Source organism: Cyrtonyx montezumae, unplaced genomic scaffold, assembly GCF_038088225.1.
Source record: "Cyrtonyx montezumae isolate F1298 unplaced genomic scaffold, pur_monq_1.0 scaffold_3, whole genome shotgun sequence".
Taxonomy (NCBI): domain Eukaryota; kingdom Metazoa; phylum Chordata; class Aves; order Galliformes; family Odontophoridae; genus Cyrtonyx; species Cyrtonyx montezumae.
Window position 1 is genome coordinate 125,706,810 of NW_027072034.1, and position 55,676 is coordinate 125,762,485.

The 55,676-nt window shown below is 38.6% G+C and overlaps 1 protein-coding gene across 1 annotated transcript; it reads left to right on the forward strand.

Annotated features, from left to right (window-relative positions):
- The first annotated feature begins 5,848 nt into the window (after positions 1 to 5,848).
- ZFC3H1 (zinc finger C3H1-type containing) lies at positions 5,849 to 45,382 on the forward strand. The gene is made up of 35 exons (XM_065743297.1): positions 5,849 to 6,506; positions 10,534 to 10,953; positions 14,547 to 14,611; positions 14,870 to 15,068; positions 15,255 to 15,481; positions 16,985 to 17,108; positions 18,636 to 18,736; positions 19,588 to 19,791; positions 20,386 to 20,550; positions 23,539 to 23,676; positions 24,063 to 24,181; positions 24,517 to 24,663; positions 25,649 to 25,823; positions 26,006 to 26,137; positions 26,835 to 27,383; positions 27,458 to 27,567; positions 27,958 to 28,089; positions 29,112 to 29,233; positions 29,960 to 30,061; positions 30,451 to 30,567; positions 31,319 to 31,502; positions 32,938 to 33,124; positions 33,590 to 33,781; positions 35,413 to 35,650; positions 36,843 to 36,948; positions 37,026 to 37,224; positions 37,696 to 37,790; positions 38,760 to 38,870; positions 39,275 to 39,379; positions 39,467 to 39,632; positions 40,296 to 40,396; positions 41,471 to 41,572; positions 42,162 to 42,201; positions 44,347 to 44,409; positions 44,535 to 45,382. The coding sequence occupies exons 1-35, from the start codon at positions 5,924 to 5,926 to the stop codon at positions 44,670 to 44,672; spliced, it is 5,958 nt and encodes a 1,985-aa protein (XP_065599369.1). The 5' UTR covers positions 5,849 to 5,923; the 3' UTR covers positions 44,673 to 45,382.
- Positions 45,383 to 55,676: the final 10,294 nt, after the last annotated feature.

Below are 55,676 nucleotides of genomic sequence, written 5' to 3' on the forward strand. Positions count from 1 at the left end.
AAAAAATTGTCATTTTCTAGCTATTTTTTAAAGCAGATTGTCAGAAACACTGTGGATCCTTTTTACCACATAGGGACTATAATGTCTGATATTGTGCAGTCAAAACAGGTTAAAACTTGGCATTATGCTGGTGCATAAGGGTGAAATATGCACTGTTTTACCTATATCCAAGGCAATTTTGAAACCATCTGTGATTTGAGAGTACACATTAAAAAAAGAGGCAGCCAAAGCAAAGAAATCCAATAAGTGGAACTTTTGGAATTGTTCTGTGAAGATTTAAAAAGTTAGGGCTTCTATGTAAAAATAAATTGTATAGTATTTTATTCTTATTACCACTGTTAGTTGTACTGTATTTGCAGTATTAAGAAATGCAGAGTTACTGCTGTAACCATACTAATCCCAGCCTGGCAAATGGAATTCACAGTAAACAGAGGTGGAAAGAGAAGGTGAAATCTGAAAGTTGATGCTGCTGGACACCTAACTCTACAGACAAGGACAGACTATAAGACAGCATAGTTTTCATTAGAAGTGACATGGCGCCTGTGTCTTGTCTGCAGCACACTACAGGTCTCTCAGAATTGTGAGAGAATAAAATCTCAAAGAGGGAAGGTGGCAGCAAGCTCCCTGCACCTAAAAGTTTGTCAAAGACACAACAGTGTCACAGGATGGGCAAGCTGAATGAAGAGATGTTGAGACCACAGGGCTGCAGACTCAGAGTCATGAGGAACATAACCCGCACAGCTGCTGTGACAGTCTCCTCCTGCACACATGCTGCTCTGCCATATCAGGCTCTTTACAAAGCTGATTGTATCTGCCGTAAATCTTTATGCTTTTTAGCCACGGTTTGTATCGATAGAGGACTGACCCTCAGTCACTCTGAGCTGTTTCCCATAACTATAGAAATAACCCACTTCTGCCTGACCTAGATCTGCAAAATAGGCTGTGTGTTTATTCTCTGACACCAGGGAAAGAGTGACTTCATTGAAAAACATTTTGCTATAATATACAAAATGGAGTGAAACATTCTGCAGTTTTTGGACTTGAGAAATTACTACTTACGTAATATGTGGAAGTTATACAAAGTGAAATGACAAGTCTTTTATTCCCAAAGTAAAGAAAAGCAGTCTCAGTCACTCAGAAATACAGTTCTGAAGGACAACTAAAGAAGAAAACTTTCTTTCCCAGTCAAAAGGAAGTTATTTTTATCCACTCTGTTGCCATGACCAGTCCAAATAACTACTTTCTTATAAATCATCATTCCCTCCGTCCAACAAAAAACATATAGATAAAGGCTCCTGTTATTGTTAACAGCTAACTTATGACTTGTGGCTAAGACCAATTTTGTCATCCTTTGCTCTGAGTGCATGCTGTAGGAAATACTACTTCAAAAATGTTCATACTGAGGAATGTTAAGAACTGATAAAAAATGCAGAACATCACAGTGTATTGCTTCTAATCATTTCCACTGTGCTTTTAACAAAGATACTGGATGTTCATATAGACGAAAATGCTGTGGCACAGTTTCACCTGCCTCATAAAAAAAAGTCTCATGTGAAATTAACGTGTGGTTTATTTTTTTCACTTCTTTCTCATTCCAACATTTTGCACGCAACCCATAGCAGTATTTACATTTGATAGAAAAGCTACATTTGATTTTATTATTTAAAAACATGCTAATCTGCACTCTTAGCTTGAGATTATCCCTTTCAAATACTTTGGAAGTATTCAAGAAAAAAGACCACAGCCATTTGTTCTGTTGTCTACTGCAAACACGACACTGACTGTAGCATCCATGTGCCATAAACAATTCTCTTAATCTTTTATTTGAAGTGAAATCCAACTCCAAGGTACTTTTGTTTAACAAAAAATACATACCTATGTTAACATGGCAAATGAATAAAAGCATCATAGGATATTTCTAGCTCTGTATTTAGATCAGCCATGATTACACGTGCATACAATCTGAAGAATTAGGGAATGCTAATCATCCCTGCACAGGGCAAAAATTTTTTACATGCTCACTATGGTCTTTGGTGTTAACTTAGATGTATTAAGTTCAAGTACAACGCAAACTCAGCTGAATTTGTTTTTGCCTTAATGATGGCATGAGTTCTATAGTTCATTTTCTGACTTTGCTTGCTTAACTTCTCAACGTGTCATTCATTTCTATGAATCCTTACAGAAAGGTTTGTTTAGAGTCTCAAGTGCTAACGAGTTCCTCAGTTGTTGATCTCATGATTAAGGAATGGGCATTATGTTCTCTGGAGGCAATTGGAATTCTTTTTAGGAATACATAACTGGAGGATGTTAGCTGCTACTTGAGTATGTGTGTCCTTTTAAAGTTATCTGCAGTAAATTATTCTCTGCTCCTAATAATAAAGCCCCTTTCAAAAGAAAAAAGGTTCCAGTGAAAGCAGCTCCTCCACCAGACACTGTTATTACCTCATGTGAAAACCTTGACAACTACACATTTTAAAGAAGCCTTCATTAGTAACTGTCAGGGAGTGAATAATTTAACAGTCCCCCAAAATAGATTTCTCGTCACTGAATGAATATTAATTCAGCAAAACAGGTAAAGATTATTATCTCTTCTCTGATTTGAAAAGCTTTTATAGTCTTCCGTAAATCATCTCATTTTAACCTCATATTTCATATAAATATCTCATATTTTTATCTCTTATTTTCAACACATCCAAAGGAAAGTTTCTTAAGGTATTTAATATAATTTCCTCAGATATATATCGTGGTGAAATATTTTATTTTAAGCTTCTCATGAGGCAAGTAATTTCTACGTACCATTGCTCAGCTATGCCTTCTTTTTCTCAATTTTACTATCTCCTGTAATGTATACTTCAATTTTGCACGTATTTTGAAGGGATTGATTGTGTTCAGTAAGAACTTGTTTACACTGAATAATCATTTTGAAGTTGGATGCTTCTTCTTAGGTATAAGCCTATAAGCCTCTTCCATCCCAGGAAGATTTCTTCACATAGGTGTCTGTTTAAATAAATAAATAAACAAACTCAAAATACACACAGAACAGTAGTATGCTTGGAACAGAACTATGAGGTGATGTGAGACTGTGCATTCTGTGCTGTGCCAAATTATGGATTAGCCTCAAAACCCTCAGAAATTCAAATACAATCTATACAATGTTCAAATCTTTCTGTAGAATCCATTCATCATAAAATTTAAGCCTCCAAACCTTATGAAAGAAACATTTAGCAGCTACATACTCTACCCTCACCCATTCCCCAAACCCAGTTTTCAGCCAGTTCATTTTTTCTGAAATTAGAAGAAAACCTAATCTTTATTATCTACATGGAGACCATTAAATTTAAAATTATAGTTATTGAGTACCAAGAAGAAAACAATCAAACAAAAGGCATTGCTCTCCATTAATTCCAGAAATGTTTATTGGAGAATCATATACAAATTATTAGAGTTCAAACCGTCACAAGTTTGAGTAGGAAAAGCCAATGAATATGAATAAGCACTAATTAGTAATGTGAATAAATCACATACAGTTATGTGTCCTGATGCACTGTGCTGACCCTGTCCAGCATCTATGTACCCGCATAGCTTCTCACTCACCTCCTCTCCACCAGTGGGAGTTCTTTATAGGAAGAACAAAAACAAGAAAACTTGTAGGTCATGAGAAAAACAGCTTACTAAAAAAAAGCAAAGGAAGTCACATGCCACCTTGCACAAGCAGATTCATGTCCAACCTGTCTTCAAGCAATGGCCAGCCTGGAAGACAAAATGCAAACTACTCCTCTTCCTCTACTCCATTTTCTATTGCTGAACATGATCCTATAGAGTATCCCTTTGGACAGTTTCTATCACCTGTCCCATTTGTGTCCCCTCCTAATCTCGTGCCAACCCAGCTTGCTCAAGGGTTAAAGGCAGAGTGTAAAGAAACTGAGTGCCTTGATGCTGGGCAAACACTGCTCAGCAACAGCCAAAACACTGTGGTGTTACCAGCACAGCTGTAGCATCAAATCCAAAGCTCAACACCAGACCGAGTTGTGACTAAGGAACTCGATCCCAACCAGACCAAATACACCAGGAAAACTTTCAAAGTGAATTAAGCTTAAATTTGGTGAGATAAATTCTTGTATTGGTATCAGACAATTGTAAATGACACTTACAAAGCAAAAAGAGAATGAAAATACAAATGTAAATAGCTTTAACTAAGCACTGTAGTACTAGAAGATATTTAACACCCTTTCTTTTACAAACTGCAATAAAACCTCACAGAAATTCTCAGTCTATATGATGGGATGAATGTGGAAGATTCTTAATGTTTTCTTTTTGAATGGCAGTTTTCAAACGTTTGTGTGCTCTTGTATAAATATGTAGATACCAAACTTACCATTATCAACACATTCTTTTTACTCATGCCTTTTTATTCTCTTTATAGTCAAGAATTATTATCAATCAGTTCATCAGTAGTGATGAATACTGTGGAAGAATAATCTTCATGAAAATTTAGAAATAGAATTGCATTCCTCATAACCCTGTAACAGAGGAAAAAGCAAACAGTATCATATAACTGAAATAAAATATCATACCACATAATAGAGTGCGATCATATAATACCAGATGACATTCAAAACCACTAGAAGATTCTCAGGAATCTTCTTTTTCAGATGGTTAAATACCTCAGGTGGAAATTTACAATGCAGATCACACATGGGTGTTGAATACATTCAGCACACTTGCTGGATCAACAAACAAACAGCGACAGTGAATGGAGTGGGAACACCACATGGGGTAAACTTCCCATTGAGCTGCTACTTCTCTGCCAATTCCTTATAGTTTTGTGAGCACCCCCCTTCCCCGAAGGTGCCGAAATTTATTATCTACTGCTGTGTGCACTTAGAAACAGTTAGTTGTCTGTATACAAAGGAACCACAAACATGCAAAGCTCTGGGATGCCCAAATAAACAAACGGCTGTTGGGAGGCAAATTTTTGCCCTTTGCATCGTGAGAAGCAGTGATATTGAAACATTTGTAACCGCAGCAGATTGGATTTCAGACACAGACAGGGGAAGCTAACAGTGTTTTAGAAGTCCTGCCTGACTTCCAGCAGCTCCTTCAGAAAGCCCTCAGTGGGTCTGGTGCTCACCTGACAGCCCTTTGTACGCGTACAGATCATGGGGTGCCTGAAACAGTATGACTCAGCAGTCAAGCGTGATTTCTGGGGGTTACATCCACGTGAATAGAATTGACACAGTACATCACTGTGCAATGATGGATGATTGTCAAAAAGAAAAAACTTTTTCTTAATTCTTCTTTGAAACTGTTTTAGTAGAATCAGCACTGTTTTAGATAGAAGACGTTAGAGAAATTGAGGACGTGATATACAGATTCCATTTTTCTTAATTTGTAAGAAGCCACGTCACTGAAAGGGCACCTGCTCTTGGTCATGTATTTATTCCATTGGGTCAAAAGAAGAAAACGCAAAGAGCCTCGAGCACATAGCTTTGGATTTCACAACACATAAGCATTATCCATTACATCTGTTTAAGGTTCAAGTTGGATCAACACGGGACCGGTCCACTGGGCTCCTACACGCAGCGCGCTTCCCCTCAACAAGATGGCGGCCGCCTCTACCGACATGGCGGCTCGACTCTCTATTGGCGCCCGCACTCCCACCGCCTCGCTATTGGCTGAGCCGCGTGTTTTCCCCACCCCTCTCGGCCCCGGGAACTACGCTACCCAGGGTGCCCCGCGCTCGAAGAATCGCCTCCAGTTCTCGCGTTCTTTTGGGCGTTGCGTAAGGGGGCAGTGGGGGCTAGGGCGCGGTCTCGCGAGAGGTTCGCGCAGGGTGGGCGGTTTGGGGAGGGGGCGAGGCGTGTGGCTGCCGTGCGCAGGAAGCGAAACCGTCCGCGAGGTGTTCACCGTTCGCTTGGGCTCCATGGCGGCCCCGGAGGCCGCACCCGCGGAGGCAGCTCTGGATTCTAGCGGGCTGTCCCCGAAGGAAGAGGGGGAGCTGGAAGACGGCGAGATCAGCGACGATGACAACAACGGCTCTGGGCCGTGTGGCGGCGGCTCCGAGCCCGGCGGCGGCCTGGCGGGCAGCAGGCCCTACTCGAGACGCAGGCCGCCTCCCGGCCTCCGCGGCGGCATCTCCCTTTCGTCTTCCCGGCGCTTCCCGCGGTCGCGGCACCAGCCCCCGTCCGAGATGGGCCACCTGCACGGCCACGGTGGTTACCGGCCCAAGGACTCGTTCCGCTCCCACCCGCCGCCGCTGCCCGCGCCGCGGATGCCGTCGGGCCCGCACTCAGAGTCGGGCCCCCGGCTCTCGTTCTGGGAGCGCAGCCACAACGCCCTGGACCGATTCCGCTTCCGAGGCCGGCCCTATAGGGGCGGATGGCGCTGGGGTAGGAGCCGGGGCGGCGGCGAGCGGGGCGGCAACCCGCCGGGAAGGCCGCCCGGAGGGGGAGGCTGCGCTGGCTTTAGCGGCAGCCAGGGCTGGAGGGAGCCCTCGCCTCGGAAATGTATCCTTCCTACAGCCGGGGGCGGGTGGGCCGCCCGTGTCAGCGCCGCGCTACGTGGCTCCTTTGGCTCTGCCTCGTGTAGCGGGAGGCTCCCGCTGGGACGGGGCTGCAGCCTGCTCGGGCCGATTAGGGATCGAGAAAAGCGTAGTCTGAAACAAAGCCCTGCTCTGTTTGGACTCTAGGTGCTGCAGTGCTGGCCCGAAGTGAGTCTTGGGAAGTGGAGCCAGTGAGACCGAATACAATTGAAGTGTCTGTAGTTGTAAAACTAAAACACTAAACTTAATTTCCCTTATTGGGCAGTGAAGGATCTGCTCTTCTTTCGTTTTCACTTACAGCCCTTGGGAGGTTGTTATGTTTAGCTAAAGCCATCCTCATATTTAAATGTGACTTGGTACTTTGTGTGTAGAATGTGTGTTACGTGGGAGTTTGGCTAAGATGGAATGCCCCGTTTCTCTGTAGAGCCACACCCAGCGTTTCTTGAAGATGTTCTCCACTGATTGCTCCCGGATAAGTTTGGTGAGGTGATTTTCATCACCGTTTAAAGCTTCCTCCCGTTAAGAGCAGAAGTAGCAAAAGCAGTGGAAAAAGCTCTTGTCGTTTTTCCGGAACTACTATAGGAAAAAAAACAACGGTCTTGATGCCAGCTATAACTTTGGGGCAGCACAACACTGAGAATTGATGCAGCTAGCTGCATAGTTGCCTGAGAACACAGACATATTAACAAAACAAAATAAACCAGCCAACAAAATTTGACCAAAAGAATTAGTGCTTAAAAGGTGCTTTCCAGGTTCTTAAACTGCTTTGTTGTCCACTGTGCTATAGTCGAAGGATGTAACTTATTTCTTGGCTGTGCTGATTATCCAAGAACAGGGATTTTTTTTTCCTACTTGTGCTAGGACTTAAGGCATTGAAAGCTGCTCACTGGATCCGTGTGCTACTTTAGAGCCAAGATTATGTATCTGTGTCAACAATTCTTTTTTGGAATACAGTGGGAAATATGTAAACTGCTGATAAAGAGCTGTTCCTAATCTTGTCTGGTCATGTTAGAGTGTTACTGAGGTCTTCATAACTCTTCATTCAAGGATTATTTTTTATCCAGGAGGCAGGGAATGAAGGTGTGATTTTCCCAAGGTTGGACAGTGTGACAGTCTCAGTGCTGAAAATAGATGCTATAGCTCTTAATTTGCAGTGTTGCTCAAAGTACCAGAAAGTGGTTACTTTCTGTGTAATGTGTAATTTGCAGGGCAAATATACTGGTCATTCTCAGCTGATCTTACAGTGCTTGACACAGATGCAGGCTTCTTGGATGCTTTAAGAGACCATTTAGAAACTGATAATTCAGTTTGCAAACCACAATGAGCAAATGAAGTCTTTTATTGCTGATACATAAGATGTACTTTTCTGTTTAAGTGTTATAGATGATTTTCAAATGCTGTTGCTCCTTAATAACTCACATTTGGTTGTAATAGACTAATTAAGGCCCACGATTTTACTCTTAAAATATTAATTCTGTAGCTTTCATCTCTTTGCTATCTAAAGGAGTTGATATTACACTATCCCTACGTATAAATATCGCTATGTACTTCTGTATTGCTAATGTGAATGGAGGAGGGGTGTAAGTAGGAAGTGACTTCAGAAGAAACCCTCACATGAACTGGTACAAGGAGGTTCATCGTGTGGGGAATTTCACAGGGCAACTGAGAAATGTGAAGGTCTGCTGACAAATAATGGCTTTTTTTCTTTATCCATCTAACTGTTACTTTGTGTAAGCTCTATATGAGCATAAGTGTAAATGAATAGGAGTAAATCAGTTGCAGTTAAAGAATTATTTTTATTTGGATATTAGCTTTTAATAGGTCTATCTTTTTTATTCATTCCTTTGTTCCTAGCAACTTTAATGTGGAGATGTTAAATGAGCCTTTTGCAGAAGATCTTATGTAGAGTTTGTGGAGTTCTAGGTCTGAAATGTGAGGTCATAGTGTGACTTCGTTTACTGTTGAGTTCTGACCTCTTTCCACATTTTTCTTCTCATCACTTGGTCTCTTTTTGCTTGTAAGACTCTCCAGTGTAGAAGAACTATTGTTCTGATGCGTTCCTGTCTGCCTTTGATGGCACTCACTCACTCTTGTACTCTGTATCTAAAGCTATATATGGAAAAAACTCAACAAACCTACAACCATGAAATGCTGTTGTGGTTGAATGTAGCAGGCAGCTAAGTACCACACTGCAGCTTCCTGTTGCCCAGTGGGAATGTGACCCAATGGCATGAGGGAGGGAATTGAGAGAGGTAGAAAGGCAAAAAACTTGTGGGTTGAGATAAGGATAATTTAATAAACTGAGAGAAGTGGGAGGGGAAAAAAAAAGTGATGAAAAAACATGATTGCTTGCCACCAGCTGATGTCTAGCTAGTTGTGGAGCAGCAGTGGCTCCTCCTTAACCCAGGCCAGCCAGTTTTATGGCTGAGCACAATGCCAGGTAGTACAGAGCATCTTTGGCCAGTGTAGGTCATATTATGAATACCTTTCTGAACACTCTAGCAGCTTATTTAATCCAAGCTTAAAAAAAATATTTCAGAGCTTTGTCCTTTGTAACCTAACTCCAGCTGTTTCCAGAAACTGCTTCAATGCTGAAATTGTCAAATCATTTTTAGATTTATTTTTATGAACTGTGTTAAATAGCTTAATCAGCTTTGGAGTGTCCTGTGGCTCATGAAATTACAAATGTTGTATTAGAAGTAAAAATGTGTTGAAAATGAGTTTGACAGAATTCTTACATAATTTGTCTGCTTCTCACAAAGCTTTTACATTTTGGATATATTTCCAGTATATTTATAAAACCTCCAATTTTTGATGGCCTTGTAGATTTAATGGAGTTTTGTCTTGCCTTTGTGCTGGCACTTAGGAGAGCACTGTTGAGTGGGAAGTGTTTTGTTCTACAGCTATGTAGGTAAATGTAGGATAAATACTAAGAGTCTTTGGTCTTGAAATGTAGTGAAATATCCAGGTTGTTGATGTCTCCCGGGATCTGAAAACAAAGTTGCTTTCTTCTGTACTCAGAGTGCCTACATTCATATGTTAGCTACTTTAGCTTTTAGTTTTATTCCAATTATTGACATGTTGATGAAAAAGCATTTTCCATAATGTATTTTGAGTTAGTTGTTATCAGAGAGTGCTGATACTGCAAGTTGAATGAGTCAAACCTGACTCAGTATCCCATTTTTTTTTTCCTGGGGGTGATTATTTTTTCTAGATAGTTTAGCTTTTAACTTTTAGATAAAGCTTTTCAAGGTAGGAGAAACAGGAGCTGAACTTGATGATCCTTATGGATCTTGTCCAGCTTGGGTTTTTCTGCGATAGGCAACTGTGTGCAGAACAGGTTTTCACTATAAGAGCCTCATGATGAATGTTTCCATTGCCTGCCTTGAACAACTTGACTACCTATGCCCAAGGGGTACAAATTTTTTTGATAACTTTTTGTGACTAATTAATAGTTCTGAATCCTCTCTTGCTGTTCTTAACTGTTTTGATTGCAAGTCTTTAGCCAATGTTTTTTAATTCTCTACAGCTGTTGGTTATGTGATGCTTCACTTCACTTGTTGAGCTATGGTTTCTGCAGTCTTTAATTGTGCTGTGGCTTGATGGAGATTTCTGAAAGGATCACTGAGAATGAATTTAACCTGACTTTTTCAGATGATCAGCTGGTCAGCGAGGGCTAGAGTTAGGACCTCTGGAAGTTCAACTTATTCTTTCTAATGTGAAACCTTAGCATTGCAACAGTTGTCCCAAGATAGAGGAAGCTTCTCAGGAATTTTATGGAATTCTTTTGAGTTGATATGTGTTTATTTAAGCTGTCCACATCTGACAATGACACATCTTTTACAAGCTGCTGGTATTTGTAGATGATATTTTTCAAGCTGTCCTTAAGATAAAACTAAATCAGAATTTAAGATCTGTTTGTCACTGGTCATATCTTTGCTATGTTAAGGATATATGTGTTCTTGTCTTAGTTTTCTTAACTGGTGATTCAGCCAAAACTTTTGGAAGGTCCCCATCTAGAAAACAGAACTATTCTTCTAAAAGTGAAAACTCTGTGGAAGAAAGTTTTGAGGATCTGCTCCTGAAGTATAAGCAGATACAGTTGGAGCTTGAATATATTAATAAAGATGAAAGGTTGGCTCTGAGCAACAGGGAAGAGAACGAGCAACAAGATGATGGTAAAACAGCGGACACTGAGGACCAAATAACTGTAGAAAATGACAGTATTAAAACAGAAGCTACTAAAGAAGTTTCTCCTGAGGAGAAAAATCCGGTTATAGCCTTTCAGGCATTTGAACTGAAACCTCTCAGGCAAAAACTGCCCACTCCAGCTGAGAGGAGCAGGTTAAAAAAAGTCAAAGAAGGAACAAAGCAGTCATCACAGAAATCTGAAGTCACAGAATCCACTCAAGGTAAATACTGTAAAGTTGTTTTAGCTCTTTTGTTTTGTTGCAGTTCTTTTTGCATGCCATATCATATTTATTGTTTGAAAGTATTGCACTAAATAAATTACCAGTTTCAATTAAAATATCAGTTTTAAGTGGTACAGTAAGTCCAGTAAGACTTACTGTATTGCTTTCCTCTTTTATGTAATTCATCAAAACTGCTTGGAAGTATGGTTGTGGTGAGGCCAGTCAGCCTCACCTCTATCCCTGGAAAAGTGATGGAACAACTTGTTGTGGATGCTCTCTCCAGGCAATTGGAAGAGAAGAGGGTTTTCAGGAGTAGTAAGCATGAGTGCCACAGGGGGAGGTTGCGCTCAACCAATCTGACGGCCTTCTGTGATGTCATTACTGGCTGGGTTGTTGAGGGGTGCCTTTATTTCACCAAGGCATTTGACACTGTCTCCCACAACATTCTTATAACAAAGTTGAGGAAGTGTGGAGTATGTGAGTTGATGGTGAGGTGGTTTGAGAACTGGCTACTGGCAGAGCTCAGTGGGTTGCGATTGGTGGTGCGCATCCAGTTGGAGGCCTGTACTTAGCAGTGTTCCTCAGGGGTCAGTGCTTGGTCCAGTCCGTTTCAACATCTTCATCAGTGACCTTGATGAGGGGATGGAGTCCACCCTCAACAAGTTTGCTGATGACACAAAGAAGGCCAGTGGGATCCTAGGGTGTGTTAAAAAGAGCACGGGCAGCATGCAGGTCAAGGGAGGTGATTCTCTCCCTCTACACCTATCTGGTGTAGGGAAACTGCTTTGGCAGAGGGGTTGGACTCAATGAGGTCCCTTCCAACCCCTGTGTTTCTATGATTCTCTGCCTTGGTAAGGCCTCACCTGGAGTACTGTATCCAGTTCTGGGCTCACCAGTAAATAAAAGAGTAGAGGCCTACAAAAATGATAAAGGACGTGGAACACCTCCCTTATGAAGAAGGCCTGAGAGACCTGGGTCTGTTAAGCCTTGAAGAAAGACTACTCGGAGGGGATCTGATCCACTTCTATAAATACCTAAGGAGAGGGAGGCAAAGGGATGAGGCTGGACTCTTCTCAGCGGTTTGTGGTGATAGGACATGGGGAAATGGGCACAAACTGAAGCATAGGAAGTTCTGCACAAATGTGCATGGGAACTCCTTCCCAGTGCAGTGACGGAGCAGTGGCACAGCTGCACAGAGAGGTGGTGGAGTCTCCTTCTCTGGAGACGTTCCAGACCCGCCTGGACGCCTACCTGTGCAACCTGGGCTAGGGAGCTGCTTTGGCAGGGGGTTGGACTCCGTGATCTTTGGAGGTCCGTTCCAACCCCTACAGTTCTGTGATTCTCTGTTGTTTTGTTTATTCTTTTGACAGATTCAGACCTCTGGTAAAATCCTTGAACTTTTATGTTTAGCAAACTAAGCTAGCTTAAATTTCCTAATCTATGCCTCCATCTATTTCTGCTAAATAATGTGTTCTGTGTTGATGTGCTAATGGATGTCACTTGTCATCTTATGGTAACTAATTTGTCAGCTTGCATAAACTATCAATTTGAGTGGGAAGAGACAATTAGTAAATGAATGTAAGAATACAAGTGAGTAATTTATAGGAACATGAGGATAGGTAGGACTAGGACACTGGAAGTCAGAGTGATTCATTTATGTGTAACTTCAGTATGAGAATTTAGAAGGGACAGACTGTTTAAAATAGATAAAAAACAACACCACAGAGCTAGAGAGAACTGATAATTACTAGATAAACCATGTAAAATATGTCATTCTGGGTATTTTTCCTGTTTCTTTTCCACTAATTAAACAAAAAATTTGTTATTCCTTAAGAAAGAATGTAATTTTTAATGGGAGATGTGTGGGAGTGGAAACAAGACATAAGAGAAAAACAGTAGTTAGCAAGAGCATGTTGCAAGGCAGGAATAAAAGACCTATTTTAAAAGCATAAGTCTGCAAGAAAATCCACCTTTAGAGTTCAGAAGCACTGACAATGAAAATTTCTGAGCATATGACAGTGGAAATGGATGTTGTACTATGCGTACTAAGAACATCTGGGTTTTTGGAAACTACTCAGTTAAATGTATGAGAAAGATGATGTGAAATCAGACAGGCAATGCAATTACATTGCCTTTATGGCATTGTAATACACATTTCCAAAGCAGGAGAAATCTGGATGATTTTAATTATTGCAGATTGATGGGTATCAAATAAGTGCGTGCTACTTAGTTATGCATATGTTAAGACATCAGCAACATTCATTTTTCACATCCAGTTCATTCATCCAGTTTATTTAAACTGGTTTCCTGCATGTCCAGACCTGCTAGAGTTGAAGAATTTGTCTTAAAACTGAGTAAAGCTTATGTATTTGAGAATTATCTGTAGTTCAACTGTGCTACACTGACAGAGGCTTTACAGTGTTCCTCACTGCTCTTCTCTTGCTGCTCATCAAACTCTCACAGTCTGTTTGCTTGTGTCTTCCTCTTTTGGTTTACGTATCACTTCCTTCTCTGCATCTCTTCAGTTCCATCCTGTGGACTGACTGGCTGGGATCCTTGCTTAATGTAATAACTTCTTTGATTTTTTTTTTTAGGATGCAGATGGGCATTAAGTAGTTATTTTCATAGCACACATACATGAAGGATAAAAATATATATGCATATGCAAGCATTTGCACTGTTTTTATTTAGGTGTAAGGTCTTGGTATACTTTAAACAACCTCTTTGTGACTTTGCATAAAATACTGAGAAGGAAATCTGTACTTAGTGCAGTCTTTCCATTAATCTATGGAGACGAATCTCTCTGAAGAAAGACAAATACAGGGAAGGGTTGCAAAGCTTCTCTTAGCCAATGGTTGTATGTATTTTCTATTATATTTTACAGTGTACAGCATACTGTTGGCTTTATATATACATAATTATACTATTGGTCATGTTAATCAAGATCAGTTACATTTACTAAATGATATAGCACTACGTATGCTGTATACGTAAAACAAATATGTAGTGAACGGATTCATGACTTTCTCTGAGACTATCAATTTGTCAACGTACTAACATTTATTGGGGAAACATTACAATTTGCAGGACAATTTTTTCTTTTATGTGAAGTGAACCAAGAACACTTTACCGCAGCTTTGAGCCTTTATTTCATTATACAAACAGCTGACCCGTTACTCAAAATAACTGCCAGTGGAATCTGAGATGCTTAGAACAGTAACTGATATAAGATGGTGGCTTAAATGGATGGCGTTTTCCTCTTCTTGTTTCTTGTTCAGTTCTGCTCTGCTTCTTGGGGAAGTACAGAATCAGTACTTCTTGGGGAAGTACAGTATCAGCCAGAAGGTTACTGAAAGTCAAATATTGCCTTAGGTTTATGCCATCTTGATGATGCAGATTTCATCAGATGCACCGTTAATGTTTTAAATGTGCTCATATACTTGAAATTGCAATTCTGTTTTATGCAGTGCACCAGTTATATTTAGAAAACATTTGTGTAGATTAATTCTGTACATAATTTTCTGTATGTAATTCTAATACAGTTCTGTTGTTTCATGAGAAACAACTTGCTCAAAACCGTTTTCTTTTGGAAGGTGCAGAAGACAAAGAACAAACATCAGCGCGGAGGCCTAGCAGTTCAGATATAACATCTGAAAAGGTAAGAAAGTAGTCCCCTGTAAATAAGGTATAATTGCTTTGTGCTCTTTCTTATGATTTTTTTTCCATACTGCAGTCCAGAAACATTTTAAGTGATAGAAGCAGTTTGTTCTACAGGAACAGCACTTCAGCATTAGAGCAGTATTTTAATCTTCCCATAAACAGCATAGAGACCTTTAAAAGACTTCAAAAAAGATTAACTTACTAAATGACTTAAGTGATACTTCTTGACTTTCTCCTCTTTCTTTTTTCCATCAAGAAACTGCTTGATGAGGAGGAGGAGATGTCTGAATTGCAGCTTAGGCTTCTTGCACTTCAGTCTGCTAGTAAGAAATGGCAACAAAAGGAACAACAGGTGATGAAGGAAAGCAAGGAAAAGTTAACAAAAACAAGAACTGTAACACAGAAGGTCAAAACCAGTGCAAAAACACATTCAACAAAAAAACCAAGTTCTACAGGTAAGATGTTACTGAAATGAGAAACTATGACAGGTGCTCTGAGAGAAGACAGTGCATTGTGTGAAACAGTGGATGATGAGCTATTAATCTTTCTGGAATGGTCTGTACCTACTCAAAGCTCCTGAAGATTCTAGGATTTGGGAAACTAGTTAAAGTAGAGTTAATCACATATCTTGTTATTTAAAGGCAAGCAAACTTTGAGGAAACAACAAACAAAGACATCAAAGAAGATACAGCAACAGAAGGAACAAGATAGGCGTCAGAAAGAGGAAGACCAGAGGAAACAAGAAGAGGAAGAGGAGAGAAGAAAGAGGGAAGAGGAAATCAGAAAAATTAGGGACCTCTCAAATCAAGAAGAGCAGTACAATCGGTTTATGAAGCTAGTTGGAGGAAAAAGGAGATCAAGAAGCAGGGTAATGAATTTTTAGTGTTGTATGTGGTGGTATGTCTGGGATTCATGACTGATTCTTCTCTTTGTTCCTCCTGATTTCACTCTCACTAACCCTTCCTTTCCCATTAAAACTCCAAGTACGTGGGTTGCTCCGAAAGCTGTGCCTCTTTTTTCTTTCTATGGAAACTACAACAGATGCACAATAGCACTGTTTGAAAGAGCAAACTCTTAGCTACAAAACACTCTCAACATAGTTACCACCATAAGTGATGAACAAAGAGCCTGTCTGCTGCATTCATCAAAATCTTCATCAGTGGAGGTGCCCCACTGTTGCCACTGCTGAAACACACCACCTACAGGCTCACTGTGCTCACATCCACTGTTTCGTCTCCATAAATGTTCAACAGGTGGTGATGAATGTCAGTGAGCGCCATTTTTCTGCATGGAGTGATTCATTGATGCCCCTGTGCTTCATATGCACTTCCATGTCAGGTGCCGCTGCATCAGGCTGCTCCTCTGCTGCCATCTGTGTCACAGTAAAATATGTAAGGGGATATTCAGCCTGTACTGCCACATCACCAATATGCACCTGTGACATTGTGGTCCAAGAGAATAAAATAGGAGACATTACTTTTGGAGCAGCCCTCGTTTCCTGAGTGACCTACTGCTTTCAAAATGTCATCCAGGGTTTAATTTTCTTGTAGTTTTTTTTTAATCTATCAAGGTACAAAATACGCTCACACAACATAGTTACTCCAAACTGCATTACAGATTGACAGAGATGTCAGCTTTGTGAAGGACCAGAGTTATTGCTGTTGGTGGTTGTGCTTCATTTGTAGGACTTTTTTTCTCCCATCCTGCAACTAGTAAAAGGCACTTGAATTGTTTGCATTCTGCCTTTGAATCATAGGGGCATTGCAGAGAAAACAAAAGGACAGTATTTCTTCAGTGCCAGTTCTTTCTCGCACTGAATAAAGAATTCATATGTTGAAACATTGGTTTTAGAACAACTGGAAAGTGTTTTGACCATACTCACAGATTTTGCCTTGGTGAAGGTTATCTGTGTACAGTTTTGTGTTTTTTTCTAATAAAAGTAGTTTAAATGCCCTTGTTAATTATTAACAATAATTTTTATCGTTAATTAACAAGCATTTTTAACAATCAATAATGTATTTCTCTTCTAGTATTTAAAAAGCATCTAACTGGCTATTTACCAAATAAGTGGCTTGATAAATATTTAAAAATTGCCTGTGTCAGCTTTATAAGCTTTTCTCTTCTCCCTCCAGGCTCCTAAGAACTCTTCTTAAAAACTGTTTAAAATAGCTTTAATGTCTCTGTCTGCAGTAGATTTGATTGAAAGTCAGTATTCAGTTGGCTTTTTTGAATAAGCTGAGTAAATTGGGATTTATAAAGTAAGTAGAAGAGTGTTATAAGAGTCTGCCTCCAAAATTTTCTGTAAACAGATTTGCTTTAAAGTGATAGCGTAAGAACTGCTAAATGAAATAACCCTAATTGTTGCTTTCAGTCTTCAGATACAGACTTGAGGTGGTCTTTGGATAAACAGTCTACGGATAGTGCAGGAGGCATTTATCAGTATGATAATTACGATGAAGTTGCTATGGATACAGATAGTGAAACTAACTCTCCAGGTAAGACTGACTTATAGTTATTTATAAGATGACTGATTAAAAAAGAATAGCTAAAAAGTTAAGAAATTAACTGTTATTTTGGAATGTTACATACAGTGCTAGCAAACAGAAAAAAGGCACTAACTAATATGCTAATACTGACTCATTTCCTTTCTGTCTGCTGTACTGATCATTTGAAGGTCTTCAAGGTTATACGGTTCTCGTAGCAGTACTATGAAATCTTTTTTTTTTCCTACATTCCAGAGCAGTTGTAAAGAAGACTGAGGCCTGTGGGTGTTGACTGGATAAATATCAGCTTTGCAGAATAGGGCATGGGGTCACTATGTATGTTAAGTGAAATGAGTCAGCAATGCAACTTTGGGTGATAAAGGCAAGCTGCAGCCTGGGTTTGAGCGCTGAGGATGTAATGGCTGCATGGAGTGGTCAAGGATTGAGGAGTGATAATTTCCCTCTTAAGGATTTAAGGGACTGCATTTGTTTTTAGTTTTCAACTGCGTGAAAGATAATGATGTACTGGAGTGAGTCTGCAGAGGCGCTCAAAGTTTGTTGGGGTCTGAAGCACACAATTTAGGAAAAGTGACCAGAAAAGCTGAGTTTGTGTTGAGAAGGTCTTCTCTGTTGTCTTCAACTACCTAATGGGCAGTTGTAAAGAAGATGGAGCCCAACTCTTCAATGGACTGGTCAGCAGAAGGGCAAGGGAAAACACACTGTAACAAAAGAAATTTTAGGTATAAGGACAGATGTTTTCGCAAAGAGAATGTTTGAATACTGAAATAGGTTGCCTTGAAATGTGAGAACTCAGTCCTTTAAAGATACTTGGAACTTGACTGGATGCATCACTTAGCAAATTTTAGGACTGTATTGAACACCTGTGCTAGGGCAAATGACTTTAGGGATCTCTTCTAACCTAAAATATTTAATGACTCTGAGGTGCATTTAAGTTATTCAGGCTTTCTTGTTCCATATGGAAATGCTGAAAAAGATGTAGTGTTGCAAGAGCTCCGTTAATCAAAATACTGTATCGGTCATTTTTATTCTGCTTTTCATCTTCCTCATTTTCCTTCCCCCCCCCCCCCCATTCTTGTTAGATTGTGTTATACATTAATTTGCTCAAGCAGTGCTTGCTGCTTCTTTAGACTTAAAAGCTATGTGGCTGATTCCTTGTTGAAGCATCTCATACTCTGTTTCAGAATTCAGTGATAACTGCACATTTGGTCTGTGGTTTTTGTGTTGGTAGCCAGAAACTGTTCTACTGAGATGCATCGTTTTAGAATGCAGATTCTGACACTAAATAAAACGTGAGGGATAAATCATCCCAAGTCATTGCTTCAGTAGTTCTGTTTGGGAGTACTGCATTTCATGTGTAACTCTTTTTGTGTGTCTGTGAACTAAGCGTGCTGTCCGCATTTCACGCTGATGTGCAAAGTACTGATTATTTAAAAAGGAATGATGTGCTGCTGCTGCATTGTCTGTTTTAGTAGAACCATGAGTTCAGTATTTCTTACACAATTGCTTTTTTTATTACAGCTTCCTCTCCAGCACAACCCCCTTACTTTGAGTGTCCAGTAGGATATTATCCACCTCCAACAATACCACCGATTTCCTTGCCACTGCCACCTCCAATTCCAGTAAGTAACCTTGGAAGGAATGTTTCTGAATACGTTCTTATTTTCTCTTATTTCTATTTCTAGAGTTTTATCAAGCATACATTTAATCCTGAATGATCTGATGAATTATCTGATATTCTTATAGTTCCTTTAAAAAACAAACAAACCAACCTTTCTCAGCTTCTTTTTGAATGGTAAAGTTTCTGTGCAGTTGAAGTTTACTGTATTGAATAGAATTTTCCTCTTGAATGTTTAGTAGTGCAATGTGATTTCTTAGCATCAAGCAAATAAGTTTGTTACCTAGGGGAAAAATAAAACAAACCAACCTGTAGTTTATCACAGTCCTTTCAGACTTTGTGCTTTTTGGCTGTTGCTATCAGGATTTGCGTCACAGAGTACCTATGAAATTGAAAGTTTTTCCCCACCAGTTTTCTTCAGTGACTGGTTTTTATTCTTGGGAAAGCAACACGAAAGGAGACACTTGGTTTTTCTTTGTCCTGATGGCCTCTGAATTGTTTTGCGTGAAGAAGTGTTGAATTTTATTGACAAGATGAACTTGTAAAACCTTTGTGGGACTTAAGTAGTTTGATATGTTGGCCTAACCTATCAGATGAGCTGTGTTTCTGTGGCTAGACTATATAGTTGTATGTCTGCACTACTTTCATCTTCAAAACGTAACTTTGTCACTTTCATCTTTTATGTATTTTTTCCAAGCTTTTAGCTACAGCCTATGACGTTAGTCTGAGTCCACTGTGGTTTAAATTTGATTTTAAACCATGAAAAAATTTACGTAGCATAACCTCTGTTGAGTAACCCTAAAGTAATAATAAGCTTCAGAAGTCTCAAACCCTCATTTTTGTTTTTTCTCTCAGCCTCTACCATCTTTGAGCCAACTTTATATGGAGGGTATTTCTTGTGTTTCTCTTGAGCCACCCCCACCCCTTCCACCTCTTCCACCTGAAGAACCTGAACAGCCACCGAAGCCTCCATTTGCAGATGAGGAAGAAGAAGAGGAGATGCTCTTAAGAGAAGAATTGCTCAAGTCTCTAGCTAACAAACGGGCTTTCAGATCTGAGGTACTCCATCGGTTTTTAAATGTAAACCTCTAGGTGGCAGTCTTGACCAAAACTTGAATGTTACCTGGGGATTAAAGGCTGCTTTTCTGGTTTCTTAAAAAATCAATTCCTGCCACTCCTCAAAGAAAAAAAAAAGTAAAACCAACTCCAGAGATACCCACTGAATTTTAACTTGAATCTTATTGTTTATTTATGAAGAGATTATGAAATTTAAGTACAAAAAATGGAATGTGCTGGGGGTAATGGAGATTTTATGCAAAACTGTTTGTTTAGCTTCATTTCAAACTTACAGTCAGAGAGGCCTGCAACTTCTAATAGATAATGTACTTGGTGTGTGTGGTTTTTTTTGTTTTCTTTTTGAGAAGCAAAGTTTATGCTTTTGGAGATGGGGATTATTTTAAATGTCATGGCTTTTTGGCATTATTGCAGTACTGGAAGCTTTATTTAATATAGTTGGATAGTCCGTTTCATGCATGTCTTGAAACTTATGATCTAGGCACTATCACTTATGCTTCCATGTGTCTTGTAAAAAAAAAAAAAACAAAAAAAACTGTCTAATGCCTATTTTTGACTATTTTTTTTTTTTTTTTTTAGGAAACGTCAAGTAACAGTGGTCCTCCTTCCCCTCCTATTTCAGATAATTTGCAATCTGTGCCAAGAAGCAATCTGTCTGCTGTCAGTATTAATACTGTATCTCAGCCACGAGTACAAAATACAAAGTTTGTTAGAGCACCGAGGCCTCCACGAGCAGTGATCACAGTAAGGAAATATTGGTGCTTTCTCTTAACGGAACTGCAGATTGGAGTTGAATTCAGTTTGGGTGAACAGCAAACGAGTTTTTCTTTCTTCTTTTTCTGATACAGCTTCAGTTAAATGTTTGAACAATTAGTAACTTTAATCCACATACTCTTATAGAAATAATTGCATGCTTAATTAAGAATTTTAACAGCTTGAGGGAGCGTTAGAACACCATAGTCAAGTGAACTGAAAAATGTATTTTTCTTTTTGCTGTAGAATTGACATTCCTTTATGTTAAACCAAACTAATAAGTTCAGAGAGTGTGCTAGTGAAGTCTAGCTGCAGTATTTATTACTTGGAACCAGGCTAGTGTCAGTTCACATTAAGACGCTTGAAATACAGTGACTATTGGTCCTTGGCACCAACTGATGAGCAGATCTGTGCCTGTTGCTGGTGTCGATATAGCTGATATCTGCTAAAGCTGCATAGATTTCAGGTTTATGAAGCTTGAATTTCTAAGACTCTTGATGTTATCATGATGTTATCAGAAAAGTGAATTAACTGAACAAGTGTAGACTCAAGCATGTGCTCTTCAGTGGTAGCTGAGCCAGAGCAGCCTATTGATTTTCACTTTTATTTTTTTCCCCTCAAAAGGTTATCTTCCTTTTGTTTCTGGTCAGATGGAATCTCTCTTCTTGTAAACTGTGATTGGAGCATCATTTCTGTTCCTTACTGAACTTTCCTTTTTAGTTAGCAGACTAAGCTTTGTAAAGGGCGAAAAATTCTTCAGCAGAGGTGGTGGTGGGGTTGGGTAGTTTTTTTTCCTTTTTTCAGTGGACTGTGTGAGCATCAGCACAAAACTGGTGACAGGTGGAATGTCTGTGTGTGGGAGTGAAAAGTGGAGAAGATTGTTTTCCTCTTTTAACAGCAACAGATTTCGTTACGTTAGCTCCAGTCATATTCTGTAGATTGAAATTCATTTGAATAGTATGTCCAGCTTCAGTTAGCATTTGATTTGTTGTGTCTGCAAACATCTTGGACTGTTGAAAGCATGTTATAAGGAGTATTTGCCTGTGCTGTGGCAAATTTAAGTCCATGTAATGTTTTCTGTTTTTGGCAGTGAGCAGAAGTGGCTAGATAGTGATTCCTTGAGAAATGCATCTGGAAAACTTGGCTTCTTGTACTCTTTCACACACAGGTTCTGTAATGAGCAGTATGATCCTGTCATTGTTTGCTGGCTTTGTATTTATTTCATTTTTACTAAATTTGGAGGATCATGTTATCTTTGAGCCTCCCCCATCAGATCTAGCTATAGCAGACCAACAACTTTCTTGCTCATGGTGTAGGCTGCATGACCACCTGGTCCCTTGATTCTATAATGGGGGAGAGCTTTCAGTGGTAGAAGCGTGAATGTTCCATTGTTGGATATTTTAGTGCCTAGTTGCTTTTCTATAGGAAAATTGTGCTCTTAAGCATGAATTGGATGTATTTTCTTGCTTGTACTCATCTGTATGATCTTCTAAATTCTAGATGTAACTTGTATAATTATTTCCTTCTACAATCACTTCACTTTGCTTGCATTTTTAAGTGTTCTTATCCATGTTTAAATACTAAACGTACAGTGAAACAAAACAAACCTTAAATAATCATTTGTTTTACTGCCCTGCATTGTATCACAATTGAGAGGTGCTTAACTAAAGGCGCAAAAATGAGGGAGAGCACGTCATTGGGGAACTGTCAGGCGGTATGAGTAACGTAATAAATGTCTCGTGTGTTGTTACAATGAAAGACACTGCTGTCACAACTGGAAAAAAGCTGGATTTGACCTTCCCCACTGTCAACTTCTCCCTAGAAGAAAAATGAAGGGGAGATCTAGGGGCAGTTTATGCTGCCCTATTGTGCCAAAGCCACTTTGGCAGCAATGGTCTGTGAATACCAAAAAGCCAGTGGTATGGAAGTGATATATTGGGCACTTGAAGATGTGTTGAAAAGTGGAACACCCAATTTGTTCAAGTTAGATTTACATGGAAATCTAGTCAGAGAAGAATTGAGAGGGGAGAACTTAGGCTTCGTTCTGTTTTCCTGCACCAATAAAGGTTGGAATTGCACCACTCTGCTGTGGTGGTGCAGATACTGCAACTGTAGCACATTTAGAAGTAGTGGATATGGTCCTTGCCATGAGAATATCAGAAAAACAGGACTTTGTTTTTCCCCTTAAAGGTGGAGGATTATTTTTTGCTGTGTGCTTTGAAAGGCATGTAAAACTTTAAACGTGTCCTGTACTGATGTAAAGGTTAAACTTAAATCTGTGTTTAGTTCAATTGTCCTATACTGGGAGATGATAAAGTAGGTCATAGAAATGTGATCTGAAGTTGCTTATTTTCTAACTGCAGCTTCAGAACATCTGAGGCTAATCTAATCTCCTTGTTGCTACATCATTCTTTGTGCCAATTCAATTAGTAATGCTGTCAAGAAAAGATTAGTCTCGGAGCCTGTGTTCTCTGTGTACAGTTGTGTTCTGCTGGTTTAACTGCCTGAGAAGCTCACTGTGAGGTCAGTTAACTGTAACTGTGGGACAAGAGGCATTGCAAGTATGTGACAGAGTCCTGATCTTGAATGTGTGCTTTCAGTATTTCTAGGGTAGACTTCCCTGTTACCCTTCAGTTTATTCAGAAAAATTGTTAGGAAGTGGCAGATAATTCTCCTTAACACTGAAATAATTTATGAAATTATAGGACTGAAATATTTGCAATTTATATATTATGACCATCAAGCAACAAATATGTTATATGTAATTGGGAATAGGTTGAAAATGTTGATGCACCTTTTGTGTTAACAATATCAAGGATGGATGCTAGGGGAGATGATCAAATTCTTAAGTTTTCTTCAATAGTGTGGAACTAGAGTACTGTCTTGTAAAGGATTTTGACTTTTTCTAGTAAATGTGTTCAGTTATTTCTTTGTAGTTTTTTTTTCTTTTTCATATGAAATTTTCTTTCTTCCCTACAGCTTCCAAAACACAAGTCTGTTGTGGTTACGTTAAATGATTCAGATGATAGTGAGTCTGATGGAGAGCCATCTAACTCAACTAACAGTGTATTTGGAGGTCTAGAATCCATGATAAAAGAAGCAAGGAGAAATGTTGAGGTAAACTATAAATATTTAATACGTAATTATTTTGCTTTGTTTACAGAATTTGAACTTCTAGAGTTGAATCAAGAAATAATTGGATTACATCAGAAAAAGGCAACAGTAGATAGATTAAAACTTGATGGTCCAGATAGGAGTAATTTGCATAAGCTAACTAAAATCTTTTTTTTTTATTAAGATAGCATCATGCAGTTACAACTTGTAATATTTTGATTTAGTTTTCCAGTTCAAATTCAATGCATGTTTAATTTATGGTGGAATAAACACTTGGTTAAAAGTCTCACTAATTTTGAACAGCTTTAAGTTGGTACTGAAAAACAATTAATAGCTGTATTTTAGACTTGTATTGAGAAGAATTGACTTTTAATTTTCTTTCATAAAAGGCTTCAAGAGTCAAAGCCCCTCCAAAATCAGAGAAAGAAAATGATCCAATGAGAACTCCAGAGGCTCTACCAGAAGATAAGAAGATAGAATACAGACTCCTAAAAGAAGAGATTGCTAGGTACAAACAAGTTTGATTGTTGTTGTAGTAAAATGTACGTTCTTTGTAAGTCTTTTGTAATGTCTTTTTGTGATTGGAAGAAAAATAGAGGTTTCAAGACCTTGCTGTTAACCTACAGACTTTTCACCATCGGTTTTTGATGGGACAGCTATAGAAGTCTGAAGGAAAGTCATTAGCTTCAAACTGACTTGCAGAAGATGTTTGGAGTTGTGGAAAGTTTTTTTTTTTCTTTCCATTTAAAGTCTTGCAGTGCTGCTTTTTATTTTGAGATTTTAGAGCAGTTAGGAATTACTATTGAAGCTACTGAAAATCTTTGCTTTTAATGTCTGCTTTAGTCGTGAGAAGCAGCGTTTAATTAAATCTGATCCACTGAAGAACAGTTCATCTCCTGCAAATTCTGATGGTGAAGTTGATGGAATTGGGAGAATTGCAGTAGCAACGAAGCAAGTTACGGAAGCAGAAGCAAAGCTAAAGAAAAACAAGTGAGTCTCTTTTCACTATCACATGCCCTACCTTGTTTGTTTAGAACAATGAAAGCTTTAAATGTGTTTAATAATATATCGTCAGTGAAGTACAGCAAACATTTGTGGGTTTTTTTTGTTGAATTGTTGAGCCTTGAATTCTGTTACTGTACAAAAGGAACTATGTTGAAGGGTGAGTTTGGTGTTTGGAGACTTGTAAATAGGTTTGCTCACAGTGACAATTTTCAGCTATTTGTACATTCAGTGACTAGAACTTTCTGTTCTTAACTCTGAAATAGGGAAAAATGAATGTTTTTAACTGCTCAGTACGCTTGGAGGATATCATGCTTCAATGGGATATGCTTGATATAAAGAATTACTATTTTCTATTTCTGCAAATTAAGCAGGCTTTTTGAAGCTTTTCCTGTTCACCTTTTCTCTTTTAGTATGCTTCTTCCATGCATCTCATACTTACCATTTGCTGTGGCAAAGATCATAAGTACTTAGCATCCTGCGTGTCTGCTTTCATTGTCACTTTATGATATATGGACTGGTGAAGAAACTGGCTTGTGTTCAGATGTATACTGAAATGTGCTCATCCCCCTTCCTTTACTTCTGTCCATTCAAGTCTTCATCTTTGGTTACTCTATTGTTCTTTAAAACTACTGTAATCTCTTGAGGTATTATGTGGCCTAGGAAGGAACTGAGTTGCTACTTAACAGAAAACAACAAAGTGTATTTTTTGCATGTTAATGTCAAAAATAGTATTAAAGATAGGGCACTTGCTTATCTTTCCCTGTTCAGCAGTACTAATTAGCTGAAAACTTGGACATTGAAATATTTCTTACGTAACATCAATGCTTAATGTCTCATGGATGTTAAAGACTATTTGGAGAAACTTAAGTCTTTGTTAGAAACATCAACAAGCATCACTGAACTCAACTCAATTCCTAAATAAGGCAGTGATATCTCCCTGCAAAATAATTGTTGTCTTGACTTTTTCTAGATTTCTGTTGATGAAGGATGAATCTGTTTTGAAAAATTTGTTGCAACAAGAGGCCAAGAAGAGAGAGAATGTTCGAATTGCTGAAAATAAAATTAACAAACTGGCTGAACAGCTACAGGCAACAGAGAAAATCTTGAATGCTAATAAAATGTTTCTCAAGAAGCTTCAGGAACAAGTAAGTTCTGAATTTCTGTTAACTGTAGCTAGAAAACTTGGAGTAGGAAGCTTAACTGTTTGGAGACAGTAGGCTTGCTTTAGAGGAATGATTAATTCATTCCCATTTGTTTTCTAACTATATCTTACTATCTGATTGTATCTAAAAACTTGCATAGTAGTGGTGTTATTTTTTTTTCCCAGATTCATAAGGTTCAACAACGAGTAACAATGAAAAAAGCTCTGGCATTAAAATACGGAGAGGAACTTGCTCGAGCAAAAGCAGTAGCAAGTAAGGAAATTGGGAAACGAAAACTGGAACAAGATCATCTTGGAGTAAGTCTGCTGTTTAACACTGTTTAAGAGCATTGTTTTTCTTGAAAAGCAGTAGCAATTTTGATTAAGAAACCTCTTTCAGTTGATATTTCAGGAAAAGCAGGAGAATGTTTCAAAAGCACTGCAGAAATATTTCTAATTTGTTTCTTCTGCTTTTGAGAATTCAGTTGAGAAACAAAGCATTAAAAAAAAAATGGTTGTAGCTTATGTGTATTTTCCAGAGGAATGTCATTAAGGTATAGATTCTGTTTCCTTTCTGTCTGTGAAGAAAGGAAATTACTGTCTATTGATACTATCTCATTAAACTATCTGCCAAAGGCACTGAAGTGGGATTTAGTTACTTTACAAATTATGGAAGAACCAGGCCGATATACTTGCTTATCTGTGTTTGGAATTTTTTCTTCTGTTTTCTGTGGATGCTTGTCTTGTAGTTTTCCTTTTAACTATGATCAGAACTTGTGTTGAAGTCCTGCACATGATATATGGTAATCTGTATTGAAAAACCTGTATATATACGAGTTGATTTGTAGGAAACTTTTTGGTGGTTCTCCTGCTGTTTTTTGGTACTTTCTTGGCAAGAGTTTGAAAATATTTTTATAAACTCTTGAGTTAAATAACTTTCCCATGTTTAATTCGCCTCCTGTCAGTACATCAGTAAATGTGAAAATGAAATAAAGGGATTTTTTTTTCTTTTCAGCCAAGCAAAATGTTGAAATTGGAGAACTCCCCTGCATCAAGTCCAAAAAAGCATTCAGCAGAACTGATTGCACTGGAGAAAAAGCGACTGCAGCAACTAGAGTATGAGTATGCTCTGAAGATTCAGAAATTGAAAGAGGCCCGTGCACTTCAAACCAAGGAACAATCTGATATTGCACCTCAGGCAGAAGAGGAAGCTGACTTTGCATTACCTCAGCCATCACTTCATGATCTTACACAGGATAAATTGTCTTTGGACAGTGAAGAAAACTACTTCGATGATGAGGTGCTGTCTAATTCAAACCGAGAACGAAGGAGATCTTTCAGAGAATCTAGTTCTTACACTAAGCCAAATCTTAAACACATGGACACTCCAAAACAAGAACCTATAAATAAGCTTTCTAAAAAGGCAGCAGAGGAGCCTGAGCTTTTCCTTGGATTGAATATTGATGAACTGAAAAAACTTCATGCTAAAGCTGACAGTTTGAAAGAACTGTTAGTTAAAAGTACTGCCTTAGTAGCACCTAAGGAAGATCTCTTATGTGGTCAGGTAAGCACCTTAAATATGAATGTTACTTTTAGGTCATACTACAATTGCTATATATCTTCTCATCTGTTTTGTAGGAAATTTCAGTGGATATGGATTTTGTTACATCTCAAAATAAACAAACTGAAGCCAAACCATTTCCATTTGGACCATATCATAGTCCTCTTCTAGTATTTAAATCCTACAGGTATGGAGTCACTTAACAGCTGTTTAACTTCTGTATGTGCATGATTTTAAAGTAGTCTACACTGCTTTCCACTGATAACCCACACATGTACAGTAAGATGAATTGTGATGAGAAACTTGACTTTCCTGAAGCAGTTTTCTTTAGGTAACTTAATGATTTAAATTCTCCATGTAGACAAAAAGCGAATATTAGAGTAGGATCTGTTTGGAAATACTGTTTCGTCCCTTCCCTCTTAATTTGTTTTCCACCTACCTCTTGTACTCAGTGATGTTTTTGCTTGGTAGATTTAGTACTAAAAAAGTAATTAATTATTATTTGTTTTTCCAAAATGTTTTCTTTTATAAATTTGTTTTATATGCTTTGTCACAATAATTCATTGTTTCCTTTTAGGTTTAGTCCATATTTTCGAACCAAGGAAAAACTGTACCTCAGTTCAGTAACCTACAGCAATATGATTGAGCCAAAACAGTGTTTCTGCCGTTTTGATTTAACGGGCACGTGTAATGATGACGACTGTCAGTGGTGAGTTCTCTTCAGTTTGATTCATAGATGTCTCATTTAAGACCAGGATAGTCAAGGTGTTCATTTCTTCAGAAGGTATGAATTTATAATTCTAAGGATAAGGTTTAGAAAATAAAGTTACTTTTAAATACCCTGTTGCAAATGTCTGGTTGGCAGTAAAAACAATTAGAAGTCTTGCATCTAAACCACCAAGAAAAAAAGACTTTTTACATACAAGCTTTTTTTATATTAAAAAAAAAAGTAGCATAGACAATTAGAGAATATTTTACCCTTTGATTACCTTATAATTCAGGTAGGGCTTTCCTCACCTAGAGCTTTAGTGTAACATTAGACCTCCATGAATCTTCATGTTGCGATGGATAGCATTAAGCACAGTAGAAATGTATCATGCTGCAAATGGATGTAAAGCATATAGCAAACATTAAATGATTATATAAGAAAATACTGCTGTAGCTGAGGAATTTTTTTTTATACTGGCGAAGTTACTTTGTTCCTTTGCAGCTTGTTAAATTATATTAAAAATATTTTGTTAAGCAGCCTTACACTGCTTTGTGTAAGAAGTTGGTAGAACAACTGGATATGTATTGTCTGTGAGTAAATTCAGTTTGAGAACTGCAAAAGTACTGTTGGAATTTACTTAAGTTCTTTTCCCTTTTTGGTTCAACCCATAGTTATTACCATCAAATCATACTTCAGATCCTTTAAATGCAAAGCTAACTAACGTATTTGAACCAGAAAGTTCTAAATATTGTGTTCCTCTATTAGTGCAAAGCAAGTGTGTTGAATCTTATGAGCAAGTCTGAAATAATGAAGACTAGGATTAAGTTACTGATGTGAACTTAAGTTCAGAGTAGGCCCAGGGAAACATTTAAGGGAGATTTCAAAACAGACTGCATTATTAAACATAGATATCGTTTTCTTTATGCCTCATCCTTGTATGTACTAGTAACAGCTTTCTAATTATGACCTTATTATAAATGACTGCTATGATAAACATTTTAATTGTTTTTTTTAATTTTTAGGCAGCACATGAAAGATTGCACTCTTAGCCGAAAGCAGCTGTTCCAGGATATTCTGTCTTACAATTTAGAACTGATTGGCTGTTCAGAAAAAAGCACTGATGAAGAAATCAGCACTGCCACAGGTTTTTTTTTTTTTTAAGAATCTCTTGCTTGCTTTTGTATTTTAAGATTTATTTCTAAAGATAATAGTTCCCATTAAAAGTTCTGCGAGCAAGTACTTTTGATGTGATGCAATGTGTAAGATACTTATCTACTTACCCAATTCTGTCCTTAGTAGAAGTTTCCCATAGAATCATAGAATGGCTGGGTTGAAAAGGACCACAGTGATCATCTAGTTTCAACCCCCCTGCTATGTGCAGGGTCGCCAACCACTAGACCAGGCTGTCCACAGCCACATCCAGCCTGGTTTTGAGTGCTGCTCCAGTGTGTTGCCACCACCTGTGTGGAAAAACTTCATTCTAATATCTAACCTAACCTCCCCTGTCTCTGTTTAAGACCATTCCCCCTTGTCTTGTCTCAGTTCACCCTTGTAAACAGCTGTTCTCCCTCCTGTTTATATGCTCCCTTCAAGTACTGGAAGGTTGCAGTGAGGTCTCCCCGGGGCCTTCTGTTCTCAAGTAGTAGTGGTTTGTAGAATGTTTCACTCAAAGATAAGATGGCTGTGCTTCAACAGATGGGGGCAGAATTTGGGATGAAGTCTTTGCCCTCTTTACTTCTCTGTATGAGTTAAATTAGCATACTTCTTGAAGCAGTCATATTTCATTAATTAAGCATGGATTGTGTTAAATTGCTGGAAAATTACCTGTCCATTTGTTTACCTACCTAAGGTGTGAATGTTCTTGTTTCAGAAAAATATGTTGAAAAACTTTTTGGTATAAACAGAGACCGTATGTCAGTAGATCAAATGGCTGTTCTTCTCGCCAGCAATGTCAATGAGAGTAAAGGTCATAGTAAGTAACTTTCTTGATAAATTAAATAAAATGAGGTTGTTTTTTTTAATTACATTGGTACTTTATGACTTTCTCAACCAAGAATACTCCCTTTTATGTGTCAGTATACTTAGTTGAGTTATACTTAGGATAGATTAGAGAATAGAACTTGTTTTAAGGCCATAATATAATAACTTTTAAGTTTTATTTTTTTTAGATTTATTAGTTTTTTCCAGTTTGAAAGTGTGACTTAAGCACTTGAGAACCACAGATATAAATAAGTACCATTAAAACTTAAGCATTTCTATTGCACTTGTAGAATGTTTTTATTTGAAATATTCATTGGCAAAGATACTTCAATCTTGAATAGAAAAAGGTAAAACAATTTCTACTGCATTGCTTATTTACAGCACCTCCATTTACCACATGGAAAGATAAGAGGAAATGGAGACCAAAGTACTGGAGAAAACCGCTGTTAGATAGTAGCAGCAGTGAGGAGGAGCAGTCTGCTGGACCTATTAAATATGGTAATTCAGGAGCAAAACCAATGTTTTCTTCAGCTCTTTTGTTTTCTTCCTATTTCCTGTATGCAGTCATTCTTCGGTTCCTTAATGTAACTTGTCTCAAAAAGTTGAGCTTCATTTGTTGTACTTACAAAATAAAAAAAACAAAACAACAACAAAGCCAACAATGAAACAGTAACAACAAAAAAAATCAACAAATTAGTACAAGGTGTGACTGGAAGCCTAGATGTGATTTCTACCTACCTGTTAATGAAGGGAAACATAGGGGTCCTTGGAATGTTGCTTTTTATTTTATACTGATTTTTATTTTTTTTCCCCATAACTGTAGAAAGTAAATTTCATGTGTTAGCTTGAACTTGTTCAGGGTTGATCCTTAGTGATGAGATCAGGAGGTAAAAAGAAAAGCTTCTCTAAAATGTCATTTGAGGCTTGAAAGCTTGCTTGAACATCAGTAACATGACATACGACTAAATATTGAAGTGGGAGCTTTGGTATTTCTTGGCAAATTCTGTATAGACAATTTTTGGGATAATCCTTTCTTTGACGTAGATGTCCATTTCTTAATGCCACTTAATGGTGTCTTTTGGCAAAGGAAAGAGTCTTTACTGCAATTTCTTGCCTTCACATGTTCAGTATAACAAGTTTTCTACATGTTAACTAGTTTTAAGTTTTTAAGATGCTGAAGTAACCATATTTTGCTCTTGTCTATGCTCAGTAAGCCACTTTGTTTTGAAAATGATTTTTTCATTTGCAGCCCACCCGACAGAACATAAAAAAAGAATTCCAGCTCTTGATACTGTTGTGACTCCAGATGATATCCGATATTTTACAAGTGAGACCGATGACATTTCCAACTTAGAGGCAAGCGTCCAAGAAAACCCGTGCAATGTACAGCTTTGGATTAAACTTGCATATAAGTACTTGAACCAAAATGAAGGGTAAGTCTGCTTTTTACATTTTAGTTTTGATTTTATGCTCTACCCGTGCAACTGCAGTCAAGCTTCTTATGTTAAGGAGCTTCCTTCAATGGAGATACAAATAATTAATTTCTTAAAAGCAGATTTAAAATAAAAAAAAAAGGCCTTCTCTTAAAGTAACGCTTCCAAATTTATGTTGGCCCATGAGGTCAGAGACAGTTGGTGGTGATATGAAGAAATGGTGTGTCACTGAATTCCTTCATACAGAAAAAATGGCGCCCACTGTCATTTGTCAATGCTTGCTAAGCATGTTTATGGAGACCAGACAGTGGATGTGATCACAGTGTGAGATGGTGGGGTAGTGATGCATTTCAGTAGTGGTGACAATGGAAATGGTTCCTCTGAAACACGTAGGATAGAAATGGAGAGGCCTGTGTATAAAGAAGATGTTACAAGTCTGAAGAGAGCATGCTTTAAGGTATAAGCAGAGTAAGAAAAAAAGAAGGGAGAAAACATAATGGAAGATAATGTGAAATTTTTCTTAAGCTGTCTTCCCCAACACCACTTTGGTATACTCTTAAGAAACTGAATGGTTTAGTAGATAGTGGTGCTTTTAGCTTTTCCTGACATGCACTGCTAAGAGTAGGAGTTGTGGGGAAGATTTGAGTCTTGAACGTAATTGTTTTAGTCTAGCTTCAGAACAGATGTTTTTATTAATGTCTGTGCAAAATAAATTATAAAGATGCTTCCAAAATAAATGTGGTCTCAAAATGTTTCTGTGGTCTTTAAGAAATTCAGTTTTAAGTCGAAGCTTAGCTCTGTGTTCTGGGACTCAGTTGGTTATTTAAGCTAATCTTGTATTGCTTTTCTGGTATCATCTCATGATAGTTATCTCAAAGTAAAACACGCTTTTTTATTCCTCACAATTAGGTAAAGAATTTCAGAAACCTGGAAAAAATGCAGTACGTGCTGATGTAGTAAATGTAACATGTAATAAAAATATTCTGATGTACTTTACTAAGCATTTGGAATTAGTGTAAGATTTTTGAGCTGGTATGATATGAATGCATTTGTATGATTCCAACTTGAAACTTCTGTCTATGGGTAGATCTTACCTGTTTTCAATTAAGATGGATTCTTTTGGACTGGGTACTTCATCTATGAACTCTTAACAGTTGCACATAGCCATTGAAGGATGAACACTTGCTGAAAGTTTAAAAGCTTCATAGTAGAATAAGACAGTACGTGCTTAGAGCTAATTGTAGCTGATTTTGTCATTTCCATTCTAATAATAAGCCTATATTGTTTTGTATATTTGTATTTTGTTATATATTTTATATATATATAAGCATATATATGTTTTGTATTTTTCGCGTTGTATAAGTCCTAATACTAAAAAAAGTAATAGCAGGTCTGTTTATTTTTAAATATTATTACCCCTTTTTAATTTTCACAGCTCATCATCAGAGTGTTTGGATTCTACTCTGAATGTTTTGTCTCGAGCTCTTGAGAACAACAAAGAAAATCCTGAGATTTGGTGTCATTACCTCAGACTCTTTTCAAAAAGAGGAACGAAGGAAGAGATACAGGAAATGTGTGAAACAGCAGTGGAATATGCTCCATCCTATCAGATCTGGTGGACAGTAAGTAAAAAATGTCAAATGTTCATGTGGGTGTGTGTCTTCCTACTATAGAAAATGTGTATGTTAAATAGGGAAGCATGAAAGGAAAAACTTAATGTAAAGCTGTTGTATTGGCTTATTAAAGTTTTGCACTGCTCACAGTGAACTGATTCAGAGTTCTGTTTGGAGAACGTTTTTGTAGAAATAGTCACCCTTTCCTCAGGTAATCAGTCATTTAAAAACAAGATGTTTAATTTGCTGTATTTTTTTTTACATAGATTTTCAAAAGTTAAATGTTCGCAAGGACACAGGAAGTTGGCCATTAATACTTTAAGTGTTTTGAGGTTTTGGTATTGGGGAGGGAGTGAGAGAAAGATGTTCATAGAGTGGTAAAATACATTATTCAAAGTATGTGATTGATTTCATTTTTAAGTTTAGTTACCTTGAAGCTTTGTAAGTATTTTGATACTAATTATTTTTCTCTAGTTCTTGAATTTGGAGAGTTCCTTTGATGGAAAAGACTACGTATGTGGCAGGATGCTGCAGTTCCTCATGGAAGTGACAGAGGGAGAGGAAAATCCTGATCTCTTGTCATTCCAGCTTCTGGAGACTCTTCTCTACAGAGTTCATTTAAGCTTGTTTACAGGAAGATACCAGAATGCTCTTGTTCTGCTGCAGGTAACTTCCAGTTTAGCACTGTAAGATGTGTCTTCATACCTTCATCTTTCTGGTGTCTGTGTTTTCAGTAGTATCAATTTTGGAAGAGCTGTTACATCTTATTTGTTAGAGTTCTCCTAGGGACTTGGTTTAAAACCACGATATCATTGAAAATTTGCATATATATTTAGTTTCTTTGTTGTATGGTTTTTTTGTTGCATTGGGTTGCTAATAGCCTGGGGTGCATTCTATGCCTAATAATATTTCTAGGGTATTGCTTCAGAGCCTGATTTCTAGCAGTAGTGTGCTTCTTCTGGGACCTGTGAAGTCTTGTCTCAGGTATTCAGATGTTTCTTGTTGGTGCAGAAATGGTCACGTTAGTTTTTTTGGAAGAAGATAGTGTCAGGGTACTTTGCTTTTTGCCCCGCTTCAGAAATTGGAGACTGTTAAAGCAGACATCAGGGATTCTGTGAACTATGACATTTTAGCACAGGCTGTTATCGTGACTGTAGAGAGACTCAGGTACTCTTACTGTCCTGTAGGTCCACAAACTGGAGGAGAAGGTGACATCAGCTCCCACTGAAAGTTGAAACTGCAGTTTTTTCAACCACGAGGTTTTCATTCCTGCCAGCAGGGGGCATTATTGCCTGCTATATCTTAAAAACGTTTCACTTGATTGCTTTTATACTGTTATTGCTTTTTTTTCTATCTCAGTTTTACATAGAAAATGCTGTGTTGACTTTCTTACCACTTACCACTGTTCTGAAGGCAGCAGAACTGATAGTTTGGGTTTGTGGTGAGCAGAAATAGGAGTCTAGAGTATGTGTGGGGGAGAACATGGGTTGTTTACCCTTACCTTTGCTCAAAGTATTAAATCAGAAATGTTCTCCTGTGACGTGTGGCTGAAAAAGATCATAGTGTGGAGAGGTTGTTTAACCTTACTTAATTAAAAGAAAATTTCTAGGTCAAAATGCTACTTGAAATTGAGTGGTAATGCTTCTCTTTAGAAACTTGAAAGAAAAATTTCTAAAATATTTTGAAGAGTGGGTAAGTGAAATATTTTTGAAACTTCAGTTCTCACCTCTTACTAAAGAAATACCTTGCTGAATTTTGCCTGAATTTTTAACTATTTTTATTTCACTTGAAAGTGCATTCTTTGCTCATACTGCATTTTTCTGAAGAAAAAGTTGGCGTATCCCTAGCCATGACATTCTGTTCTGTTTCAGGAGGAACCGTGTTCAGATTTTTTGTCTCATTGCTTGCTCTAATGATTTTGAGATCTCCCAGTTTAACTGAACTGTTTTAGTTTTGCTTGTGACAACTCTATTGGAAATATTACTGAAAAGCAGAATACTGCTTGAAAATGTGGTGGGAAGTGCAGCGTTTCAAAATCATTCATTGTTCTCTGTGCAAAAAAAATTTTCAGCAGATTTTCTTAAACAATTAGTGTAGAAATTATGGAGCTGTGTATTTCTTGAATATAGTCACAAATTCACTTTAGCCAAATTTAATCTTGATTGGGCATGAATTATTTCCTCTTTTCCGTAGAAAAGATTTGGAACATTAGAACTTTTCCTGTTTCCCTTCCTCATTCTTAGATATGAGAGATTTTATGGTTAAAACATATAATGTGTTTTTTCTAACCTTTACAGAACGCTTTTAAATCAGCAAATGAAAAGATCATATCAGAACGCCTTACTTTAAGTGACCGTTGCTTGGCTTGGCTGTCTTACATACACTTAATCGAATTCAGCATTCTCCCAGTCAAGTTCTATGATCCAGCTAACGTCGGTCCCTCAAGGATAATGAACAAAGAGCCATTTCTAATACCGTGGCAAACAGTTCAAGATGTGAAGACTGATCCTGATACACTGTTAGCTATGTTCGAAGGTAAGATTGAGGAAGTAGACTACTCAGTACATATTATTCACTTTTCACAGATGAAAAAATCTTAAACAACTTCTGAAATTTCGTTGGTGGTGTGATATTGTTGCTGTGTTAAACCACTGGGATTAATCCACTGAACATTTCATCTTGATTTGAACAGAAGAAAATGGAAAGTCCATGATTTGGATACTTAATACACACTTTTTATCTGCAGAGCTGTAGCTTTTCTTCTCTGAACTATGATATTCTATCAAGATAAGGAACGGTGGCTTGTGACATGGCATTGCTTATTTTTGGAGACTTAACGAGCACAGAAGCTTAGCTTCTATATGTCTCTGTCCTACCCCCTATCCCTAGAGGGATATATCAGTTGGTAGGCTACTTTACTAGATGAGTACACTTCCTTAGAAGGGGCAGGGCAAAGCCTCTGTCTTCCTTTGGAGTTTAAATAAACAGAGTAATTTTTTTAAAGATACTAGAAGAAGTTGAATTGACTTTAATGCTGCTGGAAGGAGACTTCATACTAGTGCTGTTTGAATGTCAGCACTTAGTGTTTGCTTCACTAATATTGAACTGCTGCTGAGTATAAGTATGCTGCAGATGATTATGCCTCGTGCAAGTAAATATTCAAGCATAATCTCTGTAGATATACCACCTATATGAGAGGAGGTAATCTAGCCACAATAACAAGTTGTTTAGTATTGGTATTTAGTAACTTTATTTTTCCTAATGTAAAAATTTGCCCATGTTAGTTCTTGCCTTAATAGAACTGATCTCAGCTGCTATGCTGGAGTAACTGCTATGTAGTTTTAAGTAGGCAGTTATATGCTGTCACCTGTAGCATAGCTTTAATAGTTCACTGATAGGATGTTTCCTACCTATTCTATTTCTGAATTTATTTTATAATTGTCTTTGAATGAATGAGGGATGAAAGTCCTGAAAGACTTATGCTTTCATTCTTATCTTCATTGTGATATGTTAATTAAAAACAAAACAAACAAAAAAAAAACCCAGCTTTTCCAACAATGGTTATTTTCCTATGTTTAGTAACCCATGAGAGCATCACTCTCAGAACTTCTCATGCATTTGTATTTTTGTGATTGTTAAGGGATAATTTTTATGATGTTAAAGCTTTAACTAACTCTTGACATTTCTTGAAGTCTAAGGTCTTAATTTTAATATTTTTGTTTTGAAGATGCAGTCAAAACGTGTACTGATGAAAGCCTTGAGGCTGACAAAAGAATAGCTGTATGCTTTCCTCTCTATAGGAACATGATAGCTTTGTTGAAGCTTCTTGAGAGGTAAGATGTTTCCAGACGTTTTAGTTAGGAGCTCTCAGCTCTACTTTCTTAAACTTAACCTTTACCATTTATTTAAGGTGGGAGTCTGCAGCAGAACTTTGTAGATCTTTATTGGAGCTCTGCCCTAACAACTGTCTGCTCTTGGAGAGTTTGGCCACCTTATATTTGCAGATGGAACAGAGTGACAGTGCCTACAGAGTGTGGATTGGAGCATTTGAGAAGAATCCTCAGAATGCAGAAATTTTTTATCAGTTGTGTAAATTCCTTATTTCACAGGTAATACCCCACCCTGAAACTGTTTCTATTGGGCTGCTGACTTCATGAGTTTTGGGGGTTGTATGTCGTTTTAGACACTTAATCAAACTCATTGATCTTTGTGGTATTTTTGTAATGTCTTGTTCTTCTTTATATGAATTTAATGTAGAACTGCCAAGGTTAGTGATAAGATTTAACGTAACAAAAGGAATTGCATGCATGGATAAACTCATACCTCAAACTGTTTGTTCTAATCCAATGTTAATACCCTTATGCTAGAATAATAGGCAGTCATAGTTAAGTCCTGTAATATATTCACTTTTTCTTCCTTATACTTGCTGACTGACTTAAATGTTATTCAAGATGAGAGACTGCAGGCAAAGGAGCATTACAGATATAGACAGCATTTATTACTTATTGTGCTTATTTCCTGTCAGCTTCAAGTTGATGTCTGACTTAATTTTTTTAATTTAAAAAACCAACAAAAAACAGGAAAGGTCAGGCAGTGTTCTTCCACTGTTGCAAGATTTTGTGGCAGCTTTCTTTGAGAATACCTACCAACAGCATGATTCCATGGATCTCTTAAGGTATGTTTACGATATCATTCTGTGTTTAAGTTTTGATAACATTGACATTTTCTTGAAAACAGGACAGTCTAGAATTCTTTTGCTTTTAGCTTGGCGAGCTTTCATAGAACTTAAGGGAATTAAGCTTTGATATTTTCTAAGGTTTGTGCAAGTTTTGTGCTTTCATAACTGAACTGTAAAAGCTCTAAGAATTTAAGAACGAAACAGACAGCAAGTTTTATATCTGAATGGGGGAGAAAAGGGACTCTGCCAAACGTTTTGTATGCCAAAGTTGTTTTTTCAAAGCTGGAAGCATAAAACTTCATACCTTAAATGTGATATTTAGAGCATCTACAAAAGACCTCTGTCCAGAGAGCAGTCTGTCCATGCTTTTGATGAACAGACTATTGTTGCTGACACGGTGCAGGTTGGTAACCGGTCTGCTGAAACCCATCCGAAATTTGGGCACCTACTTGACTGTAGGAAGCTTGCATACTTGAAAACTTCAGGAAGTCTGTAGAAGAAAGCTAGCTGCCTTTGAAGGCTTTCAAAGGAAGGACTTATTTGCTAAGGCTTAAATGCAGATGGAAACATTTCATGGCCTTATCTACAAGTTGAGTGTTAGGTTTTTATTCCTGGCTGTGTCTGTTTACATTGAATTTAATATTAGCAATGCAGCATAGCTGACAGTAGGTAGGTAATTGTATCCTAGGTTTTGATGTTATTTTATGAGACTTTTGTGCCAGAGAAAGAAACGTTGATCATATCACATACTGGAATAACATGCATTTTATAAAAAATATTTCTGTAATTTTTATGTAATATGTTCTTACCTAAATCTTACTGGATAGTGTTAAACTAATCTGTAAGAACAGTAGATGCATCTTTTTAGTACGTCTCCTGAATTGAGATTCTAAACAAAAATGAAATGTCCATGCAGGAATCTTCAGTGTAGAGGGATGTTACCATTTATTACTTTTTCTCTTTTAGATACCTCTTGAATTTTCCAATGCCTATTGAATTCACAGCACCTCTCTATAAAGAGCATCTTACAGATGACATTGTAAACCAGCAAATCCCATATCTTTGGCAGATCTACTGGTAAGGCTTTCTAAAGTATTTCTGGAAAGCAGCTCGTGGGTCTGAGTAAATGGAGTTTTCAGTTGCAGAACATGAATCAATCATTTACTGAGGGTATGTCTCTTCAGGTTTTGTCAGAATATTCTTAGTATAAGAATTAATAAAAGATACATTACAAGAATAGAAGACAATAAATATTTAGTTTGAGAGTTGCATTGTAAACAATATGCTTTGTGTTATTCCTTATACACAGTAGAGATTTACCCATTTTAATATGCTGTCTGATAAAATTAGTCCATTGTGCAGTTGAACCAAAAAGCAGTTTTCAGCTTATCTCAGAATGGAGAATTCTTTTTCTTACCCTTAATATAGGAGTATGTGCATTGTGTTAATAACTTAACTTCTTTAACTTTTAATATAAACAGTTTGTGCCAGTCCCTTCATGCGAGTGTTAGTGAAGCACTGGATGCTTATGAAGCAGCTCTTGGTGCAGTGATGCAGCAGGAAATTGTTCAGAACATCTGGCTGGAGTAAGTTGTTAGGGGAGGAAAGTAAGTTAATCTCTGAACTATTCAGTGAAGGCCACCAGAACTGTCACTTTTTTTCTTTTCTTCCAGCTACCTCGTTTTTATGAATAGCAAAGTTGTTGGATCCAACAACAAAGTTCAAGAATTCAAGGTTTTTACTGACCTGGTGAACAGATGTCTGGTTACAGTCCCCACACGATACCCAATTCCTTTTAGTGCTGCTGATTATTGGACCAATTACGAGTTTCACAATAAGGTAAAAAACATGTGTGGGCATTTTTAAACAAAAAGACTGATATCCTTTTGACAAGTATTTATAATTGTCAAAATACAGCATTGGTACTATAGGTATGCTGACAACTAGGAATTAATAAAAAAGAAACATCTGAGGAGAGTGTTCCAACCAGGAAGGTATCTAGCTGTGTCTTCTTGAATAGAGGCTAAGAGAAGCTTAAATAAGCAGCATGTTTTGATATAGCTTTTAATGCAAACAGTTGTCTTTGTGAAAAGAGACACTGTAAAGGAGAGAAGAGATGGTTGGGAGATCGGAGTCTGCAGAACACTAATACTTTGAAGATGGAAACTGTATTTAAGCTATCAGTTTGATTACAGTAGTTGAGAAACAGAAGAAGTAGAATAGCAAGGGAGCACTTTAGTGAGTTTTATTCTGGATCTATAAATCCTGTGTCCTGTTTTGCTAACACCCAGTGCATTTCTTTTTGCTTAACTAAATATCAACTAAAGCACTAAAATATTACCAGCATTACCTTCTGTATGAATGGATTTCTGTATCACTGAGGGGCTAAGATTTTTAGGTGTTAAATTATTTTAGTCACAGTTTGTAGTTTGCTTCTCCATTATTCTCAGCAAAATTGGACATCTATAAAGCAGATTAATATTTATAATTCAAATTTTACAGGTAGTTCTCTTCTACTTGAGCTGTATTCCAAAATCTCAACATTCCAAAACTTTGGAAAGGTTTTGTTCTACCATGCCTGCTAATCCTGGACTTGCACTGAGGTATGTAGAAGTATGTGTAATCAAGATGAACACCTGGTTAACACAACTACTATTTTTTTGTACAAGATTACAAAATGCATTAGAAAAGTGACACCTCTTTCCTCGTACTGCATGTTTTGTGAGGTATATTGTCTTCTGACAACTTCTCTGTCCCTTTCTAGTATTTGACAGAGTTCTAGTCTATTTAATAGCATAAGAACTGTTAATAAATTTTCCCATTTAGCACAAGTCCAGATCTCAAAATTTCAAGTGTATAGAGAAAGGTGTTAGTGATATATTAATGTCATGTATTTATTATAGGTATGGTTTCAAAGTGGAGCAAAGTGGATATACCGTTATATAACAGTGTTACCTTAAGGCTTGGTGCTTTACAGCAAAGACAAATCACCCTTAATTTTGGAAAGATCTTATGGGAAACAAAAACAGTTAAACTCATGCGGACTGCTACTTAACATATTCTTCCAGGATTAGAAAACTTGTATCAGCGCATTTAGCTGCTGTGAACTCTGAAACATTCTGTTGAATAAGTTTAAGTTGTCCCTGAACGCTTTCTGATTGCCATCAGCTGGGGCTCCTGAGTTTTCAAAACTAGATGTTAAAGTACATTTGGGCACAGGGAGAGAGTATGACACACCTGCCTTTGGCATAAGAAGGTGAATGGCTGCATTTTAAACCAAGCTGCAATTCTATCTAGGTGGAGCTTTCAGCTTCCTTAAGGCAAGTTGATACTGCATCAAATGGGTGAGCAGAACTGACTGCATAGTAGCTTGTAGTCATTCGACTGCAGAAGCAATTGGTTTTCCTTCAAATGTACAGTTGCTAGAAACGAATCTTGTAATGTTCCAAGATTGTATTTTCTCTCTGATTTTATACTGCGTGGTTACTCTAACGTGCATCTTTTTCTGAAAACATTCCTAGTCAGTGTCGTGTGATGTCTTGCCTCTTTTTCCTACCTGCAGCTCTTGGTTGAGATTAGGTGTACCGTATTTTGTATAATTTGTTTTTTATCTTTGCGTTGCTTTTCTGCTTTCAGTGATTAGAGCAGTGTTCCTTTCTCACGAATGCCTTTTACAGACTACTTCTGCGATACTGGGAGGAGAGCAACGTTCAAATTCTGAAACTGCAAGCCAAGATGTTTACATATAATATCCCAACATGCCTGGCCATCTGGAAAATGTAATGCTACAGTCATACATCTGTTTTCATAGATATTACTTTTGTTTATAAGGTTTACATCACAAAGGTAAATCTGAAACATCATTCAAATTGGGATTGTGCCGGAAGTCTCGTATTTTATTATTTAAACAGCTACTTTGTTGCACCAGACAAGGTACTGTCATGTCTTCACAGTTACAAATGAATGGAATTTCCCTTTTGGAGAAGCTTATATGAATGGATATTACGCAGATACAGATGAATGATGTATTTACAAGTTGCCTTTTTTAATTCAACTATTGACTTCTGTCTCCTCCTCTCTACCCTCCCCTTTATATATCGCAATAGCAGTAATCTTCATTATCCAGTGATGCTGAACTGATCTTTTTCTTCAGTGTTTGTTCATAATGGGGAACCACTGAAATGTCTTGCTCATGTAAGATTGTTTTTTAAAAAATGGCTATTTCTATCTTTTCACTGTAGATTAATATCATTGGAAGTTAGTCAGTTTCTTCACAAGAATTTGTAGATCCATTCCATATCAGTATTCTGCCGATAATGGCACTTAAAATAATTCAAGAATAAATATTTTTGTGTTTCTTTTTCTCAGAGCCATTGCTGCCGAGTGCTTTCTAATGGGACAAAGAGAAGTAAGTCAGTGCACTTGACTAAAATGAATAATTACAAAATTCTATAGCTTTGTTTGTTCCTTTGCTTTCTGTAAAGCAGATGTCCTCTTAAACCCGAGATTTCTTGATAGTTGATATATTCTGTGTATAAACATAGAAGCATTTACTTCAAGTATGAACAATACCAATTGAAGTAGAAATGATTATTATTTAATACTTCTGCATACTATTTGTATCTTTCTTCTACTGGGAAGGTAATCTACTTTAGTTTAATGTGGAGGAGATGGCTAGCATTTCAGATACAGTAGAAGGATAAAAGGCTTCTCGTGTTGGGATGGTGGTTCTGGGAGAAATGTATGTAGAGAACTTAAGTAGTAATCTCCTTGAAAGCTCTGCTTTTTTTCTCCTAAAGCAGTGAACTTATTACTATATAGCGTGTTTGTGTGGGGAGTATTTTTATCCCTCTGTACACAAATAATGGCTTTTTGGCACAGCAACAGAGTCAGTTTTCAGCTTAAACAGACTGAATCTTCCTGGTATTGTTGCTGTCACTCAAAATATTCTGCTTGTGGAAAGATGCTGTGTATTAAGGGAATCCAGGAGGCCGTGGGCTTGTGAATTACCACTTGGTTGTGGCATTTCTGAGCTACTTCTCTGTGGTATCATGTTCTTGTAGAGGCTGCTTCTCAGCATCTTTCTCTTCTGTCAGTTGTTTTTCTTTTAAAACAGAACTAAAGCTTTAACTGACACATAATGGGTAGTACGGCTACTGTTATATTCACATATAAGTTGTATTCCTTTTTTACTGTCTCTTAGCATCATTAAAAAAGAATGCTCCTGAGTAGGCAGTTATAGACAGTTATTTAGTTGGTAAGATCAAATAGTTCAATCAGGAGACATCAGAGGTATGGTTGCATACTCAGCCTTAATTCTGTCTCTGTATTGATGGTTTTGTGTCGTCTGTAATTAGTCACAGATCCCTGCTTCTGTCATTGTATTAGGATGACTACATTTTCAGGCACTGCATACAGTAAGACTGATGACTTAGGTCACTGCTTTTAGTTGTACAATTGGAAAAATGTTTCAAATGAATTCAGAAGAAGGCTCTCAAAAAAAGATGAACCCATTAGAATTAAGGCATTAGTAAAGTATTGTAGTTGGATTACAACCAGAAGAAACCTCGAGGCTTTCTTCTGCAACCACTTGACCAGCTCTGCATTGTGAAGCAAAATCACTTAAATAGGCATGTGAAGTGCAGTTATTCATTCTTTTTAGGGACAGGAGGGTGGAGGAGAGGGGAGAAATGCCCAGTTAGGGATATAGCGAGCCCTTTTACAACTGCACAAAGCAGTGACAGTTGTAGATAACTGTAATTTACTGTAAACAAGTGAAGTATTGTTTTAAGAGTCAGTTACAATTCAGATTCTGGATTTCCTGTCCTTGGAGTACCTGTCACTCCCTTCAGCAGCTTGTTTATGGGATTGCTGAGAGAATATGCAAACGGTTTTGAAAGTTTTAAGCGCCAACAAACCCTTCCACTAATTACACTCTGATTAGCGTTGGCACTTGAGATAGCAGTAGTTGAAGGAGGCTTTTGTGGGTGTTTGCATTAAGCCTTTTTGGTTCTCTTCTTTCCAGATGTAAAAAGGTTTAAAAAAAATATCAGAAAACAAAATAACAAATAAATGAAAACAGCCATTTTGTCTTGCTAGAGTTGCAGGCATGTAAGCTAAAGGCAAGCTGTGTTAAAGCGTGGTTAGATAATAGATGTCACAGGACAAAATCTATGAAGCAGTTCATTACAGAGAGGATGAGATTGTATGCAATAATAAGCAAGACCTTGGAATTACATTAAATGATGAAAGGGACAGATTAAGTGGGTTTGTTCTCTGAGCATGTTCCATCCTGTGCAATGAACAAGGCAAGAGTTTTGTGATGAAAAATAGTTGTCTTCATGTAATTAATCGTGTGCATACAAGAGTCAGAATTAAGGTCAGACATGAACTTGCCTTTTCATTTGGTAGCAACGTAATGCTTGAATCCAAAACTTGTAAAAAGTGATTAGAGAAATGTTTTATGTTTGGTTTGGTTTTGTTTTTGAGCTTTAAATCAATCGCTTTGAGTGCACAGCATTCTGCTGACTTAATATTTGTTTTTATTTTCCAGGTCCATCATTTATATCAGAGAGCTCTTCATAAGTTACCTCTATGTGCAACACTATGGAAAGATGTAATGTTTTCTCCTTATGATTCAGTTTGAGGTTTCATATAAATTTTCTGCATATCCCATATCCTTAGATGTGGTGATGCTCAAGCTTTGGCTAAATCTTATATCTGCTTCCCCATCTCTTGCAGCAACTCTTGTTTGAAGCATCAGGAGGAGGTAAAACTGATAACCTGAGAAAACTAGTATCCAAGTGCCAAGAGGTTGGAGTCAGCCTAGATGAGCTTTTAAGTTTAAACACTTGCAGAACAGAATGCAAGAATCTCTGAACGCTGGGTACAGTCAGCCATAAGTTCTGTTAAATGCCAAAATCAGTTGAATGATTCTTCAGGCTGATCTATGCCTATGATCTGCGTAAGGCAGATGAGTATTGCTGAGCATATCAAGTCTCCGATCTGCTATCCATGAAGCTGGAAACAATTAACATGACCCTCCTCTCTGGAAAAATGAACTCCTGTCTGGCCTCGCTTCTGGGCCCTGCCAGATTGTCATAGCATCGTGTACGTAAGTATAGTTAATCAAAATGACAGACATTATTTTTTCATGTTTTTCTTTTATTTTCTGTTTTCTTTGTTTTGCTCTTCCTGATTCACTTGACACTCTCACTGATGCCTGAGAGATCTGTGTTTGGGATTAATTTACTGGGCTGTGTTTACAGTAAAAAGCAAGTAGTCCACTTTGGGTTTTTCCTTTTTTAAACCTTTTTTGAGATTTTTTCATTGCAGGATTTAAAACAAAAGCAGCCGCTCTTAAGGAAAGTGTAACTGCCGTGGCCACAAGTATGCTTGTTGCACTTGAAGGCTCTAAGAGGGTTGCTTACTGCCCTTTTCTGCATTGGACTCATGGCAGAGACTATTAAACTTGAAGATTAAAGAAACTATTGCAAATGCCAGTGCATCAGAACCTAAGAGTGGTCAATTATGTGCAATTTTTGTAAAGAAATTTTAATTTATAATAAAGTTTAACAGTTTAAAGAACACTTCTGTTGATGTTTTGTGTTGGTACACCCACATTGCATTAGATACTTCTTAAAAATTTACTTCCAGTTTCAGTTGATGTTACAAAAGAAATGTTGTTTTGATGAGAAGATAAGCACACATGGTTGAGCTGTGAATTGTGGATGGAGGGATAGCTACATATCAGTGGGGTTTTTACCTTTGCCTCAGTTACACATATGTATTCACTCAGTTTTCCTTCTCAGTGTCATACCAGTAATTAAAAACGCATCCTGTGTTTTTAATTTTCAACTTTAATGAAGTGAGGCCATCTTTCCAAAGCCACTGTGTACATTGCAGAGGGATAGTGCCACTCTACTGAATTTCCTTGGGGTTGTTCACATTGGGTTGGCTTTCTTTCATCTGTGAAAATGTGTGGTACCTTTTGTGTAGGCGATGCTATAAACAGAGTTAAGTGGCCTTAAATATTTGCAAATCAGGGAAAGTGGCTTGTGACATAAACATTTTAGTAGTTTTCAAAACCTGTATACACACAAAGCAGCTCTCTTACAGGAGAAAAGTGGGAAATACTATTTTTCATGTAAGGAAATGGAAAGTGACTACACACCTTAAATAGCAAAGAGACATATTAAAAGATTCAAGAACGAATTAAGTAAGTAAAACTGAACACCCAGGTTAATGGCCAGGTTTTCCTGCAGACTGCAAAACCAGTATCAAGAAAGATTCAAACCCATCCGTCGTGGTACAGCAGTGCTGATTTCTTCAAGCTACACTTCAGTGGTACAGCTCTGAATGAAGAAGTAGAATCTAAGCGTGCAGTATTTAACTTTAAAAGGCATTCTTGTCTGGTAAATGTTGGCTTACACATGTTGCCCACATTGTTTTCAAACTCAACTGATAAACTTTGCATTTTCTTCAGCAACACCTAAGTGCATGCACGTTTGTAGCTTGATACCATTTTATCTGTTCTGCTAAATGCTGTTAAAGGCTGTAGCATTTTTAATGCTGTCTTGTACGTTCTATGACCTCAGCTTGTCTTTTATATGTTACCTTCTGTTACTTTTCATGTCTTGCTTTACAGTGGCTTTGTAACAGAAGGCCTAGGTTTGTTTAAAACTTTCATCAAGGAATAATCATGGGTACTAGAACAGGCTGCCTGGACACCCACCTGTGTGACCTATTGTAGGGTACCTGCTTTAGCAGTGGGTTGGACTTGATGATCTATTGAGGTCCCTTCCAACCCTGGCCTTTTTTGATTCCATGATGCTCTACCTAAAGGAGTTCTCGCATGGAGGTGAAGGGAAAGACAAACCAGTGTCCTCAATTCTGCTGCTCTTAATCCATATTGTTTTAATTAAAATATTCCTGGCATCTGTTGCCTTTTGATGCAGTTTATGCTTGAGTTGGCTGTATGTACAAGTGGCTAACTATAGTGGGAATTCTTCATCTAGGAGATGGGATGAAGAAGAGGTGGGGTCTCCTCCCTGGAGCTCTTCAGAAGCAACGTGGACGTGGCCCTGGACACCCTGCTGTGGTGGCTCTGCCTGAGCAGAGGGTTGGATAAAATGACCACCAAGTTTGCTTCCAAACTGAACCACTCTTCTGGTGTATGTGAAGTGTGTGCTTTCACCACCTTTGTCTACCTGCCTCCTCCTGCCCCCTTGTTCCCTCATTCTTCTAGACAGTGGGGAAAAAAGCATGGAGCTAGGCCAGCACTCAACCATACCTGGCTGTGACATAGCATAAGCAAGTGATCTGCAGCTGGCTAAGGGTGTAAATATTTCTTACCTTTAATGTCTTAATTTCTTACCTTAGTGCATGCTGTGGTTTACAAACTATCTAGGAGCTTTACAAATTTCTTTTGTTGAGATATTCTGCTGCACACCCTTCATTATACATAGTACAGAGATAGTGATGGACTCTTTCTGCCTGGCTTTGTTTTTTCTGAAGACAGCCATGGCCTTCGATGAAAAACAGATTTTCCTTTTTTTGTTCGGGCAATTGACATAAGCAAAACCAGGAATACCAACAACCCAGTTCTTTATCTTTGGTGGGAGAGACCGTGCCTCAGAGGAGTGTGAGTTCTACACCACTTTGCTTTCAAAATCCTTCAGGCATATTCCTTGTGCACCTGTTCTGTTCTGCCCACAGTGCTCAATAACTGCCTGTCAAAGCAAGTTAACTTCTCAAAATGACAATGTCCTGGCAAACATGGAAAATTCACATCATCTTCAGAGGCACTGAAGTAGAAAGAGGGAGTGGAAGTGACCGTCTCCCCCAACTTTCCTGAATGCATAGTGTTGCCTTATGCAGTCACTGTTCTGTGATACAGATCTGTATGTAACTATGTCCTGCTGTATTCTGGGATCCAATTCCACAACACTCAAGATTGAGATGATAGTGGAGGACTGAGTGTATTTCTGTCTTAATTGAGGAAGCATTAGTTCTCCTTCTTTCCCCTCAGGCTTTTGACTGTAAACATCACAAAAAATCTTACCAAGCTTTGAGAAGTTATCTGTAATTACCACCTGTGGCCTGGGATTAAAATGCTCTGAGGGACTGATTGTTGTTTTCCAGTCCTAAGGATCTGAAGAATAACTATGTAGGTTGTTCTGAAGAGTAATGCTTATTTATTTCCATGGAAACTACAACAAGCGTAATAACACTGCTTAATAGAGCAAAACCTCTACTGCTATACCAACATCTGCCTCTGATGTAAAGGGCCAACATAAGAAAATAAGAGGCATTACTTTCAGAGCAGTCCTTGTAAATACTGAGAAATAAATCCAACAGTGAATAGCAGCCAGGTCATCCTGGCAATCGTTTCTTCATCATTTTCCAATTTGAAGAAACACCTGACAACTCTAGTGTGGCCTTAAGAGGCACAGGCTCCTGTGGTTGTAATGTTCAAACTCTGAGGAAGCTCTATGGGATTTCTTTCTTCTGACATCAAAATGCAGTTTTTCACTTAGAGAGCCCTTGGCTTCTAGTGGAGGGATAGGATCTACGCACTACAAGTGGGCTGGAATCTCATCAATCTCCTCCTTGAGGCAGTGAAGGAGGAAGAGCATCACAAAATAAAAACCTCTTCCATGCAAAAGTGAGCTTCTCTGTGTTCATGAGGACCACGTGCTCTGGCCCTCTCTTCTGCCTTTCTTGCAATTTTGCATATTGACTGTTTTTGTTTTTTATTTGTTTTGCGAGGACCATCTCAAAGTTTTGGAAATTATCAAAGGAGATTTATTTAATCAAAATATTTACTAAGGCTTTTTTTTTACTGATTTACTGAGTGAGATCTGTGATAGGAGAAGGAAAATGCCACCCTAGTACTAGGCTTGCTCATCACTAGGTCTCTGGGATGGGTTTGTGTCTACAAGGATCTGGAGTGAGGACCTGCATCTGCCCTTGAGAAGCTGTCAGACCGACACCCCCTCCTCTGTGGCCCTTCAGTTGATGGGCCTGTGGCCCGTCACTTGGAATTACAGAGTGACTGTGTTATCAAAACGAGAAAGTCCAACACCCAACTTACCATAGAATAGAATCATAGAAACACCAAGATTGGAAAAGACCTCCAAGATCATCCAGTCCAACCATCCACCACCACCACTATTTCCCGCTAAACCATGTCCCACAATACAACATCTAAACATTTCTTGAGCACGTCCAGGAGGGACTCCACCACCTCCCTGGACAGCCTGTTCCAGTGCCAAGGAACAATTCACCTGAGGGAATGAGTAATCTGATGAGCTTTGTAGGGCTCTGAGATTCTTTCCACAGGACCATGGAAGCACACTTGGATCGAAAAAGTCGTGGCAAACATGCATGTGGTCATCTCTTCCCACAGTAGTATTTCTTTGGATTTCAAATATGAGGTTCTCTGCTGACGAGCTGAAGCAACTGAGAATCAATTCCATTTATACTCATGGAGTTACCTCATCAATGGTTTCTTGAAGTGTAGCTTACCTTTCAGCACCTGGCTATAGGAGTCACGTGTATCCTCAGTGTTGGCAGCCTCAGAAGGTAATAACTGAGAACTCTGCTAGCTGCTGCATCACATACTTGCACTTGACAGATTGAAAAGATGGTTCTAAATGAGTTGAAGGTAAGCATCTAAGTCTTGGCAGTAGGTTCATAGGTTCATAGGTTCGTTAGGTTGGAAAGGATCTACAAGATCATCTAGTCCAAACATCCTCCTATCACTATCCCTACCCAACTACTAAATTAAGTCCTTTAGCACCTCATCTAAACGCTTCTTGAACAGCGCTAGGGATGGTGCCTCAACCACCTCCCTAGGCAGGCCATTCCAGTGCCTGACCACTCTTTCAGAAAAAAAATGTTTCCTCAGGTCTAATCTAAATCTTCCCCGGGAAGAGTATTGGGTTATTAAGTCCATTGAGTATTTGGTTGGGAGATAATAATTTTGTGGGTTCTGTATCTAGTGATAAAAAGGTTGCTGAATATCAGTACCTACTTCATCAAGTGTACACGATGTTCCAGTTATATCTGTCCTGCAGCGGGAGTGGATTGTAGATGTGGAAGTGCTCTGAGCTAGATTCGATAGAGTACAAATGAAGATGCTGCAGCAGCAACTTCATAGTTTTTCAGCAACATTCAAATCCATTAGAAATTCGTGGCAGGTTGTGGAGGCAATCAGATTGCATAGAAGTAGATGGAACCGTATATCTTATCTGAAATCAGCAGATGCCAATGCACGCCCTGCTATTTCACCTAAGGGCAGGGGACAGTCCTCCCTGTGGGTTTAGGAATGAGAGGATAGCCAAAGAGTGCTTGTTTCCAGAATATGACAGTATTTCATGTCAGGGGTTTCTGTTGCTCAGAAGAACAGGAGTGTTATTATATCTGTATCTGCAAGGTGGCTTAATGTTTCCAAGTGAAACAAGATCTAAATTTGACCTAAGAGAGGATGTAGCTGTTAACTGCTATTTTTCTTTTTTTTTTTTATTGCCTACTACAATTTGCTGCCCTACCTAAGTAGCAGATAATAAGACAAGAGTGTGGCTTATGATTGAAAGTTAACCTCATGAAATTGTTGGCAATGATATATCTGTGTGACTGTTTGCCAATAGGAGCATAAAAACCTATCATAAACTTTGCAGTACTGCACCTGGGGTACTGGCAGAAGTGGCTGAGTGGTAGTAAACATCACTCCTGAAATGCTTGTGAAGACTATACTTTTTAAGGCTTACTAAGGCTTACTAAAATAAGCCTTTCAGTGCAGGCAGCAGGGTCTGATCTGGCAGAAAAGTTCATAGAAGATGCAATGATGCTGTTGTAAAATGATATGGTTCAAAGAGATGGAGCTGCGGAAAACACTGCATTTTTTGGAAATGATTTTCAATTTATTTCTCACTGTTGCCACACACAGGTCATGGTGGTCGTAGGCGATCTCTTGTGAGGTGATCTGCGAGGAAGCTTTGCATACTTTTTATTTCTATGATAACTGCTGATTTGACTCCCATTTGTGTCCCTTTTAGCCCTTTTTCCAAGCTGTTTGAGAATGCCGTGTGGCTGAGGAACTTCTATGTACAGCTCTTGAGAACAACTCTTGTTCTCTATGGTTCTGTGATTGTGTGAACTTCCTTTCTCTTCTGAGTGAGATGCTAGCATACCGTTTTCTTCCTGAAGAGGCTGGTTAGATTTTGCTAGGAATTCCACTGCTTGGAAGCTCACAACCAGGACCTGCACAGTTCAAATCTCAGGAAAGTCAAGAAAAACCTAACTTTGTCTAATCCCCTGTTGGAAGAACAGGAAAGAGTGATGACATATTCCCCAAGGAAATGTCCAGGGGGCCTGGCATATGGCACTTGTACACCAACAGCGGAGCAGTTTTGGCTTGGAGGGTAGAAAGTCCTGCTGTTTGTGCTTCCTGGTTGTAAAGTCCCGTTATAATCTGAGAGATTGTCTGCAGAATAGTGGGGAGACACAAAGATATTGCACCATAAATAATATAAGTGGATATATAATTACATGAGAGGAGATAATAATATGACCAGTGTAATTCCTCTGGAAGGTAAAAAGTCATTTTGCCTGAGATCAGCATGTGAGTGGGTCGATGTCTATAAAGTGCCAATGAACACAAAGCCTGTGTTTGTACCGCTTAATTCAGCACAATCCTCCTCGAGTGCTACGTTGAGTCGTTTCTGTAGGCCCTGTGCCAGAGCTTTATCAGATCAACATAGATCAAAGGTTAGGCTTGATTATTCTATTCGTTTATTTTTCTGCTTTTTTTTTTCTGTCCAATTCTACTAAGCAGTGCAGAGGCTCTAAGCTATGAAAAGCTTTTGTTGAAACAGAGCAGTGAAAACATCTGTTTCGTTGTGGCCTCCTCTTGCCCAACGTGTAGCTGGGTGGAGAGCAGGGAGGTTCCTGCATGGCTCACCCTTGGGTTCTGCTGTGGTGGGAGTCCTAGGCCACAACAGGGGTGAGTGGCTGCATGGAGAATTGCCTGGAGAAACTTCTTTGAATCAAGAAGCTGCATCCCAACAGCGAAGTGCCTGCTGATGGGCAACTGGATCTCATCCCACATTTAATTTTGCTGGATCTCAGTGGAGTTAGATATTGTAGTGGCTGGGAAACCTCCAAGAAAAGGCAGAAATCCACCCAGCTGTCTGGAATACAGTGCTTCCAGAACTGCCTAGGACACTGGGGCTAACCCTGAACCTGGACCCAATCTGTCTAGAGCATCAGATTTCTGCCAGAAACTCAGAAACATTGGCTGGGTCAGTGAGATTAGGCTCAAGCACAGACTGACAAAACAGCATGCTGTTAGTGGGCTCCCCAGCATAGTTTTAGCCCAAGCAGCATTTGTCCTGCTATATGGTGAACTGATGTGGACCAGACACTGTTCCTCACGTATTTAATGGTCAAGACCACTCTATTTAGAGGAAAAGAAGGACTGGAGGGAGCATGAGCGCATGGGCCTGGCTTGTGGACTGAGGGCAGAGAATAGCCCTGTGCAGGCCTCTCTGCCTAGAGGCACACAACAGGCCATGTCCCAGAGCTCTAGAGGGCACAGACAGCTGGAGCCAGAGCCTGCTGACTTTTTGCTGCATGGAACTGGGGTACTGGTGGCCCTGAGTGCCCCAAGCACTGCAGTCAGGGCCCCAACTCCTCTGCCTGCGGAAAGCAAGAGACAGCAGCTGGGCTTCTGGCTCCATCTCCCACACGGGGCTCCACAGTGCAGCACTCGCTGCTTTTCCTTCAGGTCCCCGAGCCAGCACAAAACATTGGCCTTCTCAGGGATGCAGAGAATAATAACAAACAATTATGGAGGTTGAAAGAGTGGATGCTCACTTAGTAAAGTTTTTACATATGGCTTTTTAGAAACTGTGGTGGTGATGATGACTAAGACCCCGGTTTGCACAAACAGTCAAATGTGAGCAGACTGCGAGATATTTCCAGGACATTTTCACTTTTGAAGAGTGTAAGTCTCTTTGCATGTAATGCCCCACCTGCAAGGCTGCCGGATTTGGGCTGTGCAAATGGGTTCAGAGGAAGGCACGAGCAAACACTGAAGTGGGCTGCAGAATTGGTAGTTTTCTTGGTTTTCCTTCCTAGCGTCCCACCTGCTTTAATACTTTGAAATCAAGAGCTGTAACACTCCAGCAGGTTCAGGACACTGCTGCCCCAATCTCCTGCCTTCCAAGCACTCTAAGTTTGCATCTTACTCTTTCAGACAGCTGAAGCAAACAGGCACATGATTTTTATTGTTACTTTTTTAATAGAATGATGAATGCAAAGATTTGAAAACAAATAAACAAAACAAAATAAAAATTAAAAAAAAAAAACACCTATTCCCAGAGGACTTTATTTTCTGTTTCCTGATTACTTTTCTGCATAGACCTCACAGTGCCCTATGCATGATTTCCTATTCCCCACATTCACCCCTTTTCCCAGACCCGTGTGGTAGGGCTCTGTTTTCTGCGCCCTTGTCATTCCTGCCATCATTTTGCCCAGAGCTACTGATGAGATCTTTTCTCCTAAGATGTTAGTGCCCTCTGATCAATGTTATCAGTTGATCTCTTCATTGATTTCTTCCTTTCTGCAGGTAGGAGTGTTTTGCCACAGCTGGCACTCATCTTGCTGATCAAGGATGCTGCGTTTTGGACAGAAAGCCATCATCTATGAAGATCCTGTCACCACCCCTGTGCCCATCTCCTCCACCACCGAAGTAGGAGAGCCTGGGTTTGTACCCTCTGCCAAAATTCCCAATCTGCATAGGCATTCTCCTCAAACTTCCCTGATGGAGTTTCTGTTTGAGGGGTGATTCACTGAACCAGAACCAGGGAAGATGAACCGTAGATGTGTCACAACAGCACATGTGGGCATGGTGGCATGGGGAGCGGAGCCAAACAGAGCTTCTCCAGCTGTCCCCATCTGTCTGTGGCCTCAGGACTGTATCCCACCCCGATGGGAGAGACAACGCCCGCATAACGCACCACAGGACAGAGAAAGACATTGGAGTTTCTGTTGAGATGTCTGGGAATACTCTCTTCTCAACAAGTGTCTTCCTCTGTCTGTCATCTGCCGTACAGTCCCGCTTCTGGTCATGCTACACCCGCTGGTCCCTTGGGGCCAAACTTTCCTGGAACGCTCTCTTGTGACTCCGTTGCAAATAAAGCCGGGGCACATTCCTGCTACCTTGTTAAAAGATCCATGGCAGAGTTATCTAAAATCTTGTTCACATTAGAAGAAATTATAAAGGTTTTTAAAAGGCGATGGCTTAATTTTCAGCATGTCTCCCTCTTCAGAATCCTTTAATGGCTGGTTAATATCACATTGGCAGCTGAAACTTCTGAGTCATAAATGTGAAAGTTCTAAATTTTTTCCTTATGACAGAAATATTTGGGGTAGAAAATCTGAATGACACGAAAGAGAAATTTGCCAGGGAGCTCTAAGAGGGGAAATAGAGCTGAACAATCTTTTTCTAATTATCCTAATGGAGTGCCATTATCAGGAATTCTCCGTGTTCCATTGGGAAAGAAAGTTATGTTAATAGGGAACAAAGACATTTGATCCTTCATAGATCAAAGCACTTTTATGATGCTGCTCTCATTATGAAAGGCCCTTGGTGTAAGAATTGTACTTTCTGGACAAAGACACTATTGTTTGTCACTTATTTACCTTTAAAAAAAGATCAGACTTAGGGTATCCATTTATGAGGTCCCAGGCTTGATGCGACATTCTTTGCTCTACCATAAAGCAACAACTTTTAAGGCTGTGCTGTTCGTTGCCTACAAACTAAGAAGATCCACTGTGCAGAAAGTATTTGCTGCAGAAACAGAAGCTTGAGGAAAAGCACTGAAGCGCAGAAGGTCCTTGCAAAGCCTCTGCATTCCACACTGAAAAAGCCTGTGGGCTTTCTTGCCCATTTTCCCCATCTGTTTGTGCTGACTTGTGTTGAGAACTTAGCACTGAGCTCCCAGCAATATTTTCCCTTCTGTCTTTATACCATGCTTAGAGCAGAGAGACATGCTTCATGTCCAAAGCTCCTGAATGCTCTCCTGACACGGACAACAATAGTTGTAGAGAACAATCGATACTGTGAACAGTTCACTTACAGCTTACAAATGAATTTCTTAGAGCTGTAAATCCCTCCAAGAAGGGAACAAGGGTTTAAAGACCCGAAAAGCCCTACCTACACTGGAAACATCGTGTAGAGCTCAGTGTCAGGAGTATGAGGAGTGGAGAGAGAATGTTTTACAAAAAAAAAAAAGCACCTGTCAGCACTTGTGGGTAGAAAAGGAGTAGTCAGGGATAGAACTAAAGACACGAATGCTGGTAATTTGTTGTATCCTATATAGAGTCATAGAATCACCAAGGTTGGAAGAGTCCTCCAAGATTCAGTCCAACCATCCACCTGGCACCAATATTTCCCACTAAACCACGCCCCTCAGTACAACATCCAAATGTTTCTTGGACAAAAAGAAACACAAACACTGTATATCAGTTCCATACAAGCACATATGCTGAGTCCTATTTAAGTGAACAGAAGGAAAATGTTTGAGTTTCGAACAGCTTGTAATACCCAATGAACCCAACAAACCACATTGATTTATTGTTTTGTTTGTTTTCTGCTGATGCTTGTGTAAAGCTGAAGTGTTTTTCAGGCATTTCTCATTTCAAGTATTTCTGTATTGAGTATTTATATTCTTTATGATGCCCTGCCAATAGCTGTGGATGCACATACGTCTCTGTGTTTAAGACCAGAGATCTTTCTCTCCCTGGCAACACCAGTGGAGTATTGTCTAGACCTCTCTTGTGCTTGGTGTGAGTGCACACGTACAACTGCCCCTG

Excerpts from the sequence above, each read along its gene's own strand:
- ZFC3H1 (XM_065743297.1), top strand. The coding sequence starts at position 5,924 with ATGGCGGCCCCGGAGGCCGCACCCGCGGAGGCAGCTCTGGATTCTAGC. Across the intron at positions 10,954-14,546 it reads AGTCACAGAATCCACTCAAG|GTGCAGAAGACAAAGAACAA; the intron begins GTAAATACTGTA and ends TTCTTTTGGAAG. Across the intron at positions 29,234-29,959 it reads AGAAATCAGCACTGCCACAG|AAAAATATGTTGAAAAACTT; the intron begins GTTTTTTTTTTT and ends TTCTTGTTTCAG.